This window comes from Arachis ipaensis, chromosome B10 (assembly GCF_059453495.1).
Source record: "Arachis ipaensis isolate K30076 ecotype BB chromosome B10, ASM5945349v1, whole genome shotgun sequence".
In the NCBI taxonomy this organism is placed as follows: Eukaryota; Viridiplantae; Streptophyta; class Magnoliopsida; order Fabales; family Fabaceae; genus Arachis; species Arachis ipaensis.
The window spans coordinates 145,273,462-145,345,550 of record NC_142435.1 but is presented as its reverse complement, the minus strand read 5'-3'; the positions used below and the strand labels follow the sequence as shown (position 1 = coordinate 145,345,550).

Sequence of the window (72,089 nt, the reverse complement as noted above, 5' to 3'; positions counted from 1 at the left end):
TCTCCAGCGTCATTCGTCAATCTCATCTTCCAACTTTGAAGTTAGGTGGACACAACACAAACGATGTCGTTTCGTACTTTCATAAAAAAAAAGAGTATAAAATAAAGTAAATTGGCTATAGAAACTAGAGTTGGTAAAATTATTGAGTCACCGAATTATTGGTTCAACTGGTGAGTTATTGGTTAAACCGATTAATCCGGTATAATTAAATAATTATGTAAAATTTAATTATTTTTTTTATTATAAGTACTTTTAATTTGTTATTATAAAAATAATTATTATTTTTAAATTTTAATGCTTTATTAATTAATTTATATTTATTGTATTATTATATTATTATAAGTAAAAGCTTAGATACAGTTAAAATAAAATATAATTGATTTAAAAATGAGTGACTTTAAAATTAAAATTAATTGAATATAAATAAAATAAAACTTGCTATATGTATTATAATTTGAATATATGTTAATAAGAAGCAATGCAGCTTGGTGGTATGATTGTCGTTCTTGCAACCCTGGAGTTAGAAGTTTGAATCCTATGACAGCCATTTTAGAAAGTTTTCCACAAACCACGAAGCTTTGACACTTGACACGCTGAGCATATGGAGAGCATGGTGGACTTGCAGAACCCAGATGCATCGTAGCTTCGCCCTCAGTTGGTACCAGCGGTTTCGTCCGGTTCGGTTTTCACCGGTTTTGGCCAGTTCATTCTAGGTTCAACCGGTTTGTTCCGGTTCATTCCAGCTTGGTGGTATGATTGTCGTTCTTGCAACCCTGGAGTTAGAAGTTCAAATCTCATGACAGCCATTTTGGAAAGTTTTCCACAAACCACAAAGCAGATGCATCGTAGCTTCGCCTTCAGTTGGTACCAGCGGTTCCGTCCGGTTCGATTTTCACCGGTTTTGGCCGGTTCATTCCAGGTTCAACCGGTTCGTTTCGGTTCTCTGTCTTGAACAGTCCTAACTTTGGACCGGACCGGTATAAGATCCGGTTTACCAATTTTTTAGTCGAACCGGCCGGTTCGATCCTGTTTTAATAACTATGGTTCTAGAGGTCGTGTGGTCGAGCGTTGATTTGTTAGAGAAAAATAAACTCCTCGTTATTTTTACATGGTCGAAATAGAATACTCAATGAGTGTACTTTGTCCATGTAAATTTTTTTTTTCAAAAGTTTCTCCGTATAAGTTGACTGATAGATGAATATACTATTCTTCAAGTGTTCAATTTGTAAATTAAAATAAAATTTTGTTTTACCAAGATCTTTCATTTCAAATTCTCTTTTTAAATAATCTGCAGTTTTTGAAATCTCTTCAGGTGATCCAATGATGTTTAAATCATCAACATATACTGTAATAACAACAAATTTGGATTTAGATTTTTTTATGAACACAAATGGACATATACGGTCATTTTTGTATCCATCTTTTAATAAGTACTCACTGAGACGTTTATACCACATAAGCCCAAATTGTTTTATTCCATATAAGGATTTTGAAGTTTTATGCTTTAGGCACTTTGAGTCCTTCAGGGACTTTTATATAAATTTCTTTATCAATTGAGCCGTATAAATAGGTTGATAAGTACTCATTAAGACGTTTATACCACGTAAGCCTAGATTGTTTTATTCCATATAAGGATTTTGAAGTTTTATGCTTTAGGCCCTTTGAGTCCTTCAGGGACTTTTATATAAATTTTTTTATCAATTAAGCCGTATAGATAGGTTGTAATAACATCCATTAGGCGCATGTCAAGCTTTTCATGCACAGTCAAATTAATCAGATATCTTAATATTATTGAATCCACCACAGGAGAATATGTTTCCACATAGTCAATACCAAGTGAGAACCGCAAAAAAGATTGGGATCTAGTGCGCTAACGCTGGAAGGGATGGTTTTGGGTAGGAGAGAGACCACTGGAAGACTTAGTCATTTAGATAGAGATTACAGAGCTATACATAAAAATATTGAACTCAGTATCCCCAGGTTAGTGTTTATCTGGTTCGAGAGGACCAGGCGTTCACTAAATACATTTCGCTTACAGTCACTAGTAAGGGGTTCTAGTAACGAAAGATTCCTTCTATAGCTATAGGCTCTAGGTAGGCCACATTTCTCATATTCATTTCAGTGCTTTTGGTCTACCCTTTTGGGTAGCAGGAGGGATCTCGTTCCTGCCTATCGGAAGTGATAATAGAATCATATGTGGCACCGGATCCACCGTTGGCACAAGAGAGTTTCCCCGAAGAACTCCTTTTCCGGAATCCTATTCTAAAGGTCTAGGAGCGGATGAAGTTTCAACACTCAACAAATAAAGACTTTTTACGGCTAAACTACCTATAAGGGCAGGAGTCACTCAATCTGCTTCGAGTGGAGAGGAATGAAAGAGCTCACTTTTTCGACAGGGATAGGAAGTAAGAAAGTCAATCGAAAATAGGAATCCACTCTACTAATAGAAGAAGAGAGGTTTTTTCTACTACTAGAATAATGTCTTTCGCTCATAGAGCTGAAGCATAGGAACCTTCTTTTGAGTTGCTGTAGCTGCTCTTTGCTCCTCTTCGACTTTATTGAGCCCTTACATCCATTTCTTCTACCGATACTCTTACTGCAGCGCGGAGAAAGCCTTTAATGAGTGGCCATTCTCTCCTCTCCAACTCAGTCGAGTTTCTTTTAACCTCTTATAGGAGTAGAAGTTGGGAAGCTAGGTTGAAGCATCAGATTCTCGAAGAGCATCAAGAACTGAACTATCTTCATGCTCCTCTCTTTTTGAACTCTCTGCTGATGAAAGAAAAGGAAGAAGAATAAGAGCTTTTCACTCTCCTAAATCGAACTCTTTTCAGGTACGTAGTCGCTAATGCGAAGCTTTTGGGAAGAAGTCGTAGCGAATTCGAAGCTCTTTCTTTGGCCTTCCTTCTCCTTCCTTCTCCTCTTTGTAATTGAATGTTACCCCTCCTTTCAATTTATCGTTCAACATATAGGATATTCTTTTTGAATAAATCTCTACATCCAAGTCATAACTTTGACCAAGTCCAATCAAGTATTTTAAATCCATACGCGCACATTCATTGCCACTTCTTCGTTATCTTTCTCTTTCGTTATCGTCATCATAAAAAACACCAATATTTTGCTAACATCTTTATTGGTTCTAATTTTCTTTGGTGCCATTATTAAATAATTTTGGTTTATTTGAAGTTTATTTAGATCCAAAAATAAATTTGATGTGTTTTGGTTGATGATCGAGTTTTTTTACTACTTGTTCAAATCTAAACTAATTTCGGTTCAATTGTGAATTAACTAAGGTTCTCTTGATGCTGTTACTAAGTATTGACCAACATTTTTATTCCTTAAAAAATTTCAATTCATTTCTTAGTTTAATTTAGGTTCATTTGGTTTCGTTTCACTTGAATTTCTCCTCCTCATCTTCCTTTCGTCTTCTCCTTTTTTTCTTCATCTTCTCCTTCTTATTTCATTTTCTCAAAATTCTTCTTGATTTATTCTCTTAAGAGGAATAAAACCAAGAAGAAGGAACGAGGAGAAGAAGGAGGAGAAACACAAAAAAAGGAAGAGGAATGCGAAGAAGGAGGAGGAGAAACGCGAAGAAGTAGAAGAAGAAGGAGGAGAGAAATGCGGGAATGTTTATGTAGTTGAAGCATGTATTCACGCTCCACTAACGAAACTAATTTTTGTTGAATTTGGACCAACTTAGTTGAACTTGATTGTCAAAAAAATTTAGATGTGTAGCAACTCTATATTTCTTTCTCATAAATAGTTAAATTTTCATTAATAATGAGAAAGGTCCAATTGGACTACACACAAAAAAAAAAAAAAAAAAGAAAAAAGTTCCACCAAAAGATAGAAACTATTTTGATACAGGTTACCCAAATTTAGGGATCTATCATCTTCTTAGTCTCTCACTTGCTACCCTTCAAACTTCTTCAAAGCATATCCATAGGGTCTTCCATCGCTGCTCAAATATCAACTCGTTTTTAGCCTTCCAGTTATGTCAAGTAAGATATATTGCCAGCTTTTTTTTTTTCTACCGTGTTGCTGTCTCCTGCGATGCGATGCTATTTTGAAAATCAATTCACCATTCTTAAGTATCTGCTTCCATCAAACATATAGGATATTTATCTTCTATTTTAAATGTAAATCTAATGCTCTGACTGCAATTTATAAGTATCGTATCACGTTTTTATGAATAAAAGTTGTTCTTCTTTAAAAAAAAATAATTATAGATCCTATGAATTAGAACTTATTTTTAATGAATATAATGTTAATTTTATTTTTTATAATTTATCCATTTTTAAATATTTGTGAATAAAATAATAATTAATTTTTTTATACTATTTCTTATATACATAATTTGAGATTTGACACTCAATTTTTTGGCAATATATATCACATTAATTATTATATTGATGTGAATAATTACTTTTAGCTAGGTAATTTTTTATATCAATGATACTTTTAAACATATCAATACCTTGTAATATTAATATTAGGTTATTGATTTCTATAAAAACTTGTTACTTGTATAACTTATATTTTATAGTTATAGTTATAATTGTCATTTTTCATATGAATTGCTGTTTTAATATTTTAGAAATGAATTTATGTGAAATTCCAAAATTTAACCCAAACCTTTTAATTAGAACAAAATTTTCTCACACATGCTTCAGGTTAGCTATAGCATAAATTAATCGGGAAGCATAATTCTTATATAGTTTTTCAAAGAATAAATTATCAATTTTGTCTCTGAATGATCAAAATGCTAACAAAAATGATATTCACTTTTTTTTTTTTTGGTGACTAAACAAGGAAAGAAACAAAGCAAAAACTATTCTAAATCCGAGCGAATGATTCGTTGGAGATCAACACCAGGCTCAGACCAAATAACATGATTAGAGTTACTCTTGGCACCATATTTAGCCATCCAATCCGCAGCTCTATTTGCTTCTCGGGACACCCATTCAACGTGAACAAGCCAAGGACGAGATAAAAGCTCCTGAATCTTGTGAACCAAATCTGTTACTTCAGATGGATACCCACTTGTAAGCTCATGCATGATGGGCAGAATGTCAAGGCAATCTGTTTCACATATAATATCCCTCAAACCGCAATCCCAAGCTAAAACCAGCCCCCTCCAAGCAGCAAATAATTCACATCTGATTATAGACCAAGGGGGAATGCTTCCAGAGCAGCCCGAGATCCAATCTCCCTTAGAATCTCTAATAATACACCCAAATCCTGCTAAATTTGAATCCATATACAAGCTTGCATCACAATTAACTTTAAAACTATTGCCTACCGGTGGTTCCCAACACAGGCAATTTCGGAGAGACCTAAAGGCATTGCTTCGATTCCTGTAAACCTGTAAGTCCTTGGCGGTAATTCTGGCCAAGGCAACAACCTTATGGTCTGTCCAAGGGTTGTCAGTGTTGAATATGTCATTGCACCTATGTCTCCATACCCACCAAAGCCCTGCACCAAAGGACGCCTCATTGTTAGCCAAGGCCTTCCGAAACCACTCTTCAAGAGCAGTACCAGCCGTCGAGTCCAGGATACTAGGATCCAACATATTCCAGATTGCCTTTGATCGTTCACAGTCTCTAAGGCAATGCTCCATAGTCTCCTGCGCCTTGTTACATCTCTTACACATATCTGAAGAAGCTAAATGCCGCTTGAATCGAAAGGTCTCAGTTGGTAGAGCATCATGTAAGCTAAGCCACATAGTAAATTTGAACTTCTCTGGAATGTTTGTGTTCCACAACCAGTTCCAATTACTGTTGGCATTCCAATTTAATGTTTTCTTTAATAACCATCTGTAACCCTCCCTTGCACTATACTTTTTTGTTGCTGCAGGCCACCACTCCCACTGTGGCTCCGATTCAGTCAAACTAAGATATCTCAGACCACAAATAAACTGCTTAATCTCATGCGGAATAGGCGTGGTAAGACTATCAACCTCCCAAGACACCCCTTTCCACAAGTCAGCCACCATGAAATCTGATTCAAAAATATGTACATAAGGAACAAGGTTGCAAAGCTTACCAAAAGGAGTCCACTCATCATACCAAACTGATTTGTGGACATCTCCAATATTCCAATGAAGCCCTTCCTTGAGATGCTCATAGGCACTAACAATGTTCTTCCAGGTAGCCGATGAAGAATTTCTACTGTTTCCGTTCATACCAGATTGATTCCTGAGATATTTATGCTTCAGAACCTGCACCCATAACTTCTCACTATTATTTAGACAATCCCATACCAACTTTCCCAGAAGCGCCATGTTAGCACAGGAAGTATCCCTAATACCCAATCCTCCTGCCTTTTTAGGAGTTATGGCGACCTCCCACCTGACCAGAGGCAGCCCTTTTCCAGTCGCTTGGCCTTTCCACAAGAATTGTCTCATCAAGGAATCAATTTTATTACATGCATACTTCGGGAGAAGAGAAATTTGCATTTCATAAACTGGGATAGAGGCCATAACCGATTTAACAAGACAAAGCCTCCCTGCCTTATTCAGTAGGCGTCCTTTCCAACTGGAGAGCTTTCTCGAAATTTTTTCAATAATCTCCTGAGCCGTCTTCCTGGAAGCTCTGGCATGACCGATGTTAATTCCCAAGTATTTACCCAAATCATTGCAGAACCGGATGTTAGAGACCCCTGAGAGAACCTCTTTTCTCCTCTCCGACACCTTCTTGGAACACTGGGCCTTTGACTTATGAAGATTTACCTTTAAACCTGACGCTCTAGAAAACAAGTCCAAACAATACATGACCTCTATTACTTGAGCTTTTGATGCCTTACAGAAAAGCAAAAGATCATCTGCAAACATCAAATGAGAGAGTCGTGGTCCATTCCTAGAAACCGCAACTGGGTTCCACAAACCTTGGGAAACTCTATGAGAGATAAAGCAGGCAATCATTTCCATACAGAGTACAAATAGATAAGGAGACATAGGATCTCCTTGCCTCAACCCTCTCTTCGGATTGAAATTTTGGAGCCTGTTCCCATTCCACAAAACTGCCAACGAAGAGGAAGTCACACAATTCAATATAAGATTAATGGTAGCCTTTGGAAACCCAAACCGGACCAAAGTAGCTTCCAGAAAACGCCAGTCTACCCTATCATAAGCTTTTTCCAAATCAATCTTGAATGCCATGGTCCCTTTTCGAGACTTGGTGTTCCTCATGAAGTGCATAATCTCTTGAGCAATGATAATATTCTCTGTGGTTCCTCTTCCTGGAATGAATCCTCCTTGCAAAGGACCAATGATCTCCGACAGGAAAGGTCTAAACCTGTTAACTAGAACCTTTGTGACAATTTTAGAAATTACATTACATAAGCTAATAGGCCGAAACTCCCGTAAGGAAGAGGGAACTTCCACTTTAGGAATTAGAACAATGAGAGTATCAAAAATAGCCGCATTCAGTGGCTCACCCTCAAAGGCTCGCTTGACCAGTCTACACACATCGTTGCTAAGAGAGTCCCAGAACTCTTTGTAGAAAATTGCTTGAAATCCATCTGGCCCTGGGGCTTTAAATGAACTCATGGTCATCACAGCTCTTTTAACCTCTTCAGACGTCACCGGTTCCACTAACTTTTGACAAGCCTCAGTACTAAGAGACGGGCAAGGAAAAGGCCCCATGACGTCCAGGTCAATATCCTCCCTTGTAGAAAAGAGCTTTTGAAAGAAAGAATTTGCCGCCATTTCTAGAGTCGTAGTCTCCGTGGCCCAAGACCCATCCTCCAAAAATAACCCATGAATTTTGTTCCTCTTTCTCCTGATAACTGTCTGCAGATGAAAAAATTTTGTATTTCTGTCTCCACATCTCACCCATTGTTCTCTAGATTTTTGATACCACAACAACTCTTCTTGAAGAAGGACAGCATTCAGTTCCTGATGCAAAAATTGCTCTTTGATCCTAAGCTGTTGATCCTCCCGACTTTCCAGAGTAATCTGAACGTCATTCAAAAGCCTCTCCAACTCCCTTTTCTTAACAAAAATATTGCCAAAAACCTTTTTATTGAAGCTAGTTGCATCTTTTTGAACCTCCAATAAACATTTGACTACATCCGGAGCTCCTCTATTCCAAGCTGTATCAACAACATTCCTAAAAAGAGGATGAGTCATCCACGCAGCCTGGAATCTGAACGGACGATGGCCTTTGGTAGCCCTCTTTGCCATCTTGCACCTAGTGAATAATGGGCAATGATCAGAGTGAAGGCGCGCCAGCACCTCAGTATAAGCCTCCGGAAACATTAGTCGCCAGTCCTGGTTGATGACTGCTCTATCAAGCTTCTTGGCCACCTGCACCCCACCTTTTACCTTCCTGTACCAAGTGAATCTTCTCCCAATAGCCCCCATATCAAACAGCCCACAATCCTCCAATGTTTCCGCAAATTGTTCTGCTCTGGCAAGTCTAAATTGCCCCCCTCTAACTTCACTCTGCAACAAAACATCATTAAAATCCCCTAACACAATCCAAGGTCCGTGGATCATATTAGCAATCCTTGTCAAGTCACCCCACAGTTCTTTACGCCGATGTATATGCGGATTAGCATACACCGCACTGCAGTAACTAGATGTATTGCCCATAGTGATTTCAAAACTGATACATTGATCAACTACATCCAATACTCTCACAGAAATATTTGAATTAGAACATAGAACCCAGATACCCCCACTATGACCATTAGCCTCAACAATACCAACACCCTGGTAACCTAGATTATTCCAAAAAGATTTCATCCTCTCGAAAGCAATATGGGTTTCAAACAGAATGAAAAAAGTAGGATGAAATTTATTCGCTAACTCCTTACTATGAACCCGGGCCAATTTATTAGAGGCACCTCTAATATTCCAAAATAGAAAGCTTAAATCTAAATAATCCATAAAACAATTTGTATTGTAAAAAGGACCAACCTCAGCTGAAGTCCCTAACGAGATGATGAAGATCCACCATCATATCCCCCTAAGGCTTGCTTGTCCTTGTCCGGTTGTTGCCCGGTTTGTCTGTGTCCCTCCACTGACAACCCTTCTAATTTGCCGATTTGATGCTTGCTGGTGTCGCCAAGGCAGTCCGGAGTCGACGGCGAATTCTGCAAAGAAGAAGGGCGCAACCTCTTGTGTCCGTTTTTGATAATGGCAGTGAAAGTCGGCACCGCAACGGAGACAGATTTGCCCTTCACCCCTTTTTGTTTGGAAGATGCCATGCGTGCCTTAGATCCGCTAACCGACCCGGTCTTCACCCCTGATTCGGCTCCTCTCATACGTAGCCCAAAGTCACGGTTCTGGTCCAATTTCTGAGTTGAGCGCACCGACATTTTATCTTTAGATGTTTGTTGGGCTTTGTTTGATTGACTCAATTTTCCTCTCCTTTTACCGCTGACTTTAGTCCAGCCAGCCTCATTTTCCAAATGTTGGGACCCCACTTCCTTCCCATGCAACGTATCGTCTAATTCCTCCCCAATTTCTGCAACTATCACTGACTCTTTGGGATTGCATCCAAATTCAAAAATTTTCTCTTTTGAAGCTTCCTGTGGCTGCACCACCCGGGCCGCCGTCTCGGTCACTGATGTTTCCTTTCGATCCACCCTTTCCGAATCTATTGGGGTCATTCTGCAGTCAGTTGCTGGATGCCCGAAACAATTGCACTTGTCACAAATAAGGTGTAAGCATTCATACTCCACCTTATATTCAAACTCATCGACAATCACACTCCGGACCACCGGCAAACCAAGATTAATTTGCATGCAAGCCCGAGCAAATTTTCCCCTTTCCGCCAACTTAGTAGCCAGATCCACCTTGACTGGTCTTCCCACAGCAGAAGCGATTCTCATCATGGCTTTATCCTGATAGTACCATATGCTCAAACCAGAGATTCGAATCCAAACCATAGTCTCCCCGAAAGTGTCCTCACAAGGTTTAAAATCCGGTGTCCATGGCTTGACCGCAATATAGTGACCGAAGATCATCCATGGCCCCCCTAGTAAAACCTTCTCTCGATCGTCCATGCGATCAAATTTAACGAGGAAGTACCCAAAACCCACATCCAAGATTTCATATCCACCGGTGATCCTCCATACCCCTTTTAATTTGTGAAACATGGCCGTGTAACTAAGGTTTTTTCCAAGAACCTTAATCACAATTGCTTCCTTGTATGGTTCAGAAAGGATGTTCCTAGCCTCTTCGGAGAAGCAAACTCTTGGAGGTATAGGATCTCCTTGTTTTCCAGTGACCACTGCCATGGAATCCTCATCTAGAGCTTCAGCCCGATTTATCCCTGTGGCTACCGTAGAACCAATAACCTTGTCACGGAACGAAATCTTGGAAGTCACCCTGGAACTAAGGTCGCCCTTACTTGATCCCTCCTTCACACCTGATGCAAACCCTCCCACACTCTCCCCCTTATCTCTTTCGATGGCATGGCCATCTTCTTCACCGTGTTTCACCCTCAAACGCTCTCTCCCGCTCTCTCCTTCTCTCATTCTCTCTGAGTACGGAGTACGTACTCTTTCTCAATACAAATTTGTTTAGTAGAAAGAACAACTTTTAGTATTCAATGATATTCACTTTTGTTAACAATAAAATATCACTTAAATATTGATAAATATTACAAAAATACTCAACTGTTAAAAAAAAAAGTCTATTCTGTTAATAAAATTAGCTGATGTGGCAAATAAATTTACTAACGTGGTATTCATTATATGTAATCTCATTAGGTTTTTAATTCACTCCTAACTTTAAAAATCTTATTTTTTTCTAGATTCCCAAATCACCAAGTGTTAAGATTAAGAATAAACATTATGGTGATCAAGATTTAGTATTGAAGTTGGATATGAATAAAGCATATGATAGAGTGGAATAGAATTTTGTGTGGGTTATAAAGGAAAAAATAGGATTTAGTAAGAAATGGATAGACTAGATGAAGAAATGTGAGACTAGGGGTGTTTATGGATTGGATTCGATCCGCATATTTGCGGTATTTATCTGAATTCGATCCGAAAATTGTGGATATGGATCCGATCCGCACACTAATAGAATCGGATTGCGAATTTTGTGTAGGTATCTGCATATTCGATCCGCATATCCGCGTATCCGCAAAAATAAAGAAATAAATAAGTAAATATTCTTTTATATTTTATTTCAACTAATAATTATTATATATGTTGTATTATTTTAATTTATAATTTAAGAAAAGTATGTTTAATATTATTTAAGAGTAAACATATTTAAAAGAATAGAAAAATGAATTTTATTAATATTTTTTTAATAAAAATAAGTTTTTAAAAATATTTGTGTGTTTTGCGGATATATCCGATATTTGATCCGCAAATGTGCGGATCGGATCGGATACAAGCTTAAAAAATGCGGATATTGGATCCGATCCGATGATTTTAGTGCGAATGAAATCAAAATTTTAGCCATATCCAATCTGATTCGCGTTCACCCCTATGTGTGACAACAGACTTAGGGGTATTCAAAACCAATCCGGACTGAACAAAACCGACTAACTAAACCAAAAACGGAAAACTGAATAAACCGAAAATCGAAAAAACCAAAAAAAATATATTTTGCTGTTTTTACCGCGGTTCGGTTCGATTTTCGATTCTGACAATAAAAATCCTAACCGAACCGAACTGGTATTATAAAAAACCCTAAAAAACTAAACCCCCACCCCCAAACGTGACCTAACCTAACCTCAATCTCCAGTAACCTAGCCGCTCTCTACTTAGTCTTGCTCTCTGCACTCACTCTCGAGTCTCGAACTCGAAGAAACCCAGGGCCGACAGCGAACCCACCTTCTTACAGCACCTCCCAGCGCCGGCGAAGCCCTTCCTCCCACCACCTAGCAGCGCCACTGAAACCTTCCTCCCAACGCCGCCGAACCTTTCCTCCCCGCACCTCCTCGCGGATAGCACCACCTAGCTCCAGCCAGCACCACCCTCGCAGTCGTGGACACTACACCACCCAGCACCATCCAGCAGCCAACAATACACCACCCCCGGTGCCACCCACAGCACCGTTTCTGGCCACCTGCAACACCGTTTCTAGCCACCCATAGCAGTACAGCTGCATTTCTGGCCACCCACAACACAGCACTGAGCCACCCAGCCACCGATTGATTCAATTCAGATATGGAGCCTCCGTGTCCGCGTTGTCCCTGTTTTCACCATCCAGCCCCGCCGTGTTGTCCTCATGCACTATTTGTCTGTGTCTAGAATGGAGCCCTGGGTGTTGGTTCTTGATTTTTTTCTGGACTTTTTTTCCTTCTAACATCTAATTGGTACTGATTTTTCTAATTATGATGATTGGTTTTGATCTATTTTTGTTCTGAGCCAATGTGAACAAGGACAATAATTATCATTGGGAGGGATGGAAGATTGGGTTGACACCAACGATTTGATCAAATCAAAGAACTTCACTTTGTGTGAATCAAGTATAGTGGTGTTTTGCTTCTTTATTTTCTGTTGGCTTCCTTTTATTCTTTATTTAGTACTCTTAGAAATTAGATTTGCTTTGATAAAAGAAGCTCAATTAATTGTTAGTAACCAATTAAAATGAGACCTCATGCCACTGAGTGATCCTAGTTTCAAGATATTGCATGTTGTTACACTTTAATATTTGAGTAAAAGATAAATAGGTCTCTGACTTTTTTTTCACGGACATTTTCATCTCTGACCATTGAAAAATACTTTTAAGTCCCTGACGTCCTTAAAAGTTGGACAGATCAGTCATTCCATCCAAATGCCTCCGTCAGACCCAACGGAAAAAGTCTGAGAGGGAAGTCTGCCAGGTGACGCGTACACGTGACCCATGCGTACGCGTGACAAGCATTACGGGAGCCACGTCAGACTTTTCCGTTGGGTCTGACGGAGGCATTTGGATGGAGGGACTGATCCATCCAACTTTTAAGGACGTCAGGGACTTAAAAGTATTTTTCAATGGTCATGGACGAAAATGTCCGCAGAAAAAAACGTCAGGGACTTATTTGTCTTTTACTCTTAATATTTTTTTCTACTTCAGTCATGGCTCTATCCGTTCCTACAATTTTTAGACTTTTTTTTTAAAATTAATTGAAAAACCGAAAAAACCGAACCAAACTAAACTGATATTAATAGGTTTGATTTGGTTTGAATAGTATCGATAAAAAAACCGAATCAAATCGAACCACATAATTATATAACATTGATCGAATGAGTTTTTGCCAAAAAATCGAACCAAACCGCAAACCAAACACCCTTAACAGCAGTATCATACTCTATTACTGTGGAAGGTCAACCTTATGATTTTTTCAAACCGTGTAAAGGGCTTCATCAAGGCGATCCCCTCTTCCCTTATCTATTTTTGCTTTGTACAAATGGACTCTCCCATCTGTTCCACAAAGGAGAACAGAGATGCAAAATTGTGAGTTCGAGACTCAATCGCAAGTGTTCTACTATCAGTCATTTATTTTTTGCTGATGATTCTATTTTATTTAGCAAGGCTTCGAAAAAAGACTGTGTTAATCTACTTAATGTGCTAAATAATTATAGTCAACTAAGTGGACAAGTGGTGAATTTGGATAAATCTTCAGTTTTCTTTAGCCATAACACCCCAATGGTTACTAGAGAATATCTATCTAGTATTCTGTAGTGTTGAGTTAAGAAATTAACTAAATTAATTAATGATGACAAACATTATTTTTGAGCAAAATAAATAATTAGTGTTGATTAATTAAATCTACTTATTAACTAATTGTTTATTGTTGCAGGCCAAATGTTAAAAGCCCAAATGGAATAAAAGGCATTCAGCAAAGAATATTAGGCTGAAAGCAAAATAAAGAGCCCAAGCAAAAGCAAAGGAAGAAACCAAAGAAATTAAATCGGGCCAAGCATACTAATACCCGATCCAAGCCCGATCTGGTTTCAGAAATGCAAATCCCTCTCTTTTGCTTAACCAAGGCAACGTTACTCTCCTCTCTAATCAAGTCAAATCAAGAGTTCAGAAAAGTAAGAAAGAGAAAGAGAGAAAAAACTTCCTCCATAAGCCAATAACCAAAGAAGCAAGAGAGAGAGAGTTGAAGCTTGAAACACAGAAGCTAAAACAGAAATCCCAAGCTAAATCAAGCTTAAGAAAGGTAATCCATCTCATCTTGCATGCATCAAATCTTCATCCCTTCTTCCCAACTCTCTGCACTATCCGAAAATGGTATTCAAGGGAAAGTTGTTCACTGCCCTATTCTGCTCTACATCTACGGTCACAAGTGATACTTGGGGACCAAGTTGGTTTTCAAGGGCTCAGATCAAGTTGACCCTTGAGAGATTTTCATGGTTGCTGTATTGTGGCTTTCGGTCAAGGAGAGAAAGTCAGAAGGAAAGTTTCCACTCTAAGGATTAAGGTGAAAAAGTGAATCTGTGGGTTGGTGAAGCTCAAGGCTCAAGGTGTTGACCTTGGAAGAAGAACCAAGGAACATGCAAGGAGATAAAAAGAAGCTTGCTGTTCATTCAGAAGCAAGGAGAGAAAACCAGAGTTTGAGAATTGAGTTCTGTGAAGTATTCCCTGTGAAGTTCCTCTACTTGGATAATGCTTTCTATCAAAGAAGCATTCGGCCAATACTGAAGAACTAAATCAGTGGTTTGCAAAGCTGGTTTTTCACATAGCAAAGAGGCTGTTGATGAAGTCAATCTCCTTCATGTTTTACAGATTGTAATGTACTTTTCTATGTTTATCTTTCTGTAATTTCTTGTGAGAAAAGGCATTGTGAGAAAGCTCAAGTAAAAGCCATGAATGGAAAAAGGCTGAGTGAAACACTTGAGAGAAAAGCCTAGAGTTATTTTCAGATTTCTTTAAGTATGTTTATGTCTTGTATCTTGTACCTGTGAGGTATCCCTTTCTTAGTTGGGTTAGCACTAAGAGGTATAGTTAGGTATTAGCATAGCCAATGTCAAGTTAGGTCAGAACTTGAGTGTGAAAGGATTGGGTCAATCATGTGTTATTGGTGTATGTAATACTGTTAACTATAGTGAAATTCTTCCATAGTTGTGGAGGAGACTGGATGTAGGTTGCATAGCACAAGGCAACCGAACCAGGATACTTGCTGGTGTTAGCTTTTCTCTTCTCTGCTGAGTTCTGTTTTCTGATATTCATGAGACAAAAATAAATTGTCTCATAAATTTTCGCTGCTAAGTTCAAACAGAACTGGAATTGAAAGTTTGTTTTAAAAGGGTAATAACAGTAACTTAAAAGGAAGGCATAGATTCAACCCCCCTTCTCTAAGCCTACCAGAACCTTCAATTGGTATCAGGAGCTAAGGTCTCAAGAATCAAGCTTAACCGCTTGGAGCAAAGATCCAATGGCGAACAATCTGGGCACAACCACAATTGCCTACACCCTCACTGAAGGCCAGTCAAACAACCGGCCACCTTTCTTTAATGGAAAGAACTATTCATACTGGAAAGAAAGGATAAGGATCTTCATCCAATCCATTGACTACAACTTATGGAAGATCGTTGTGAGTGGTCCCAAGATCCCAACAAAAACAAGTGCTGATGGAGTGGTGACTCCGAAAGAAGAAGCTGAATGGAATGAAGTTGACAAGAAGAAGATAGAGCTGAACGCTAAAGCAATCAACCTACTTCATTGTGCTATCAGCTTTGAAGAGTACCGGAAGGTGTCTAGATGCAAGACAGCCAAAGAAATCTGGGAAAAACTCCAGGTTACACATGAAGGCACCAAACAAGTAAAAGAAACGAGGATTGATATGCTGCGAAAAGAGTATGAGATGTTTAGCATGAAGGATGGAGAAAGCATTGATGAAGCATTTGAGAGATTCTCAATCATAATCAACAACCTTGATGCTATGGGTACAAACTATGCAGAACAAACCTTGGTGAGAAAACTCCTTAGAAGCCTCACAAATGAGTGGAAAAACACTGCCACTGTCCTAACCGAGAGTAACAACATAAGTCCCATAACCTATGATGAGCTGAGAGGAAAACTCCTTGCCTATGAAGCCACACACACAAACACAGACTCGAAGAAAAAGGGAATAGCCCTCAAGTCACAAATAGAACCAAAAGAGAGTGAGTCTAGTGATGGTATTTCAGATGACGAACTTTTGTTTTTTGCTAGGAAATTTAGAAGGATGATGAAAAGCAAGGGCAAATACAAGGGTTCAAATTCAAAGGAGCAAAAGATGGACTTGAGCAAGGTGGCATGCCATCATTGCAAGGAGGCTGGACACTTCAAGTCAAACTATCCAAAGCTCAAAAAGGAGGACAAAGGCAAGAGGGAAAGGAAGAGAGTACTCATGGCAGCTTGGGAGGATCTTGAGAATGACTCAAATGAAGAAGAAGAATCTGAAGGAGATGACAAAGACTGCTTCATGGCTGGAAACAACAATCTTGATGAGGTAAACTATTATGATTTGACCATTGAGGATTTGCATGTTATTATTGATGATCTCACTTTAAACACATCAAAACTGCTTGATAAATACAATGAATGCAGATCTGAAAGAAATGTGTTAAGAGCTGAAAATGATTTTTTAAAAGAAAAAGTGAAGGAAACTGAATGTGCTTTGGACATCATTGAAGAAAACAGATTTCTAAAATCTGAACTTGAAAAATTAAAAGGAAAACACATTATGGATCCCTCACATGAGTTAATTGCTGAAAATAAAAGATTAAATGATATGATTAAAAGGTTGAATGGTGACTTAGCAAAATTTGCTCAAAGTTCTAGTAACTTGGACAAATTACTTGCAAGTCAAAGACCATTGTTTGAAAAATCTGGTTTAGGCTACATAGCCAAGGAAGATGCATTTTCTAATATTTCCTCTATAAAGTTTGTGGCTTCTTCATCAAATACTAAAACCATACCAAACAAATCTGGTATTGAAAATGCTCCAACACTTGAAGAAAAATTTGATGAAGTATACACAAGTGAAACTGAGCCTTCACCAAAAACTGAACCGAGTTCAAACTGGCCAGGTTTGGGTTATGTTTCGAAAAATGAGGCTATTTTCAAGAAACCAACTCTTTACAACAAAACCTCTCTTTCGAAAGGCAAAAATATTCAAAAAAATTCTGGTGAAAATGCTTTTGCAAAGAGGAATAACTTTATTAAAAATCAGTTTGTCAAAAGAAGTGCATCTCCTCCAAGAACCAGAAAATTTCAAAGCTTTAATCATTTCAAGCAATATAACTCACATCAGTTTCAGCAACACACACCAGAAAATCATTGTGCTAATTGCAAGAAATTTGGTCACTCATATGCACAATGCTTCATTGAAAAGAGAGTTGTAGGAAACAAAGTCTACAATGTTGTTTGTGATTTCAATGCACTTGGGCAACCAAGATGGATTAACTTCAAAGGATCCAAATTAATTTGGATACCTAAGGCTACTTGAAACTCATCATGCAGATTTGCCTAGCATCCAAGAACAAAAAGGACATGTGGTACATGGATAGTGGATGTTCAAGGCACATGACTGGAAGGTCAACCTACTTCATCAAACTAAACAAGTATGATGGAGGTTTTGTGACCTTTGGAGATGATGGTAAAGGTAAAATCATTGCTGTTGGAAAAGTAGGTAATGAGCAATCTACTTTCATTGATGATGTACTTTTGGTTTGTGGTTTAAAGCACAATCTTTTAAGTATAAGTCAGCTGTGTGATTTGAGATATTTAGTTGTTTTCAAAAGGCTTGAATGCTGTGTTGTCAATGAAAAGACAAATGAAGTAATGTTTGTTGCCAAGCGTTTCAATAATATGTATGGACTTACTCTTGATGAACTAAAGAATCAAAATGTAGCTTGTCTTCACTCTAAAGAATCTGAAAAGTGGTTATGGCACAAGAGATTGGGCCATGCAAGTATGTTTCAAATAAACAAACTTGTAAAGAAAGAATTAGTAAGAGGTCTTCCTTTGATAAAGTTTGACAAAGACATCACTTGTGATGCTTGCCAAATGGGAAAACAAACAAAAAGTTCTTTTAAACCAAAGGAAGACATCTCTACTAAAAGACCACTTGAGTTGCTACACATTGATTTATTTGGTCCAACAAGAACTCAAAGCCTAGGTGGTAAATATTATGGTTTAGTAATTGTGGATGACTACACTAGGTTTGGTTGGGTTTTATTTCTTGCACACAAAAATGAAGCCTTTTCGGCCTTTGAACCTTTTTGCAAGAAAATTCAAAATGAAAAGGATTTGAAAATCTCCTCTATAAGGAGTGATCATGGAACTGAATTTGAAAATAATTTGTTTGAATCCTTTTGTGAGGAATTTGGAATATCTCACAACTTCTCTTGTCCAAGAACACCGCAACAAAATGGTGTTGTGGAAAGAAGAAATAGAAGCATACAAGAAATGACAAGAGCTATGCTTTGTGAGAGTAATGTTCCAAAATTCCTTTGGGCTGAAGCGGTAAACACAGCTTGCTACATTTTAAATAGAACAATCATAAGGAAATTTTTGAAGAAAATCCCTTATGAACTTTGGAAAGGCTACCCACCAAACTTAGATTACTTGCACATCTTTGGATGCAAATGTTTTGTTTTAAATAACAAAGAAAATTTGGAAAAATTTGATCCAAAGGCTTATGAGTGTTTGTTTGTAGGATATTCCACAACTAGTAAAGCATATAGGGTTTATCATCAAGATGCTAGAATTATTGAAGAGTCCATACATGTTACATTCTGTGATACTAACTTGGTGCAAAGCAATTTGGAAGATGTTGATGCAGGAAATCAAGCTCAAAAGGAGGATGAAACTGCTCAGAATCATGAAAAAGAAAATTCTGGACAAGCTGAACCAGAAACAGCAAATGATGAAAATTCAAGAGACAATTCCATTTTGTCTCATGAATCTGAAGGAAATTCTGCAGACAGCAGCACACAGAATCCCTTGGTGACTGAATCTGCCTCCAAGTCTACCAGACCTCGTGAATGGAGATTCTTAAAGAATTATCTTGAGGAATTTGTCATTGGGGACGTCTCTCAAGGAGTGCAAACAAGGTCTTCCACTAGAAAGGCAAATGAAGATTCAAACATTGCCCTTCTTTCACAAATAGAGCCTCAAAACGTCAAGGAAGCACTTAGTGACCCCTCTTGGGTTAAAGCTATGGAGGATGAGCTTCTTGAGTTTGAAAAGAACCAAGTATGGACTTTGGTTCCAAGGCCAAGTGGAAAGAAAGTGACTGGCACCAAGTGGATATTCTGGAACAAGTTGGGAGAAGATGGTAGCATTGCAAGAAACAAGGCAAGGCTGGTGGCACAAGGATATGACCAAGAAGAAGGAATCGACTTTGATGAATCCTTTGCCCCTGTTGCCCGAATGGAAGCCATAAGACTTCTCTTAGCTTATGCTGCATTTTGTGGTTTTAAATTATACCAAATGGATGTGAAATGTGCATTTTTGAATGGAGTGATAGATAGAGAAGTGTATGTGGAGCAGCCTCCTGGTTTTGAAAATAAAGAGCATTTTGATCATGTTTTCAAACTATCTAAAGCTCTCTATGGTTTAAGACAAGCTCCTAGAGCTTGGTATGAGAGACTTAGCTCTTTTCTTTTGAAAAATGGTTTTCAAAGAGGCACCACTGACACAACTCTATTCATCAAGAACTCTAATGATTCTTTCATTCTAGTCCAAATATATGTTGATGACATTATTTTTGGATCAGCAAATGAATCCCTTTGTTCTGAATTTGGAAAACTCATGACAAGTGAATTTGACATGAGTATGATGGGTGAACTTAATTTCTTCCTTGGGCTGCAAATTAAACAAACTGAAAAAGGTATTTTCATTCATCAAGAGAAGTATGCCAAGGAATTAGTTAAGAAATTTGGTATGGAAAATGCCAAACCCATGGGAACTCCCATGCATCCTAATTCTAAATTAGATAAAGGAGAAAATGAGAAAGATGTTGATGAGACTAGGTATAGAGGAATGATTGGTTCTCTTATGTACTTAACTTCCTCTAGACCCGATATTGTGCAAAGTGTTGGATTGTGTTCTAGGTTCCAATCCAAACCAAAAGAGTCACATCTTTCTGCAGTTAAAAGGATCATTAGATATGTTCTTGGCACATCCAATTTTGGTCTTTGGTATCCTAAGATTGATGATTTTTCTGCAGTTGGTTATTGTGATGCAGATTTTGCTGGTGATAGAGTTGATAGAAGGAGCACTTCTGGTTTATGTTGCTTCCTTGGGAAGTCCCTAAATGTATGGTCAAGTAAGAAGCAACCAACAGTGGCCCTTTCCACTGCAGAGGCTGAGTATATAGCTGCTTCTTCTTGTTGTTCTCAGCTTTTATGGTTAAAAACACAGCTCGCTGATTACAAATTAAAGGCTGAAAATATTCCCCTGCTGTGTGATAATATGAGTGCCATTAATATTTCTAAAAATCCAGTTTTGCACTCTAGGACTAAACATATTGAAGTGAAATTTCACTCAATAAGAGAACATGTCCAAAAAGGGGATATTAGTATTCAATTTGTTAAATCAGAGGAGCAATTAGCAGATATCTTTACAAAACCATTAGCTGAGGATAGATTCTGCATGCTTAGGACTTGTCTAGGAATTTTGAGTTATGATTCCTTGTTTGAAAAATACTGATGTATTTGCTGGAGCTTTTTGTCTCATAAACAGGTATGAGACAATTCTGGGCAGGTGATGAACGTTTCCCTCAAGTCAACGTGTTCTGGGCTTGTTTGAAATGAATCTCAATTTGGGCCAACCGCAATATTCAGATTAAGAGTGGTCCAAATGTGTTTCATTAATTTCTTATCACCTCAAGGCCCAAATATGAATGTTACAAATCTTGTGTGTTAGTTTTTGATGACTTGTGTGTTTCATGAAAGGTTTTCAATAAATGTTTTGTGGCCCAAAAGGTTTTCAAGAGGATTTAATTTTGGCCCAAAAAGGTGTTTCAGGTTAATTTTGACTGTTTTTCTCAAATTTTAAAATTAACTTCCCTTTTATTTTTTTTAAATCAAATAAAATCTTTCTTGAATGAGGTCATGTCTTTTCAAGTCTTTTCAAATGGTGATGCAGTTGCATGGTTTTGAAAATCCACTTTTTGGGTACGGTTACCAACACTCCCTCTCTTCCCTCCATAACTTCTCCACACACTCTTCGGTTTCTTCCCACTCACTTTACTGCTTCTCTTCCCTCAAAAGACTGAAACTAACCAAATGAGGAAGAAAACCATTCCTAAAAGGCCTCCTCGTGAAAAGATCTTCAAGCTATCCACAAAGCCTTCCACTCGCTCTCAAGACCGCACCTTTACCCCTTTTCCTTCTCCTCCTACCTCTCCTCCTCGCACAGCATCCATGGCGCGAACCAAGACTACACCAAGGTACCCTGCCTCTGCCAAGTCGACGCCACCACCAAAGGCCACACCTTCCAAGCCTGGCTCCTCAAAACCAAGTTCAGCAAAGCCTGGCTCCTTCAAAGGCAAACGTCAGGCGACTGAGGAACCCATACCCGAACCAACACAACCAAAATCCAGGTCGGTTCCAATGCGATCTCAACGAGGTAACACTCGAGTCCCTCTCCAGAATGTTAAAGAACCAGACATTGGACCTTTTGATCACAAAGCTCACTTTTTGACTTCTCATTCGAACTATAACCCTTATAGATTCAAATCTGCCATGAACAATGATTTTTTGAGAAAGTTATCCAGTATCGTACCCTATGTCCCTCTTTTCTCGCTGATTTGCCATCTTTGAAAAGAAAAGGATTTCCTTTTGTTGATAACTTGATTTTTCTGGACTGGAATCACTTTTTTGACATCAAAAAACCTGTTTATCCCTTGTTGGTCAAAGAGTTTTATGCAAACATGACTTATCATGAAGGCACTGCTCATTCGTATGTTAAGGGCCGAGACATTGTTTTAAACAATGAGACCATCAGTGACGCTTTGAAGTATACTGATGTAGGGCCTTGTGCCTACACGTCAGTTAAGTGGGATGAAGGAGTTGGTGTTTCTTACAATGATGCCCTGGCTAGTATTTGTGAACATATTTCCTTAATAGATGGCATTACACCCACTCACAAAGACCTAGGATATGAGCGTGCTCAACTGCACCGAATAGTCAATCATATTATTCTGCCTCAAAGCGGCTCATATCAAAGGGTTTCCTACACTGATACTCTTGTTTTATATGCCCTTCTCACCAAAACTGAAATTTCATTTGCATATTTGATGGTTAGATACATGTTTGACTCTGTTAGAAGTGAAAAGGACAAGGCTCTTCCTTATGGCATGTTTCTAACTTGCATTTTTGAGTATTTCAGTGTTGACTTGACAAATGAGAAATATGAAAATAGACATTCATATCTAAAGGGAGGTGGTTCAGTGAAACAGCAAAAAGGATTAACTCGATCTGAAAGAGTGGTTCTAGATGATGATGATGAAGAGTTCATTCCAGATGATTCTACTGCTCCTTCCACTGAGGGTACTTCCATCTCCACTGGGAAGAAATCCACTCTGCTGAATGTGGTCAGGGATGTTGCTCAAGAGTTTGTCTCCCAATCGAATCACTTGATTGAATTGAGCAAAGAGAAAAGGAAGCTGGCTAGCAAGCATGAGAACTTCTTGAAGAAATCAAGGGATAGGGTGGCTGTACTTATGACTTTCATTGACAACCTTCAAAATGATGAAGACATTGCCACTGATGCTGAAGAGGAAGCTGCCTCGGAGGGGAATGGTTCTGATGCCTAGGATTTGTCTCATAAAATCTGCTGATGACTGCTCATTTTTTGTCTCATAAACTCTGTTTTATTTTGCTAATGCTTGGTATACTTTTGTTGTCTTGGATAACTGTAATAACTTTGAACACTGATTCACTTTTGGTTATTTAGACAGTTATTTTGGCTGTACACTAACCTTTCTTGCAGGGTTTATAGTGCTGTTTTGTTGTTAATCTTGCCTGTTATCCGCCCTTGATGACAAAAGGGGGAGTAATAGCTATTAAAGGTTGATTAGGTTGATTTTGATTCTGATTGAATGATGCTGCTGATTTTTCTGATTAGTTAGTTGATTGCTGCTGATAATTTATTGATGCTGCTAATTCTTTTATGAACTTTGTTTCGGATCAGAACTGAACTTTGTTTTTTTGCAAATTTTTTTTGTTGTTTTACAATATGCTTTGGCTGTTGTAATGATAAGAAATACTGGGCTGAATATGTGTTGTTGGTTATATAAGAATCCCTTAGTCAAGTTACATCTTGAACAGCTCCTTTTAAGCTTAATGTAAACAGGAACAAAAAGAAAAGAGCTCAAATTCAGGGGGAGCTACTGTTGAAAAGGAAAGGGGGAGCAACACATTAGCAAGCAACATCATTCAAAGGGAGTCTCTAAAACCTTACTTAAACTCATTTCCTTTTGATTGTTGCTTAAATCATGTTTGTCATCAAGGGGGAGATTGTTGAGTTAAGAAATTAACTAAATTAATTAATGATGACAAACATTATTTTTGAGCAAAATAAATAATTAGTGTTGATTAATTAAATCTACTTATTAACTAATTATTTATTGTTGCAGGCCAAATGTTAAAAGCCCAAATGGAATAAAAGGCATTCAGTAAAGAATATTAGGCTGAAAGCAAAATAAAGAGCCCAAGCAAAAGCAAAGGAAGAAACCAAAGAAATTAAATCGGGCCAAGCATACTAATACCCGATCCAAGCCCGATCTGGTTTCAGAAATGCAAATCCCTCTCTTTTGCTTAACCAAGGCAACGTTACTCTCCTCTCTAATCAAGTCAAATCAAGAGTTCAGAAAAGTAAGAAAGAGAAAGAGAGAAAAAACTTCCTCCATAAGCCAATAACCAAAGAAGCAAGAGAGAGAGAGTTGAAGCTTGAAACACAGAAGCTAAAACAGAAATCCCAAGCTAAATCAAGCTTAAGAAAGGTAATCCATCTCATCTTGCATGCATCAAATCTTCATCCCTTCTTCCCAACTCTCTGCACTATCCGAAAATGGTATTCAAGGGAAAGTTGTTCACTGCCCTATTCTGCTCTACATCTACGGTCACAAGTGATACTTGGGGACCAAGTTGGTTTTCAAGGGCTCAGATCAAGTTGACCCTTGAGAGATTTTCATGGTTGCTGTATTGTGGCTTTCGGTCAAGGAGAGAAAGTCAGAAGGAAAGTTTCCACTCTAAGGATTAAGGTGAAAAAGTGAATCTGTGGGTTGGTGAAGCTCAAGGCTCAAGGTGTTGACCTTGGAAGAAGAACCAAGGAACATGCAAGGAGATAAAAAGAAGCTTGCTGTTCATTCAGAAGCAAGGAGAGAAAACCAGAGTTTGAGAATTGAGTTCTGTGAAGTATTCCCTGTGAAGTTCCTCTACTTGGATAATGCTTTCTATCAAAGAAGCATTCGGCCAATACTGAAGAACTAAATCAGTGGTTTGCAAAGCTGGTTTTTCACATAGCAAAGAGGCTGTTGATGAAGTCAATCTCCTTCATGTTTTACAGATTGTAATGTACTTTTCTATGTTTATCTTTCTGTAATTTCTTGTGAGAAAAGGCATTGTGAGAAAGCTCAAGTAAAAGCCATGAATGGAAAAAGGCTGAGTGAAACACTTGAGAGAAAAGCCTAGAGTTATTTTCAGATTTCTTTAAGTATGTTTATGTCTTGTATCTTGTACCTGTGAGGTATCCCTTTCTTAGTTGGGTTAGCACTAAGAGGTATAGTTAGGTATTAGCATAGCCAATGTCAAGTTAGGTCAGAACTTGAGTGTGAAAGGATTGGGTCAATCATGTGTTATTGGTGTATGTAATACTGTTAACTATAGTGAAATTCTTCCATAGTTGTGGAGGAGACTGGATGTAGGTTGCATAGCACAAGGCAACCGAACCAGGATACTTGCTGGTGTTAGCTTTTCTCTTCTCTGCTGAGTTCTGTTTTCTGATATTCATGAGACAAAAATAAATTGTCTCATAAATTTCCGCTGCTAAGTTCAAACAGAACTGGAATTGAAAGTTTGTTTTAAAAGGGTAATAACAGTAACTTAAAAGGAAGGCATAGATTCAACCCCCCTTCTCTAAGCCTACCAGAACCTTCATGTAGGTTCCCCATGTTAGAAACCAAAACAAGTACCTGGGTCTTTCAGTAGTTATTCACAAATCAAATAAGTCAACTTTTAATTTCATCAAAGATAAGGTGGAAAAGAAGTTACAGCATTAAAAAATATTTCTACTTTTCGGCTAGTGGAAGAAAAGTGCTTATTAAGGCTGTAGCTACGAAAATTTCTATCTACACTCTAAGTTGTTTCAAGCTACTAAAGACCCTTGTAGAAGAAATCTAGAGAATGATTATGCAATTCTGGTGATGAAAAAAGGATGCAGAGAGAAGAACGTACTGGTTGAGTTGGAGCATTATTTGCATACCAAAAAATCAAGAAAGCCTAAACTTCAAAGACTTGAAAGTTTTTAATTTAGCCATGTTGGAGAAACAAGGATGGCGACTGCTAACTAGACCTAATTCTCTAATTTTCAAAGTTTACAATACCAAGTACTTTAGGTACTCGAATTTCTTAAACGCAGAGACAGACAAAAATCCCCTTCTAGAGTTGGAGAAGTTTGTTGGAAGGGTGAAAAATACTAGAGAAATGGATGTTTTGGAAGATTGGCAGAGGACACCAAATTAGAATAATAGAAGATCATTGGATTAAAGAACACTACCCACCAATTACCTTAAGCAACCCCAATCCTAGCCCGAAATTAATTTGGGTCTCTCAATTGTTTATAGCTAATGGACAATGGAATCAACAACTACTTTCAGATAATTTCAACCCAGAACAATATCAAATAATCATGCAGACACAGATAGCTAAGGATGAAGACACACCTATTTGGAGAAAGGAGAAACATGATCAGTACTCAGTATCTTCTGGATATGCTCTAGCTTTCTATTTCCTTCACTCCCCAATAGAGCTACTCCTGGAACGATGTCGCCAAAAGAAATTATGGTCTTTTATTTGGGAATTAAAGTACAGAGAGTGAATCAAATAATCTCTTCGATCTCAACCATATGTAGTATATGCTCTCAAAATGATGAAAATACCTTACATTGCTTGATCAATTGTCCTCAGTCCTCAGTGATTTAGCAGCACTCTAGACACACAATTCCCAACTTGAACCAAGACATAGACCCATAGAAATGGTGGTTGACCCTAATTAAAAATTTCAAACTTCAAAGACATGAAAAAAAGATTTTGCAAGCAGCCTACCTTTTATGGCACATATGAAAAGCTGAAAATGTTCATATTTTTTAAGGTAAGGTGGAGCTCTTTGTGCAGATCATTGAGGAAGCATGGAAGGTAGAAGAAGAATTTTGAAGAAGGGGAAGGTAAGAGAAAAGTTGTTTCTATTTTTGTCTTGGTTGTATGTGCATTTGAGGTTATGTTAAGACATGAGAAGTTTGGTGGATATCCCATAGATACTGATGATGTATGAGGTCCATATTTGGACCCAATCTTTTCATCTCAATAAAATTTTCTATCTTAGATAAGAAAAAGTGTTAAGATTAATCATCAATGAACAAGAAAATTATCAAACTCCATTATATCAAAGCAACTAAGCAGCTCAACTAGACATGGTTCACTGTCATTTTTTTATTTTATCCTCATTTATTTACAACACTTCATGAGAGAAAGTAAGAGAGAGAGAACAAAAGAACACAATAGAGAACAAAACAGGAGACTGAACAGAGGAAAAACAGGAGGAGAGGATAGCATCACCATCAGTATCATCATTGGAGAGAGACGAACAGAGAGCAACAAGCAAAATAAGAAGGAGAAAGAGAGGCGATGAGAGATAAGAATCGAAGAAGGAGAAGGAGAGGTGACGAGAGAGAAGAAGCGAAGAATGGGAAGTGGCTGAGAAAGATTATGCTGGCAACGAGCAAGGCCACTGTTGTTGCCATTATCGTTGCTGAATTAAGAAAAAAGGGAATAATGAAAGATGAAGAGAGAGAGGGGGGAGAGCAAGATAGAGAGAACTATGGAAGAAGTGACATCGTACTTGAGGAGAGAAACGGCGAGGAAGATATTGTTGTTGTTGCAGCGACTTAAACGAGGAAGAAAAAGATGTTGTCGTTGTTGCAATTTCGGGTGAGTGACTAAGATCTATTGTTTTTGTTGTTGAAATAAATACTGATGTTGATAAATTAAAATGAAATGCAGATGAATTCTGTTAGAATTGTATAGATAGACAAGTTGGTTAGCATTAGTAGTGTAGTAGAATTCTATTAGAGAAATTCAATTATTTAATTTTTTATTTTCTTCTTTTTGTAACTATAAGTAGTGTACAACATTCCTTATATTGTATGAATGTTCATTCAATTCAATCATAGAATATTCATCATTCTCTCTCTCTCTTTCCCTTTTCAATTCTCAATTTTCTTTTCTTAATTTGCTGTTACTCAGAGCAGAGCTGCAATTCAATTTTTTCTTTAGCATCATATTCTGGTACCGTTTTACATGGTATCAGAGCTTGTTGAATCCATGAGAAACAGTGACGACAAAATCTTGAATGCAAATGACGAATCTGAAGCCGTTGCGGATTTTGAAAGGTTACGATGTTCATGAAGCAATTCTCTCAGTTTTAAGCGCAATTCAACAAGTCATCTTCAACGATGCTCATATCAGATTCTTTAAGTCCTTATTTCTTGAATCCAGCAGAAAGTCCAGGAACAGCACTCGTTCCTCTCCAACTCACACCTCAGAATTATTATCAGTGGTCTCATGATATGTGGAGAGTTCTCAGTTCTAAGAACAAAGTAAATTTCCTTGATGGATCAATAATCAAACCAGCAGAGCATGAACGGAAGTATGAAGCGTGGGATCGATGCAACAATGTTCTCGTTTCCTAGATCAATATGTCTCTTAGTCTAGAAGTTGCAAAGAGTGTCATGTGGATCACTTCAGCTGCAGATCTATGGAAGGACATGAAGAATTGATACTCTCATGGTGATGTTTTTAGAGTTGCTGCTTTGAAAGAAGAGTTCTACGCTGCTAAACAAGATGATCTCTCTATTACTTCCTATTTTGCACAATTAAAGTCAATTTGGGAAGAATTTGAAAGTCTTAGAGCCATTCCTAGCTCTATATCTTGCTCAGATAATTGTACTTGTGATTGAAAGTTGTTAGAGAATATGCTTCAAAGAAATTTGTTGTGAAATTTCTGAGAGGATTAAACGAGCAGTATGTTGGTGTGAGGTCTCAGATCATATTGTTGAGACCTCTTCTAAATACAGATACTGTTTTGGCTATGCTAACACAGCAGGAACGACAACTATCTAGTGATATGTTGGACAACAAAATTGTAGCAAATGCTTTTGATGTGCAGCAATTCTCAAGAGAAACTCAGTCTACTTTCTCCAAAAGAAAAGGAAGAGGAAAGTCCAATTCCACCACATGCGAAGGCAGTCACTCACAGAAAACCTTTGGAAAAGGTTATACATCTAAGCAATGTACCAATTGTAACTGAATTGAACATTTAATTGATAATTGCTACAAGAAAAATGGGTTTCCAGCACACTGGAAACAGAAAACAGCTAATCATATTAACACTGAAGGTGAAATTGAAGATTCAGGTGTTGATATGGCTAATTCTGGTCATGAGGAAAAGGAATAATGAAGTTCAGCTTACTCTAACTCAAGACCAAAGGGATACCTTAATGGCTTTATTGCAGCAATCATCCATCATAGCTTCAAGTAATGTCAACCACATCACTTCTTCTGCCACCTTAACTTAACCAAAAGGTAGACACATTCTTAGTGCATCATGTTTTTCTACAAACTCTTGGATTCTTGACAGTAGTGCCACTGATCATGCTTGCTTCATCCAAGATATTTTGTAAAACTTTCATGCATATTAAACCAGTTTTAGTAAATCTACCTGATGGGTCGAAAACAACTACAAATATTTGTGGAACTGTGCAATTGACAGCAAATTTGATCCTTACCAATGTTCTTTTCATACCTCACTTCAAATATAATTTAATTTCTGTTTCAAAACTTAGAAAATCATTGCATTGTGAAGCTAGATTCACTAATTCTTCTTGTGAGATACAGGAGCTTCCTTTTTTGAGGATGATTGGGCAAGCTAAAGTCATTGGTGATCTCTATGTGATTGAAGCAACACCTCAACAATTGTTCTGTCCCTCTGTTAAAGCTTTCTCTACCTCACTCAGTATACAGCAAAATCAGGATTTAGGGTTTCTTTGGCATGCCAGGTTAGGCCATTTGTCTCATACTAGGATGATTATATTAAAACAATCATTTCCATTCATAGAATGTATTAATTCTTCTCACGTTTGTGATTCTTGCCATTATACAAGACAGAAGCTTCCATTTGCTATTAGTAATACAGAGTCAGAAAACATATTTGATTTGCTGCATATGGATATATGGGACCACTTTCAATCATTTCCACATCTGGACACAAATATTTTCTTACCATTATAGAAGATAAAACTAGATTCACATGGACATACTGCATGAAAATAAAATCAGAAACCAAAAAATTGATTCAGGATATTATTCAATTAGTTCAAACTCAATTCGGTAAAAATGTTAAGCGAATTCGAAGTGACAATGGCCTTGAATTTAAAATGGATTCTTATTACCTTCCAAAAGGAATCGTTCATGAAACCTCTTGTGTTGAGACTCCATAATAAAATGGTGTTGTGGAAAGGAAACATCAACACATATTGAATATAGCACGAGCACTTCTTTTTCACTCAAATGTGCCCAAATATTTCTGACAATATGCAGTGCAATATTCAGTACACATCATGAATAAATTATCTAGTGCTGCTCTCAAAAATCAAACTCTTTATGAAGCATTGTTTAGTTCAAAACCAGATTTAATACATTTAAATGTGTTTGGTTGTTTAATCTTTGCATGAACACTTACTAATAGAAGACAGAAATTAGGTTCAAGGTCTAGAAAGTGTGTTTTCCTAGGTTATAAGCCTGGAACCAAAGGGAGGATTTAAAAACTAGGGAAATGTTTCTCTCCCGAAACACTGGGTTTTATGAATTGGTTCTACCTTTTAAACAATATTTTTCCACTGAAAACTATCATTGATAATCCAACACTTTCACCAATTGAACAAAACACTAATTCTGGTTTTCATTCACATATGGATCCTTTTCTTATTTTTTCATGATTTGGACCATTCTGAATCAGTTTTTCCTACTGCATCAACTGCAGCTTCTAATGATCAACTTCAAACTTTCACACCTACATCCTCATCTAAAACCAATTCACCTTTGCATGATTTAAACATCTCAGAGACAGTTGCATCACCATCTCATTTGCACAATGATCATGATTCTGACCCTGTGATTTTACCTAATGCATCTCATCCTAATTCTACCATTGAAGTTCCAAATCCTGCCAATGTTACTGAGCTGAGAAGATCAACACAGACAAAAAACCAACCCTCGTATTTGCGAGACTATCACTCCTTTGTAGTAAATTTGCATAGAGATTCCAAGCACGCTGCTGCTCCATCCTCAACATGTAAGTATCCTATATCCCACCATTTGTCATACTTTTTTTCCTAAACACCTGGCCTATACTCTTGCACTCATGAATCACCCTGACCCGAGACATTATTCTGAGGTTGTCATGCATAATTGTTGGAGGAAGGCTATTAATGCAGAACTGGAAGCTCTTGAATTAAACAAGACCTGGACTATTACAGTCTTGCCTCCTGGCAAGAATGCAGTTGGCTACAAATGGATTTTTCATACTAAATTCAATCCTGATAGAACTATTGAGAGACACAAAGGCAGGCTAATTGCACAAGGATTCACACAAATTTTAGGTGTGGATTACATTGATACCTTTAGCCTGGTAGTGAAGATGAGCACTGTGAGAGTGCTTCTCACAGTGGCTGTTGCCAAAGGTTGATATCTACATCAACTTAATGTAAATACAACATCTTTTCATGGGAATCTACATGAAAAGGTTTATATGAAGTTGCCTAAGGGATTAAAGTATTTAGACCCAAGTTTGGTATGCAAGTTTAATAAGTCATTGTATGGCTTGAAGCAAGCAAGCTGCCAATGAAATATTCAACTATCTGCTGCTCTCGCATAATTGGGATTTCATCAATCAGAGAATAATCATTCTTTATTCACCAAGTCTGTTCTAATGAAATTCACAACTATCCTTGTCTATGTTGATGATCTTGTTTTGGCTGGGAATGACTTGGATGAAATCAATTCTGTTAAAAGCTTCTTGGACAGCATGTTTAAAATCAAGGATCTTGGGATTTTGAAATTCGTTATTGGGATGGAGGTAGCAAGGAGCAAAGATGGAATTGCTCTCTATCAAAGGAAGTATGCGCTGGATCTGATCAATGACTGTGGTGTGTTGGGTGCGAAACCGACAACAACACCTATGGAATACACTACCTCATTGTCTAGGGACCAAGGGATACTTCTATGTGATGCTTCAGTATAGCATAGACTGGTTGGAAGGCTGCTTTATTTGACAAATACCAGACTTGATCTGAGTTATTCAGTTGGGTGCCTATCTCAGTTCTTGAATTGTCCAACTGATGTGCACTTGAAGGCTGCTTATCATGGGATTCAGTATCTCAAACAATCTCCAGCTGCTGGACTTTTTTTCTCTTCTCAGAATTCTTTCACCCTCTCAGGATTTATTGAGTCAGATTAGGGAGCTTGTAAAGACATAAGAAAATCTATAAATGGTTATTGTTTCTTCCTTGATTCCACACTAATATCTTGAAAGAGCAAGAAATAAGTTACAGTCTCTCGATCATCCTCTGAAGCAGAATATCGTGTCTTAGCCAATGGCACTTGTGAGCTTCTTTAGCTACTGAAATTGCTGTATGAATTCCATATTCATCCTCCTATGTCCGTGGACATTTACTGTGACAATAAGTCTGCCTTGTACATTGCATCGAACCTAATTTTCTATGAGAGAACTAAGCATGTGAAAGTGGACTGTCATGTTGCTCGAAACAAGTTTAAAGAGGGTGTTACAAATTTGAAACACATTGCTTCTTCTGATCAACTTGCTAACATTTTACTAAACCCCTAGCCCTAGGACCTTTTGCTTACCTTTTGTCCAAGCTGTAATTACTTGATCTACATAAATCAAGTACTTCCAGCTTGCGAGGAGATTAAATAAATACTGATATTGATAAATTAAAATGAAATATAGATGAATTCTGTTAGAATTATACAGCTAGACAAGTTGGTTAGCATTAGTAGTGTAGTGAAATTTTGTTAGAGAAATTCAATTATTTAATTTTTTATTTCTTTTTTTTTGTAACTATAAGTAGTGTATAGCATTCCTTATATTATATAATTGTTCATTCAATTTAATCATAGAATATTCATCATTTTCTCTCTTTTTCTTCTCAATTCTCAATTTCTTTCTCTTAATTTGTAATTATTCAAAATAGAGCTACAATTTAATTTTTCTTTAGTATTATATTCTGGTACCGTTTTACAAGTATTGCAGGCTTGCAGGGGCTTCTGGAAAGTTGGGGAGGGAGGGAGTGACGAAAATGTTGTTGTTCTTATGGCTGCTCCAAGAAAGTTTGGAGGAGATAGGAGTGAGTGATATATTATTGTTGCAGTTCCTTTGAGTGAGGAAGAACGAAAAAAAAGGAAGAAAAAAGATATAACTAAAGGGTATTTACAAATTCGATTAATTAATATTATTAATATTATTGATATTATTATTAATATTATTATTAATATTAATAAACGGTTACTAACTGTTTAGTACCATTTGGTTGAAGGGACACAACCTTTTAATGATTGTGTATGTTCAAAGCATTGTATCTATTGGTTAAAGGGACACAACTCTTTAAGAATTGTGTATGTTCAAAATATTGTATCTATTGGCAATAGAAAAGACACAACCATTTGTATACGTAACTAATCATAATTGCTACGTGCAATATGTATAAATAAGTCCTTGTCCACTATTTCAGAAATAGAAGTACTAAGTGTACATTTTAGTCAACTATTAAGAGATTTTATTTGTTCAAGAGAGTTGAGAATTTCTTACTATTGCTAATTAAGAAATTCTTAGGTTTCATTGTATCCTGGGAGAGTATTGTCATCAACCCTATAGCAACTAAGTGTGGGGACAAATATTTCTCTAAAGAAAGCGATCTAATCGTGCCTTGAAACCACTACACAAATATAAGATTTTGTCATCTTCTCATACTAATATACCCAATAATTTTAGAGAGATATTACTTGAAGATGACACAAGATCAAAACACCACGCTCAAGGTCATGAATCAAGAGTTTGTCAAGTTAGATCGCTTAGATGGAACGAACTTCAATCGTTGGAAGGACAAAATGATGTTTTTTCTTTCAGTTCTCAATCTTGCATATGTGATTAACCCAAAGACTACACCAATTGCCAATGCTGCTGAAAAAAATTCCACACTGGAAGAGGAAGAAGAGATTGTTCAATTGAAGAAGAAATGTGATGAAGATACTTTTGCATGTTGAGGTCATATGTTAATTCAATCACCATTGGAGATTTGGAAATCTTTGGAAGAAAAGAACAATACTAAACGACAAGGAACAAATAAGTTTATTATGATAAAATATTTTGAATTTATTATGAATGATATTATGGATCAAATTCATGAATTACAAATCCTTGTAAGTAGACTTCGTGATCTACAAGTGGTGATCCTTGAATCATTACAAGGTGAAGAATATTTTTTTTAATGAATTTGATAACTTTTGTGAAATACATGGTATTGTGCATGAATCTTCCGCTTCATATACTCCGCAACAAAATGGTTTGGCAAAAAGAAAAATCGTACCTTAGTGGATATGGTTAATTCAATGTTATTAAATGCAAAATTGTCTAACAATTTGTGAGTTGAAGTATTATTGATATCATGTCATATCCATAATAAGATACCATCAAGATATGGAAATATTTTTCTTTATGAAATTTGGAAAGGAAGAAAACCTAATTTAAATTATCTTAAAGTGTGGGGGTGTTTAGCTTTTTATCGAGTTCCTGATCAAAAGAGAACTAAATTGGGGCCAAAAGTCATAAAAGGCACTTTTATAGGATATGCTCAAAATTCTAAAGCATATAAATATTAGACTTAGTGTCTAATGTAGTTGTTGAATCAAGAGAGGTAGAATTTATTGAAAATAAATTTATCAATTATTCAACTTCTAATTTAGAATATCTCCAAAATGATACTAACGTTTCACAAGAAATATATATGGAGCAACCGGAAAGCTATGTGCTACCCGAAAATGAAAAGAAAGTTTTCAAATTAATTAAGTCTTTGTATGGGCTAAAACAAGCATCTGAACAATGGCATAAGAAGTTTGATTCAGTGGTGTTATCAAATGGCTTCTCACATAATAGTGCGGATAAATGTATTTACTCAAAATTTACTAAAGATTATGGAGTAATCATTTGTTTATATGTTGATGATATGTTAATCATCGGAACAAATTTAGAAGGAATTTGTATAACGAAGGAGTATCTAACTTCTAAATTTAAGATGAAGGATTTGAATGAAATTGATACAATATTAGGCATAAAGGTGCATAAGAATGAAGTTGGCTTTACTTTAAGTCAATCTCATTATATCAAAAAAGTATTGAAAAAGTTTGATCATCTCACAATTAAAGAATCCAATATGCCGTATGATCCTAATCTTAAATTAGAAGAAAACATGGGAAGACCTATAGTACAATTAGAATATGCTAGTACTATAGGAAGTTTTAATGTATGCAATGCATTGTACTAGACCTGATATAGTATTTGCTGTGTGCAAATTATCAAGGTTTACAAGAAAGCCTAGCAATCAACATTGAAAAGTTATAACAAGAGTTCTTGGTTATCTCAAGAAAACCATAAACTTGGGATTACATTATAGTGATTATCCCGCAGTTTTAGAAGGTTATTCCGACGCAAGTTGGATTACAAATCTTAGTGATAACAAATCCACTTCAGGATGAATTTTCACCAGATGGTGGAGCAATAAGTTGGGCCTCAAAGAAACAAACATGTATTACACATTCTACTATGGAGGCTGAGTTTGTAGCTTTATCAGCCGCAGGTAAAGAAGCGGAATAGTTAAGAAATTTGTTATATGATATAAAGCTGTGGCCACAGCAGACGACAACCATTTCAATCTTCTGTGATAGTGAATCAACTATGTCTCGAGCATATAATAAGGTTTATAATAGAAAGTCTAGACATATAAGTTTGAGACATGAGTTTGTGAGGCAACTAATAGATGATGGTGTAATTACCATCACTTATGTAAGATCTCAAGGAAATTTAGGAGACCCTTTGACTAAAAGTTTGTCAAGGGATAAAATCAAAGAAACTACTGTTAAAATAGGATTAAAACCTATTATTGCTAAATGATGGGAACCCAACCTTATTCTAGTAGACACCTAGTTTCAAGGTTTAATGGGTAATAACAAGTTATTTAGCAATTGGAGCACTAAGGTATAAGATTTAATGCTATTTACAATAAATTAGGAGGGTGAGTTTAAACTCTTAATGGAATGATAATATTATCTATCAAAAGATTCCACCTATATGAATATAAGAGTGGTGCCGCTCTAATTGAGAATTTTAGAGGTTTTATTCTCGTAAATATTCATGAAATCAGGATGAGCAGAAGGCCATATAAGTGCTTAAAAGTGTAAACTCTTGAACTTGGAGGGTCTAAGTAATGTGTGTGATTTTTGGTACTAGCATATGGAGTATAGGTTTAATTGATTAGACACCTATTACTTCGTTAGAACTTTAAAATTTACACTAAAAGAATGTTTAATCTTAGTGACACATTCTTTATGCATATACTTGTATGACATTTAAATTTTGTAAATAGTGGGGGATTGAAGGGTATTTACAAATTCGATTAATTAATATTATTAATATTATTGATATTATTATTAATATTATTATTAATATTAATAAACGGTTACTAACCGTTTAGTACCGTTTGGTTGAAGGGACACAACCTTTAATGATTGTGTATGTTCAAAACATTGTATCTATTGGTTAAAGGGACATAACTCTTTAAGAAATTTGTATGTTCAAAATATTGTATCTATTGGCAATAGAAAAGACACAACCATTTGTATACGTAACTAATCATAATTGCTATGTGCAATATGTATAAATAAGTCCTTGTCCACTATTTCAGAAATAGAAGTACTAAGTGTACATTTTAGTCAACTATTAAGAAATTTTATTTGTTCAAGAGAGTTGAGAATTTCTTACTATTGCTAATTAAGAAATTCTTAGGTTTCATTGTATCCTAGGAGAGTATTGTCATCAACCCTATAGCAACTAAGTGTGGGGACAAATATCTCTCTAAAAAAAGCGATCTAATCGTGCCTTGAAACCACTACACAAATATAAGATTTTGTCATCTTCTCATACTAATATACCCAACAATAACAAAATTCGTTTGACATCTTATCTAATTTTATCAATAGAATGAACTTTTTTTTATCGTGAGGTATTTTTGTAATATTTCCCAATATTTAAAGAATATTTTTGTCGGAAAAAAAAATAGAGGAGTAAAGTTGGTAATTTACTCGTTAATTTTTCAAAATTTGCCATGAAACATACATGTGATGCTTGTGACTTGGACAAATTTGGAGAGTCTACGCACACTTTTCTACTTCAAACTCTGGTGGGGAAAATGCCAAGTATATATATATACAACATAAACAATTGAAATAAAATTAAGATAGCTAGGCATGCAGAAAAACAAATAAGGTAAGTGCACGCATAGATTAATTAACTTTCTTTGCCAAATTTAATCAGACAAGCATGCAAGAATATAAGTTTTAATACCCAATCCAAATTGCTCGCTATTAACCAGTTATGTCCCGGTACAAAAATATACCTTGGAATTCGAGATACACAATATGTGCAATACATGTAATATATTGGATGTTGAAAAAATATTAGAATAATATATGGTGTCCTACTCTTTCACCCTAAAACGTCGCTTAAAGCTCAAATGACATAATCTTTCCATATTTAATTAAGAGGTTGCAGATTCGAATCTCCTATTTTTAGTAAAAAAAAAAAAAAAACGTCGCTTAAGATTAAAACCTTAAGAAATCTTTACCTTAGCTCTTTCCCCACTCCTCACATTTTTACTCTAAAAAATGGATAAATTAAAACCCAACCAGCTTGGAAGTTTAGGGTAGACTTGGTTGCATTGACTAATAAAGTACTAAGAAACAGCTTCTTTAATTTGTATTTTAATTTTTAATATTTTCTGTGTTTTAAAACCTTGCTAAGGAGATAATGAAAATAGTACAAACTAAGTGAAAATTTTAAAAAAATTATTAGTTTGGTTATTATTTTTTACTTTACAAAATAAGAATAAAAAATATATTTTAACAATTAACAGTAATAATTGTATATCTTATATGCTTAATCAGTAGAATTATTGCATTGGTTATATTACATATTCACATCGATAACTAAACTTTATAACTTCGCTTATTATTTTTTATGTGTGAGAGAGAAGTGTATAACAAGAAGCTGTGAGCAGAGGTGTGTTTCACATTGGTATGGGATGTACAAATCGGAGGCACCAATTGTTTGTTTTATTTTTTTTTTAAACAAACAATCACAAATCGGACGGTCCGATTTGTGATTTTGAAAATAAAAAAAACGGACCGTCTGATTTTTATTTTAAAAAATAAAAAAAAAATAAAAAATACAAAACGGATCTCCGATTTATAGTTTATTTTTTTTCAAACAAATCGGACCCTCCGATTTGTAGTTTTTTTTTCTCTTCAAACAAATCGGACCGTCCGATTTGAATAAAACACCATATAAAAAAACACCTAATCTTCCAATAATAATGTATTACACATATATTTAATCAATATAAAAAAAATTAGCCTTATAACTTAGTTATTCAAAAATGTTATTTGTACATTAAAATTAATCACTAAAATTAGTTATTATATATTTGTGTATAAATATATATATTATTTAATTTAATTTTAATATATATTTTTATATTTTATATTAATAACTGATTTTAGTGTATACGTAACATAATTGATGTATAACTAACTGGCTTTCTTCTTCATTCCTAACGTCATTTTGTCGTTTTGAGCTTCTCTTTGGTTTCGTTATTCGTTCCTGGATCTTGCTTAGTAATTTCCTTCCTATTTTGACTTGATTATTCTCGCATAAGAAAATTAAAAGAAGATACATATAATAATTATTACATACGATTAGTTGACAAAATCCTCGGTTTGCCAACGGTACAAGAAATCCTGAATTATTTTATTATTATTATTGGGTCTCTCTACATAGAACACTCTTCTATATTCATTGATGGCTGCATTTCTCCATCTACACATATTGCAAGCAATCGGCGTATAACTCTACTTGCCTTCGGTATGATCATAATTTTTTTTATATATATCACTAATTATTGTTCATGTCTTATAATAATAGTAGTCATTCTTGTGTATTGTGTGGTCTTTAATTTCCAGTTTATAGTCTTAAAAGCGTTGAGATTATTGAACGTATCAGAGAAGCGTTTTGGTTGCCAGCTGCAGTTTCTTAATAATAACTATTTTGGTAAGAAACATTCATTTGATAATTCCATGTTTATCTTTTTTTAATTTTAGAGAAAATGACAAATAGGCCCCTGACCTTTTATTCCGCAGACATTTTTGTCTCTGACTATTTGAAAATATTTTTAAGTCATCCACCTCCTTAGAAGTTGGACAGATTAGTCCCTACTTAAAAGTTGGATCTGACAGAGGCGTTTGTATGGAGGGACTAATCTGTCCAACTTTTAAAGAGGTGATGGACTTAAAAGTATTTTCAAATGGTTAAGTATAAAAATATCTGTAGGATAAAAAGTTAGGGATCTATTTGTCTTTTTCTCTTAATTTTATGTTACTTTATTATTGTAGAATATTAATACCCTACTCTCCCCTATAATAGCTTCAAAAGTTTGGAGCATGCTATATATTTATTTATTTATTTTTATTTAAATGAAGTACTATGATCTATGATGTAGCCGAACAATGATTATATATAAATAATATTGCTTGGACAATTATACGAACTAGTGCTCATGAAAATTACGACTATATTCACATAGGGGTGGCAACGGGGCGGGTAGGGGCGGGTTTTTGCTCTACCCGACTCCGCCCCGCCCTACAAAAAATCCGCATAAAACCCGCCCCGCCCTACCCGCGGGTAGTAAAATATAAAACCCTAACCCGCCCCTGCGGGTACCCGCCCCGCCCCTACCCGCCCCTATAATTATTAAATCCAACAAATAAAATAAAATTTTAAAAATTATATAACCACCATTTACATACATAACATAAATTAAAGTAAAAATTTATATATGATATAATATTATTAATCATTTTACTAATTATTTTATATATGTAATATATATTATATATTAAAAATATATATTTATACATATATATTATATATACCGGGGCGGGTAGGGGCGGGTTTAACCTAAACCCGACCCCGCCCCGCCCCGTCCAAGAACCCGCCCCGTTAAAACCCGCCCCGGTGCGGGGGCGGGTAATTACCCGCCCCGAGCGGGTAGGAGCGGGTGGGTACCCGCGGGTTCGGGTAGTGTTGCCACCCCTATATTCACACTGTAAGCTAGCATTAACCTTAAATCATTATTGATTGTTACTGCATTCATAAACTTTATTTTGCACTGAAACTATCTTAAGTAGGGTGTTAAATTCAAATCGATCTAAATTAAATCGCTCATTTAATCTAATTCAAATCGAAAATTGATTAAAACTGTATTAATTTGGATTCAATTGGATTTTGTTTTTGTAAATCGTATGGTTCGAATTGGATTTCGATCTACTTTTCAAAACTGATCCAATCCAATCCAAACTGCACAATATGTTATAGTATTATTATTTTATTATTATATTTATAATTTTACTTATAATATGATTAATTTGTTATAAATTTGTATATTATTCATGTATTATTATTATTTAATAAATATTTTATATTTAAAATGAGATTTATTTATTTATTTATTTTAACTAATTTATAATTTTATTTCTATTATTATGTTATTATTAATTTTTTAAGATATTATGAAGACTTATTATATCAGTGTTAGTTATTTAAAATTTAATATTAAAACTTATTAAATATATTTAATTTTTTAATTTATAGAACCACAAATCCAATCCAATCCAAACCACATCCAAACACTCCTAATTTCAAAACCACCTAGCATAACTTTTCGGAACATAACAATGTAACATTACTACATTATAGTGATAATGTTATCTTTTTTTTTTCTAAAGATAGTAGGTTATATTTCATTAACTATTGAAAAATGAAATACAAAGATGTCCAAAAGCAGGACAGCATAATGAAATGTGTGGATTTTCCAAAAATACTACATTAAAGGTATTCATCCAACAGTGCGTGGTCGAAAAACGAAAAAAAATCTTAAAGAAGAAAGAATGATAAATCAAATTGAATGCAACTAAGAGCTTGCCTCATGGAGATGACGACCTAAATTGGGAGTTCTTTGGATTTCACGGAGCAATTTGACAGAGCTTGCTAGAATGGCAGACGGCATTGAAGTAGAACCTTCAAAAATCAACTGGTTGCGAGCTTTCCAGCAGTTCCAGCAAATGATGGCAAGCAATTGAGGATTACGGTCAGCATTCTTCAACGTGTTAAGCATCTCTGTTGATGCAATCCACCATGTCCAAAAGTCGTTAGGGCTCTGAGGGGGAAGACAATCACGAAGATAACTCTGAGACCATACATCTTTAATTCTAGAGCAATCGATCAAACAATGAGTGACTGTTTCGGTTGCTTCATAATAGCAGGGGCATATTGGTGATATAGATGGGATGCGGTGATGAATCTGAGCAAGCACTGGAAGCCGGCCATGGAGAACTTTTCAGATAAATAGCTTAATTTTGTGAGGCAAGTTCAACTTCCATAGATCAATCCACGACTTTTTCTGCTGCATATAATTAGGGCAAAGCTCCAAAGGCGGATGGTAAAATATATAGCTAATTCTGTAACTTGAAGCTGTATCATATTGCTTGGATTTATTCAAATTCCATTGCAATTTGTCCCTACTCTGCTGAATTTTAACTGACAAAATTCTGTTTGCAACGTCTTGGGAAAATAATTCTCGAATGAGATTTTGATTCCAATTCCTATCTTCAGTAATTAGATCTTTAACTATTGGAACCAGCTCAGAAATAGCCTGTTTATTTGGCATGTCAGAAACCATTAAAGGATACGGAGGAGGCAGTCAAGGATTCTCAAAGGTTCGGATATTCTCTCCAGTATCCACAGCCCAATTAAGACCTTTTTCAACAATTTTTCGGCCTTCCAGTATGCTCCTCCATCTCCAAGAAGGTAAGACTCCAATTTCTGCCGTTATAGCATTACCACTGCTAAAGTATTTACCTCTTAGGATTTTGGATAATAAGGAAGTAGGCTGTGTTACGAGTCGCCAAAATTGTTTGCCTAAAAGCGCCAGATTTTGGATTCTGAGATCTTTAAATCTAAGGCCTCCTTCTTTTCGTGGGCGAGTCATAGTGTCCCAGCTAATCCAAGCCATCCGCCTTTCAGAACCTTTTTGTCCCCACCAGAACTGAGAAAGTAGAGAGTAAATTTTCGAAATTAAATCATCAGGCAACTTAAAGCAAGACAATGTATAAATGGGAATAGCTTCTCCCACTGCCTTAAGCAATACGTGTCTACCACCTGACGATAGAAGATTGCGCTTTCACCCTTGGATTCTTTTCTGAACCTTTTCTTTGATCATACTAAAAGAAGCCTTTTTCGATTTAGAGACTGTAGAAGGCAAACCAAGGTATTTGTCCTAAGCCCCAATATGATTAATATTCATAGAGTTAGCCAGTAGTGTACGAGTAGTGGAGAGAGTGTTGTGGCTAAAGAATACAGCAGATTTATTATGATTTACCCTCTGGCTACTGATGCTTTCATAAGAATTCAATAAATGCAGGATATTTGAACATGCTTCAGGATTAGCCTTACAGAATAAGATGAAATCATCAGCAAAGCGGAGGTGGTTGACCTTGGGACATCGCCTATGTATCTAAAGATCCTGAATTAGTCTGTTTTGTTCTGTCTTGTGTAGCAAGAAGGAGAGACATTTTGCACAGAAAAGAAAAAGATAGGGAGATAGAAGATCTCCTTGTCGAATACCTCTATTTGGTTTGAAGAAACCATAAGGTTGTCCTTTCACAATAACAGAATAAAAAATAGTTGTCACTAATTCTCGAATCCACATGATCCACCGGGAGTCAAAATCAAACTTCTCCAATATAAACCAAAGAAAGTGCCATTCCACCTTATCATATGCCTTACTCATATCTAATTTTAGCGCCATTTCATTTTCGAGTCCCCTTTTTTTGTTCTTCAAGTAATGCATACACTCGTGAGCAACTAGGATATTATCAGAGATTAATCTGCCTTTAATAAAAGCACTCTGCATAGGGCTAATTATTCTATTCATCATACCCTGAAGTCTATGTACAAATACTTTGGAGATATTCTTGTAAAAGACTAAAGATAGGCTTATTGGTCTTACATGAGTCATATCTTTAGCATCAGAAATCTTGGGAATAAGACAGATCTGAGTGTGGTTAAAACCCTTCAAAATTCTGCCCCCTGAAAAAAGCTCTTAACTGCTCAAAACACATCACCACTAAGTATGTTCCAGAAGCTTTGAAAAAATTTTGCTGTCATACCATCATCTCCTAGAGCACTTTGAGGATGAATGCTAAATGTTGCACGTTTCACTTCCTCTATAGTCACTGGTCTTTGAAGCCTACGGTTCATGTGAGCTGTAACCTTAGGTTCAAAATCAGTAAACAGAAGTTCAGGGTTCTCATGACAAGTGGAGGAAAAGATGTCCTTGAAATAAGATTCAGCCACAGAAGCAATACCAGCATTTGAAGTAGCCATTTCACCATCACTGCCAGTTAGTTGCCAAATTCTATTCCTTCGGGTTCGATTTCTAAATTTCTGATGGAAGAAAGCTGTATTCTGATCACCGGATTAAGATTTCTCATTTTGCAATGCTTTTTTAAGTTTGTCCTCTATTTCTGAAATGATGTCGCCTCCATGAATTCCTGCTAAATGAAGTTCCTCTAATTCAGACTGTAGTAAATCAATCTCCACCTTCGAATCAGATCTGTGTTCTTGCTGCCATCTGATAATCTTATGCTGACAATGCTTTATTTTTTGAGCTAGGATATACATGGCTGAACCATCAATCTGTTCGTGCCAAACCTCTCTAACAATCTGCCTTATTTCATCATTGGAACACTATCTTTCTTGGAAATTTGAATCGGCGTTTAGATCTCTCAGTTATCGGATTAGAGTCTAAGAGAAGAGGGGAGTGATCCGAGCCTGATTCTGACAGTCTAAGAACCATTGCATTGGGATAGAGTTGCTGCAATCAACTCCTATCAGGAATCGGTCCAGTCTTTCCTGTATCAACTCATCACCCCTCCGTCTATTCGACCAAGTGAATGGTCTTCCGACCATACTAATATCAATCAGAGAATTATCATCAATAAAACTGTTAAAGGTTTCGATAGAAGAAGGAGATTTAGCACCCCCACCTGCTTTCTCTAATTGATTAGAAATATCATTAAAATCACCCATTAATACAACCTTACCATCAAACTGTTGGGTGACTGAGGTTAATTCAGCAAACTGGGCCATTATATGTTGATCATTTGAACTGAGATAAACACCTAGAACACCATAGGGATCATTAGAACCAGCTGTCAGAACTGATGCCGCAATGAAGAATCTACCATGCTGTAAAATCTGAACAGTGCAACCATCCCTCCATGTCATTGCCAAACCCCCTGATAATCCATCCGGATCCACAATAAACCATTCCTTGAAACCACAAGATCTTAGTTTTCCTTCAACTTGTCGAGATTGATTTTTTGTTTCACAGATAAAACCAACCTCGGGGAGCAGGATTTGCAAATCCCTTTAAGATTGTGGATTGTTAGGGGTCTCCCCAAACCCCAACAATACCACGAGAGCAGTTTCATATTTCTTTGGGTGCCACTTGAAGGCTGGCACCCTCCACCGTCATAGCATCAGAGACAATATCATTGAGACAAATTTTCTTTGAAATATCTTTAGTACCATTACCTCCACTCCTCCATTTGAAACCTATCACAGACTTTCTGGCAAGTTGTTTCAGGTTTGGCTTTTTGTTCTCCTTTTTAAGCTTGGATATGACGTTGTTATTGTGTTGGACATTATTCATGGGATAGGATATCTCCAATAAAGCATTAGAAGAAGAATTAGTATTAGTAGCCGTACCTATGTTTTCTGATTCACCCTCATTTTCTGCTCTAGAACCCGAATTGGCAACAATTTTTTCATTATTCTGTTTTTTCTGATCATCTTGCACACTCATTTTTGAGAAACTATCAAAAAGCCAAGCAGGTAGAGATTTTTTCTTTGGTTGAGCTGGAATAGAACCATCCCGAGGTTGGTTAAGATTGAAGGAAGCTCTCTTTTCAGTTAAACACCTACCGACTTGATCTGCCTTAAGCCATTCACCAACTCTATCTTCCTTGATATTGTTTTGGGCAGAATTATCAATAAAACAATGGCAGTTCTTAGATTCATGCCCCAATTTTGCACAATAAGTACAGAACACACCTATACGTTCATAGCGTACTCCAATTTCCAGCATTTTCTGATTAGGATCAAGCAATTTCAGTGTATCCCTCACTCTTTTATCACCGTTCAGTTCCACTTTAGCCTTCACTATGCGTGTATCTTTGCCTCTAACTTCAAATAGAGCAACATCTTCAATTTGACCAAGTCTCCCACCCAATTTTCGGCCAACCTCAAGTGTTTTGTATTGTTCAGGCAATCCCCAAAATTGTGTCCATACAGGAAAAGAAGAGATGTGATTATCCTCCATGTTTATTGACTACTTCCATTTGCGAACATGAATAACAAAACTCTTGAATAACCAAGGTGAACCCCTCTCAATTCGAGTCACATCACAGTCATTCTCAAAGAAAAATTGAAACTGGTTACTGGATTTTTCGACTACTCTGAATCCTTCTGGTTTATTCCTTATTGCATAGAGAGCTCCTTCCATGGTACCTATGGAAAAGATCCAATCTGAGAAAATTCTTTCAGACAGGCTCCGTATACAGGCTTGAATTCCTTCAGAAACATCTTCATAAGCTAAAACGATCAAGTCATCATCCTCCTGATCACTATCAATTATACGAAGGTTATGAGTCTCTGATTTGTTGCTCATGGTGTATAGAGAAAAAGAGAAAAACAGAATTGGTATTTAATGATTTCAGAGAGAAATAAGATATATGAAATGAGTGAATTAGAAAATGGAATGAATTGGGAGAGAAAACGAAAATTAGGGAACTAAGTGGAAAAGAAAGTAAGAGAAGAAAATAGAAAAAAATGAAAAAGACTTTGACAAAGAAAAGACAAAGAAAAGTGTAACCATGGAGGCGGCGCAGTAAATGGCACTTTTTTTTTTATATAATAAATCAAATTTTATTGAAGCCCCGGATAATATATACTAACTAGGCAATTGTGACCATGCTTTTTGGGTTGGTATTTACTTACAGTGTACGTATCAGATTAGTTTCCAAATTTTCAATAATAAACATGATTTATTTCACTTATTTAGCCATATTAGTTTGGTAAAAAATTATATGATGAGCATGAGACGCAAAAAATAAATCTCCAGACAAACTGATAAAAAAGTTTTAAAATAAAAAAATATTGGTCCACATAATTTTTTTAATTATTTTTAGTTCAAAGCCTTCAACTAACAAGTAGGGTCCAAACTCCAAAGCCTTCAACTTGTACCATAAAATAATTTGACTTGATTTCCATTCTTAACTAATATTATAATTATTGAAAACTAATTTATTAATTTATAAATTTAATTTTAAAATGATTTTTTTATTTTTTTATATATACACCAATTAATTTATTCCAATTGATTTCCATTCTCTTATAACTTTATACAACATTTCTTTTGGAGAATGATTAAAATATTTCACCTGGAAATTTAGGCAACATTTTTATTTTATATTTTATTATAGATATAAGGATTATTTTTTACTCAATACTTAAGGTTAATACTAAAATCTAAATACATAATCAAAATACTAAGGACAAATATTTTATTCTTAATTGACAAAAATATGTAAGAAGTAAAGAAAGGGACCTATTAATCTTCAAGGCTGTTGGGTTGGGGTATTTTTATTTTCATTTTCAATAAAATGATATAAAAAACTCCAAAATTTTCTTTGGTGAAAATATTTCTGGCAAAAACTGCACGAAACTAGAATCATATTTTCTTGTTTCCAACCAATTGTTTTAAGTGTTGAAAATATTTCCAGCTAAAAAATCACTGCTTTTTGTTGTGAAAAAAATTGAATAGGAAAAGAATTAATCAAACAGGGGAGAATTTAGAGAGAATTAAGAGAGAGATAATTCTATTGATGGAATTCTAGAAAAGGAAAAGATACAAATTACTTAATTTCTTCTCCCTATTATATTTTTACTATCTCTATTTATAGTAAATCAATTACTAATGAAACTATCCAAATTGGACCTTGGCCTATATTTTACTCGCAACACTTTTATTTTTCTTTCTTGTGATAATCTTAAAAATTGACCAACTAAACATATTTTCATTGTTTTTTGTAATTGGAAACAAAATTTTCTTTGACAAACCTATCATGTTTTTAAAAATGCAAAAATGTGAAAATGAAAATTATTTATATTTCCACAAAACAATCCACTCCTAAAGAGCTTAGGTCTGTGTTTAATTTTAGCCTAATAAAATTAATTAACCAAGTTAGGTAACCAACAAAAAAACAATTAATTAACCAAGTTGAAATGATACATGATGAATTCCCCAACTAAGATAACTCATACAAATGGTATCATTTCATATAATTTTTTTTTAAATTGATGATAATAATAGAATTTAATTTTGATGCATTGTTAGTGTAAAGTAATTTTACATATGCATCCAATTATGTAATGACGCATAAGTAAAAATAACTATTTTTTACATTGACTGCGTGAATGGTCATTCAAAAGAACGAATGTAGTTGTACGCCTGCGTAAAATTAAACTCTATAATAACAATGGTATTCATAATTCATCATATCACATGCCATATATTTCTAGTTTTATTTTCAATCTAACACTAATATATTACTACCATTTTGGTTTTCTTCTGAAAAAAGAGACAATGGAATTTCTTGTGGCATTAGCAACTGGAGTTGTGACAAAACTTGGGGAGTCATTAGTAGCACCAATCACAAACCAATTTGCATACATAATCCGCTACAAAAGAAATGTGAAGAATTTGGAGAGCCAGATGAAGGAATTGGAAGGCAAGAAACTTGGAGTGCAAGCAACTGTGGATGCAGATAAAAGGAATTCACATCAAATTGCATCTAATGTTGAAGATTGGCTTTGCAAGATAGACACAATTGAGAATGAATTACAAGGATTCTATGAAGATGATGAACAAGTGAAAAACAAGTATCTGAATTTGGTGTCATGTTATTCATTGAGCAAGAGAGCCAAAAAATTAACCAATGATATTATGAGGCTCAAGGAAGAGAAATTTGAAATCATATCTTACCCTAAACCCCCACCAAGACTTGGATCAAGATTCTTGAATGGTACTACTATTAAGAGCTTCCAAACAAGAGAATCAATCATGTGTGAGGTCATAGATAAATTGAAAGATGAAGATGTGAATAGAATTAGCATATGTGGAATGGGTGGTGTTGGAAAAACCACCTTTGTGAAAGAAGTGATCAAGATTTTAGAGGCAGATAAGTCTTTTGATGAGGTTGTCATGGCAGTGGTGTCTCAAACTCCAGATTGCAGGAAGATCCAAGGTCAGATTGCTGATGCCATTGGATTGAAGCTTGACAAGGAAACTGATCAAGGAAGAGCTCTTCAACTGCATGATCGATTGAAGAATATAGATAGTGTTCTGATAGTGCTAGATGATGTTTGGACAGACCTTGATTTTGAATCCATTGGCATTCCTTCCACAAGTTGCAAGATCTTATTCACTTCAAGAATCCAAGATGTGTGCATCAAGATGAAGAGTCAAAGGAATTTCACAGTTTCTGTCTTGTCCCGAGACGAAAGCTGGGATCTTTTCAATGAGACTATTGGAGCTAATCTTGCAGAGAAACCTGACATCCATGACATAGCAAAAGAAATTGCAAACCAATGCAGGGGATTGCCTATCGCGATTGTAACAATAGCGAAAGCATTGGCGAATAAAGAGAAGCATGCTTGGGAGGATGCATTGGAGCAACTGAGGAATTCATCAGTAGAATCTTTTCCTGAAATGCAGACTAGTGTCTTTTCTTGCATTGAGCTAAGTTACAACTTTCTTGGTGGTGAAGAAAAGTTCTTCCTTTTCCTCTGTTCCTTATTACCAGAAGACTTTGACATTCCCATTGAAGTCCTATTCAGACATGGTGTGGGATTAGGAATGTTCAAAGGCATTGATGCTTTGTGGAAAGTTAGAAACCGGGTGCACACAATCGTCGATAGACTGAAAGAATGCTTCATGCTGTTGGATAGCAATGTGGAAGAGTGTGTTAAAATGCATGATGTTGTTCGCGATACTATCGCCTCTGTAGCAGCAAAATATCATCATCATTTGGAGTGTTATAGCAGTGCAATCTCACTAATCTTTGAGAAGAAAACAGAACTTCCTCATGTTTCAAATTGTCAAAAGCTGAAGCTTTTACAAGTATCATCAAAGGGAAAGGAATCTGTTCCAGAAAATTTCTTCCAAGGCATGAACAAACTCATGGTACTAAGTCTGCAAAATGTGTTGATTCAATCTATGCCTTCTACACTTTCAGCTTTGGACAACATCCACACTCTAAGATTAGAAGCTTGCAATGTTGGAGACATATCCATAATTGGCCAGAAACTCATGAAATTGGAGATTCTAAGCTTTGCTAAATCAAGTATCAAGGTATTGCCATTAGAAATTGGGCAACTAACTTTGCTAAGATTGTTGGATTTAACTGAATGCAATCATCTTATTCAAATTTCTGCTACTGTTTTGGCAAGCTTATCTAGGCTAGAGGAACTCTATCTTAGAGTAAGAAATTTTCCTTCAAAGGAATCTAATCATATCCTCTTTGAGTTGCAATGCTTATCTCATCAGCTAAAAGTTCTTGAGTTTGCATTTATTATGGTAGATGAATTTCTTCCCAAAGACTTAATCTTCAAAAACATTGTAAGGTTTTGGGTCTATGTGGGAGATTCATCTACCATTTCCCATGGTCTTGTTCCTAGGGGATACCTACACCCAAATGTGCTGACATTAAATAACACATATTACAGTTACATCAAGAAGAGTGTGATCATTCAACATTTTCTTCAAAGAGTTGAAATTCTCAGCTTAGATGATATCAAGAACTTAAAATGTGTCATATCAGATTTAGATGAAGAGGGATTTCCACTTCTGAAAAATCTGATCATTGAGTCCTGCAACAATTTAGAGTATGCTGCAGATTCATGTGATGATCATTGTGTTTTTCCACAAGTTCAATCAATTTCTTTGAGGAATTTGGAGAATTTAAAAGCAATAATATGTCATGTGGCCCATCATTTGAGTCAAAAGGTTGACTTTAGTGCATGCCAATGCTTTGGAAGCCTACAAGTTCTTAAAATAGAATATTGTAAAAGTTTGAAGACCATCTTCACATTATTGTTTCCAAGGAGAACTACTAGTTTGGCCAAACTTCAATGCTTGCATGTGGTTGAAAGCCATGGAATAGAATGCATTGTTTCAATCAATACAATCAAGGTTGATGACTCAATTATTGTGTTTACTAATTTGGTGGAATTGAAGCTGCAAGAACTTCCAAATTTGACTGCATTCATCAAAACTAGTATTATGCATGAGCACCATTCACCTTATAAGGTTAGTGTATGTTTTATTTTTGTCCTTTTTAGTTAACATATTGCATACTATTCTAACCAAATGATATTTTAGCAGGTTCAAGAATCCAATACATTACTTGAAAACTTTATTGAACATGATCAAGAGTTTTCCGGGTCAGCTTCGGAATCAGATTCGAGTGAACATATGAACATTGGTTGTGCACTTTTTGAATCTAATTCATTGCAATTGTTTCCAAAGTTAGAGAAAATTTTGCTACGGGCATGTTCATCATTAAACATAGTTTTTGATATGAAACCATCACAATCAGAAGATCAACATGTGGATAATGCTGCATTTTTTGCTCAACTAAAAGAGCTAGAGTTATCATGGCTTAATAATCTAAACCACATTTGGGGTTCTGTTCCAAGAAACATTCAAGGCTTTCATAAACTGAAATCAATCAAAGTTGCAAACTGTGATTCTTTGAAATATATATTTACTCCAAGCATTGTAAGAGCTCTTACTCAACTTGAGAAATTGGTGATACAAAGTTGCATGTCCCTAGAGAAATTTGTTGGGAATGAACAAGGCCAAAATGTGGAAACCCTTGTGTTTGTTCAATTGGAATCTTTAACACTTAAGGATCTTCCACAGCTTGTGAATTTTGGTCCAAATTCTTACATGATATTGTGGCCAGCTATGAAGTCTTTATGCATTGATGGTTGCCCCCTGCTCAAGGCATCTAATGTATGTGTACAAGAGAATTTCAATGTCATGTCCAATTCAACAACAACCCATGATGTTGGAACTACTACTTCTATGGAAGATTCTCCTAGTCTGAGGTTTCTTCAATGTTGTTTTGGAGGCACAAAGGAATTGTTAGTTTCCAATTCAAAGGCAAAGGTACTATAAGTAATTTTCTCTTGAGTGAATACCTCACCCGACCTCTGACAATTATCTCGAAAGGACAACGAGGTCCCCAAGAAAAAAAAACACCCAATCCGACCCCTGATCTTTTTTTTTAGGACTGATTAGCCTCTGTGAAAAAAAAAATAATAATAACATTAACTTTTTTTGGCAAAGGGGCTAATCAATCCCATAAAAGTAAATCTCAAGGAGTCGGATTGAGTATTTTTTTTGTCAAGAGCCTCATTGTCTTTTGAGGTAATTGTCATGGATTATTTTGGGTTTTTCTCTTTTCTTTTATGCTCACTGTAATCATCATCAATTCCTTACTTTAGTTATATATTGCCAATATTTTTTCTGACTTGAAAAATAAAATAGTAGAAAAATTAGTGATGACAACTTATATTATAAAAACTCTATTATTTATCCATCTTGATAATTTTGTCCACCTATCCTCCCATTATCCTTTATTTTATATATTCTAGCCTCCTAACCGATTTGAGTTGGTAGTTAGTTCACTCGTCTGCTTAAGCAAATGTTAGAGGATTCAACTCGCACCTTTTATATGTAGTATAGACGTTTAGATGGAGATCTGATTTAAGATGGATTAGTCCTAGTCCTGCCGATCTGAAAAATAACATTCCAAGCTCCTAATAAGATGTATTATTAGTTACATAATAATATCCCTAATTCACAGCTTTCTTTGCAGGATTTGAAAATGGAGGAAGGTGTTGTTGATGCTAAGGAAATCAATTTCTTCAATGAAATGGGAGGATCTCCAATGCCAATTTTGGAACATGTTATAATAAAAGGATGGGATTCCCTAGATGTCTTGTTTCACCTTAAACAAAGTGAAGATTCTAATAATACCATTGTTGTCAATTGTTTGGTGAAACTTATGACAATGCAATTACCATCAAGCCCTTTAGGTGTCATTGCATTCAATAACATCACTCTCTTAAGTTTAGAAGCTTGTCATAGATTGAGATATATATGCTCATATTCCATAGCAAAGCTTCTTGTCAAGTTACAAGAAATAAAAGTATCAAACTGTAAGGTTGTTGAGCAACTATTCCAAAGTGAAGAGCATGAGATTTGTGTTGATTATTTAGAATGGCCATCATTGAAGAGAATTAGCATCATCAATTGTAGCATGCTTGAAGTTGTGATTAGTAAAGTGGAAGAAGGGAAGATAAATAGTTTCATCATCACCTCATTTGCTCAATTACAGTCTCTTACACTGACCCATTTACCAAATGTTATAAGCTTTTGCAATAATACATTTTTGGAGAATGGCCATGGGAATGAGTATTTCAAACAAGATCATGAGGTAACTATTTACCAACTTTATGTAACAAGTAATTAATTAATCCACTTAATTAAATTGATAACAATGGATATTATATAGCCTTTTTTTTTATTCTTGTTCTGATAAAATCATTACTCATATTTGTGGTTAATAGCTTCAAACTAATTTTTTTAATTTAATTTTTTATCATAAAAAATAACTTTGAGATTATGCATGTAGTTGATTACCTTACTCTACTATTTAAGTGAAAAGCCAAGAAACTCTTAGTAATATAATAAGGGTTTAATTACTCTGTTGGTTCTATAGTTTCGTGAAATTTTTAATTAAGTTCCTATACTTTTTTTTTAATTGGGTCCCTGTACCAATTTTTTTTTTTCAATTAAGTCCCTCTTAATTGTAATTGGCTTAATTTTATAGGGATTCAACTAAAAAAAAAAGAATTGGTACAGGGACCTAAATAAAAGGAAAAAAAAGTGTAGGAACCCAATTAAAAAAATTTTTTGATGCAAGGATTCAATTAAAAGAAAAAAAAAGTATAGGGACCTAATTGAAAATTTTGCGAAACTATAGGGACCAGCAGAGTAATTAAACCTATAATAAGAGTAGTCACCAAAAAAAACCTATAATAAGAGTAATGTTATATGATTAATAAAATTTATTATTGACTACAAATATTATTAATATTGATAAAAATATTGGCTTTTTAGTATTTTTCATATAATAATAACAAAAACAACTAATTGAAAATAATATATTTTTTACATTCAATTATTTTAAAATATTTGAATTATATTACCATTTATTTGCTTGATTTTAAAAAGATAAAATATATATTTTGTTTTGTAGAGAGCAAGTAGTAGTGAGGAAGAAAGAAACACAAGGCTTGATGCTCCACTCATAAATGGTTCCAATTTCCAAACCTAAGACACATAGCAATAATGGGATGCAACAAAATGAGTTGCTTATTCTCTCCTTCAACTTCAAAAAGCCTTATTCATTTGCAAGTTCTAGAGATATGTGGCTGTGGAGACATAGAAGAAATAGTATCTTTTGAAGACACTAAAGTGATGAGTGTAATAAGTAATAAGATTGTGTTTCACAACTTGCAGCATCTAAAACTTGAAAATCTACCAAAGCTCAAGGCCTTTTGCAAGGGTTCATATGACTTTGATTTTCCATTATTACATGAAGTATTCTTAAAAAATTGCCACATGATGGAGATATTTTCATTTGGGTCTTCATACACTCCAAAGTTGGATAAAGTAACCATGGAAATTGGAAATGTTGCCAAGAACATATGGATGGGAGATCTAAATGCTACTATGCCACTATGTAAAGGAATGGTAAGTATAATTATTCTTATAATTCACATATGATCTTGTGTGCAACATAAATTCTTTTTAAAATTAAAAACACTAAAGCTATATATTCTAAGAGTCCCTTAGATTTCTATTTTTATTTTTATTTTTAATGTTTTCTATTTTCACAGTTTTAGAAATGAAAAAAAATAAAGCAGAACAGTAAGGTAGCGTTTGTTTTGAGGTACTGAGATATAGATTGAGAGACTGAGACTCATATTATGTTTGTTGGTTCAGAGACTGGTACTAAATTTTCTGTCTCTGTCTCTAAAATTTCAGTATTTCAATACCTCCAAAAAGTAAGGACATAAGGGACTAAAATTTTTAGAGATGGAGACTGAAACTTTAATAACATTTTATACCTAAAATACCCTCATTTCAATTAATTAATTCCAATTTTACCCTTTGTGCAAATTAAATTAGAGTTTTATTCTTGTTTCAATTCTGTCTCCCATTTTGCACCAAATAGAATACTGAGATTTATTTCAATATCTGTCTCTTAGTCTCTGTCTCTCAGTCTCATTCTTTCTATCTCTGTCTCTCCACCAAACGCTACCTAAAAGACGAAAATATAGTTTTTTAATTTTTACTTTGATTTTCACAAAATTTAAAAAATAAAAAATATTAAAATGAAAAGCTTTTTCCAAATGAATTTATTCAAATAATATGAGAAGTATTCCAACAAAAAAAAGGAAGACAAATTCTTGTTTAAATATATCATTTGCATGCATATAGAATCTAGATCATTTTAATTTTCTTTTTATGTACATATAACACATATACATGATTATTCACATAATAATCTCTTGGTTAGAATAAACATTCAAGTTATGTTTATTAATTGGTTATATGATGATATATTCTAATTTTTTTTTATCATGATATATATAATTTAATTTACCCAAGTGTATTATTCATGGTTTCAGTTGACATTTCAAACTTCAGAAACACTTAGATGGATCAAGCAACATTCATGGGCACTAAGATATTTGACCAAAGAAAAGGAGTTGACTATTGAAGGTTTTCAAAGGCTTCTAAATCTTGTTCCCTCCAATGTGATGCACCTCTTTCAAAACCTAAATCAACTCACAATTAAAGATTGTGATTCACTAGTAGAGGTGTTTGAATCACAAGGAATAATAATGATGAACAAAAAAGAAGTCACAAACTATGAGTTACAATCAATGAGTTTGCAACATCTTCCAAAGTTGACCCACATATGGAAAATTCATGGTGGTGTTTTGGGATTCAAAAAGCTAAGAGTACTCAAAGTTGAACATTGTGGCAGTTTGTGTAGCTTGTTTTCTCCATCCATGGCCAAAAGCCTAGTGCAACTTTGGCACCTAAGAGTACATAATTGCCACATGATGGAGGAGATAATTGAAGAATCATCATCATCAAATGAGGATCAAATTATTGTATTTCCATTGTTGAATAAGTTGGAGCTTCGTCATCTTACTAACTTCAAGTGTTTTTCCTCCGAAAGAACCTTAGATATTGAGCTTCCTTCTTGTGAAGAAATGGTGATTGAAAAATGTCCAAATATGACAAGCTTTTGCTATGGAGATGTTAAAACACCAAAGCTTCTTCAGATATATAAAGGTTCATATGAGTATGTAGACTTGATGGTTGACCTTAATGCCACCATCCATTATGCTAATAAGAACTCCAAGGTAGGTACTTGCATTTTCATTGTGGGAGTTTATTATTTAGGTAAAAAGGTATTTTTTTTTATTAAGACAAAGCAAAGAATTTTTTTTTATTTTAAGCTAGCAACATGTTTTCTATAATAAAAAGTAAAAACATAGTTTTTTTTTATTATTTTTTTATTTGAATCCAAAAATGCATATGTTAGAATATTTTTATTTTAAAAAATTATGAAAAATCAACTTTTAATTAGTCAACTTTAGTGTTTAAGTTGATAATTTAGGTTTAGAATTAAAAGTTTATAATTTAGAGTTTAAAATTTAAGATAAATAAAATACTTTAAAAAATATAACTGAAAAAAAATAGTTATTTAGTATTTTTAAATTTTTTAAATTAATCATAATCGAAAATAAGAAGTGATGTTATAATTAAAAATAGGTGAAAACTTAGGTGCAATCAACTTCATGTGAAGTTGATAAATGAGAATAGTTAGATAACAATTTAGTCAAATTATTTAAATGGTTCTTAGCTATCAACTTCACATGAAACTGACTGCACCTGAGTTTTCACCTTAAAAGTAATAATAATAATATTGATTGAGTTTATACTAATAAGATGGATATATTTGATAGGTTCCACAACAAACCTTAGAGAGAAGCAGATTCATAGAGCAAGATCATCATCTCCTTGATTACTTAAGAAGTCAAACAGAGCTGTTTGTTGAAGATAGTGAAACATTGTTGCATTGTGTTCCATTCAACATGTTTCATAGGTTCCAACACATAAAACAACTTAAGGTACGAGAATGTGGTTCAATTGTTGAGATCTTTGAATCAAAATCAAAATCAAATGGTGATGATGATGATGATGATGAAGGTTATTGTTACCCCAAAACATTTTACAATTACAACATGCAAGAGCTACATCTTTATGCTCTTCCCAAGTTGATGAACATATGGAGAGAAAACCATGGAAGAATCTTAACCTTTGGAAATCTTAGAAAGCTAAAGATTGGATTTTGTGGCGGTTTGAAAAGCCTGCTTTCTCCTTCCATAGCTAGAGGCCTTTCTCAACTCCAAGAGTTTTCAGTACATGAATGTGAGGAGTTGGAGAAAATAATGAGTGATGAAGAATCAATCCACAATGTGAAGATTATTGAATTCCCATCATTGCAATGGTTAACTCTTTATCAACTTCCAAGCCTTGGGTGCTTTTGTTCAAGTTCTTATCATTTTGAGTTGCCATCCTGCCATGACATAATTATCAAAGAATGCCCCAAAATTGAAGCTTGTTGCAAAGGAATAACCAAAACTTTCCAAAATTGAAGCTTGTGTAAGTGCTAGTATTGTTAATCTTTAAATGTTATAAATTAATTTCTTTTTTAATTTATTTGTTTATCTGTAAGTTCTTCAAGCGGATTCATACGAAACAGGGGTAGAGCTAGATTAACTTTTAGGGAGGGACAAAAAAAAATTTACAATTAACAAAGACCAAAATAAAAAATTTAAAGAGAGCTAAATTAAATTTTATATATAATTTGAGGAAAGAAGATTGTAACAAGTGAGTTGATGCATGCTCTTAATTAAGAGACTTTTATAAGTTTAATTAATTTTTTTTATTTTATTCAAGTTTGATATTTATTTTTTGATTTTGTATGTTTAATTAAAAAGAGAAAGGTGGTGTCAATGTTGGTCAGAACTTTAATGCTAGAGAAATTGTCTAGGCACAACAATAGAGAACACTTTTAAGCAGTGTTGCTTTCTTTGACATTTCTAAAGATGTATTTGTTGTTGAATCAATGTAAAATATTTTGCTGCCCGTAACTTCCCATATTTTCCATCTTTGGGTAAACTATTTTAGATCAGTTTTAATTTAGTTTTAAAATTTTAAACGTCTTATTTTAATTTTAAAAAATTTAAATAAATTTAATATTATTTTATTATTAAATTTGACATAAATAATTAGTATATTGAAAAGTTAATAACATTATATTTAATATGTAAATAAAATTAATTTATCAATCACTAATATAAATTTTTTTTGGAACGTTGATAATTAATTATTAGAAATTAAAATTTTATAAAAAAAAAAGAGGAAATACTACAAGAAATTTATCTAATATATGAAAGAAACAAAATATAATTTAATTAATAACATCGTTAACATTTATGTCATTCAGTTAATTATTTATGTCAAATTTAATTGTGAGACAACATTAATTCTATTTAAAATTTTTTAGAATAGAAATAGAACATAAGAGCATTTAAAATTAAAAACAACTCTAATACAATATATTAAGAAGGATATAGTTTTTTTTTTTTGTTTACTCAAACGGTATCTTTCAACCCGATAGGCGGATTTGAGCTCCATTTAAGGGTTTGTCGCTGGCCAATGTGTAACAACCTCCCTTCACCCCTTCTAGAAACAAAATTAAATTTGAAATTTGAAAATCAGTTAGGAGATGAGCTTAAAATTTTGAATTTATGGATAGGAATCTAGTAATCACCCTCCGTTTCAAATTAAAATTATCCCAACCACCCTATCCCCAAATGTATATAAATAGGGGTGTACCTATAGGTAGAAAATCACTCCTTTCAAACACTAATCCTCTCCCTTCTCTCTCTACAAAAAATATATTCGGTGTGCAAACACAAGAGACAAGCTCAAAGAAGCGTTAGGAAAAGAGTAGGAAATTATGTTTTTCTTACTTTTATGTTGGCATGTAGTATGCTCTAATTTATTTCCTTCCATCCATGCATGGCTGCCATCTTTTATGTGTCTTATGGCATTAATTATCCTTTACTCATCTTTCATCCACATTGATCATGATTATCTATTATATCATTCATGCCCTCTTCATCCATTAATATATATCCCATATTTTTCTATGTGTATTTACATGACTTTTTATACCATCATATTATTATTCCTTTAATGTTGAGAGTACATGCCTTTTTTTTTTATGTCTTGTTCAATGTACCCTATTCTATTGCATGCAACTAAATGACCTCTTACATCATTATGTTATTATTACTCCTTTAATTTAATGTCAAGGATTACTCCTTTAATTTAATGTCAAGGGTACATGCTTTCTTATAATATTTTATTCGAGTATTTAATATACCCCATTCTTACTATGTGCACTTAGATTATATTTTATACATTATATTATTAATATATTCTTAGGGTCAAGAGTACATGTTTCCTTATAATTGTTTTATTCAACTAATTAATATCCCCTACTTTATTACGTGAAATTATATGAACTTTTATACTATCGAATTAATAATATTTCTTTGAGTTAAGAGTACATGCCCTCTTATAACTATTTTATTCAACTATTTAAAATATCCTATTTTTTATAATGTACATTTATATGATATTTTATACATTATATTATTAATATTCCTCTAGGGTCGAGAGTACCTACTTTCTTATAATATCTTATTCAACATGCTCATTTTATCATGGTATATGTCCCTCCTCTTGCATGATCTATTCTTGCATGAATCTCTTCTTGTGTATGCCTAAACAACCCTAATTGTAAATTAAATGAGGGAATGATCCTTCGATAAGGGAAGGTGACCCCAAAGACAAGATATCGAGATGATTCCTCGGTAAGGGAGGGTGATCGATCGAGATGATCCTTCGGTAAGGGAAGGTGATCACCAAGACATTCGAGATAAGAACCTTCGGTAAGAGAATGTGACTCTAATTTTATACCGGTTTGAGCTCAATACCTTCCATGAAAGTTATAAGTTAAGAAAGGATAAAGTATAAATGAAAGTTTGATTTTTATTATGTTTTTTTTAAGATTTATTTATGATTATGTTGATGTTACATAAGATGTTATCCTTCTATTTTTTTTCTATGATCTTTCCTTTTTACCTATATGTTTTATGCTTTACAAGAGGTTCATATTATATGCCATATCGTACGACCTTTTTTAAAATCTCGCACGTGGGCTGGAGATAGATATGGAGGTGTTGCATAGCACTCCTACTGATACTTTAAGTTCTCATCCTTTTTCTTTTCTCATACTGTCTCCAGAGAAACATGGCACAGCGAATAGAGACGACGTAGTGCCCTCGAGGGTAACTTCTGAATATAACCCCTCGAAGCACGCGTGGGTAGTTACGACCACTACTACCGTGCTCCAAACTATCTACTTAGGTTGAGAGTTCGTGGAAAGAAAACCACAGCTGACCGTCGTAACCTTCCTAGATAAGAACGCTTCAGCATTCAAGAAACAGTCATCTGAAGTGATGCATCTCGAATTAAATTCCGAGACAGAGGAAGAGAAATCCAACAACCCTGACCAGGAGGAAGACACCATAGAGGAGGATTCAGAGGAGGAGTTGAACCCTTGCGGAAGTCCAAAGGTGGAATACATATTCTATTCCCCCACTTCAGCACCCCGTCGAGTCTTAGTTCATCCCACACAACGGAATCGGATCTTCACTGCACGAAAAGGTGTCAGAGAAAAACCACTGGTACCTCGATTCATAAATAACTAAACGGTCCTGATCAAGGATAGGATAGGACACAAGTATGGGAGCCTCTTCGACGAAATTAGTTAGGACGTATTAGTTTTTTTTTCTTTTGTTATAATTACCTCTAAGCATTTTATTTTGAACCGTACTCATGAGAAAGTTCTTATTTCATATTTATTATAATCAATTCCATCGTTTTAGTGCTACTCATTTTCCTCTTCACGCGCACTTCCTCCTTCCTTGCATAACGATTAAGTTCATTCTCTTTTTCTATCGAATGTGGCACCTTATTTAAAGACCTTCAAAGATAGGAAAAGGAGGATTTAAAGACCTTCAAAGATAGGAAAAGGAGGAAGTGCCACACTCGATAGAAAAAGAGAATGAACTTAATCGTTATGCAAGGAATGAGGAAGTGCGCATGAAGAGAAAAACGAGTAGCACTAAAACGATGGAATTGAATATAATAAATATGAAATAAGAACTTTCCCATGAGTACGGTTCAAAATAAAATACTTAGAGGTAATTATAACAAAAGAAAAAGAAACTAATACGTCCTAACTAATTTCGTCGAAGAGGCTCCCATACTTGTGTTCTATCCTATCCTTGATCGGGACCCTTCAGTTATTCATGAATCGAGGTACCAGTGGTTTTCCTCCAACACCTTTTTCGCGCAGTAAAGATTCGATTCCGTTGTGTGGGATGAACTAAGACTCGACGGGGTGCCGAAGTGGGGGAATAGGGTACGTATTCCACCTTTGGACTTCCGCAAGGGTTCAACTCCTCCTCTGGATCCTCTTCCATGGTGTCTTCCTCCTGGCCAGGGCTGTTGGATTCCTCTTCCTTCGTATCGGAATCTGATTCGAGATGCATCACTTTAGATAACCGTTTCTTGAATGCTAAAGCGTTCTTATCTAGGAAGGTTACGACGGGCAGCTGCGGTTTTCTTTCCACGAACTCTCGACCTAAGTAGATAGTTTGGAGCACGATAGTAGTGGTCGTAACTACCCACGCGTGCTTCGAGGGGTTATATTCAGAAGTTACCCTCAGGGGCACTACGTCGTCTCTATTCGCTGTGCCATGTTCCTCTGGAGACAGTATGAGAAAAGAAAAGGGATGAGAACTTAAAGTCTCAGTAGGAGTGCTATGCAACACCTCCATATCTATCTCCAGCCCACGTGCCGGATTTTAAAAAATGTCGTACGATATGGCATATAATATGAACATCTTGTAAAACATATAGGTAAAAAGGAAAGATCATAGAAAAAAATAGAAGGATAATATCTTATGTAACATCAACATAATCATAAATAAATCTTAAAAAAACATAATAAAAATCAAACTTTCATTTATACTTTCTCCTTTTTTAACTTATAACTTTCATGAAAGGTATTGAGCTCAAACCGGTATAAAATGAAAGTCTTCTTCCCTTACCGAAGGTTCTTATCTCGAATGTCTTGGCGATCACCTTCCCTTACCGAATGATCATCTCGATCGATCACCCTCCCTTACCGAGGAATCATCTCGATATCTTGTCTTTGAGGGTCACCTTCCTTTACCGAAAGAACATTCCCTCAATTTAATTTACAATTAGGGTTGTTTAGGCATATACAAGAAGAGATTCATGCAAGAATAGATCATGCAAGAGGAGGGACATATACCATGATAAAATGAGCATGTTGAATAAGATATTATAAGAAAGTAGGTACTCTCGGCCTAGAGGGATATTAATAATATAATGTATAAAATATCATATAAATGTACATTATAAAAAATAGGATATTTTAAATAGTTGAATAAAATAGTTATAAGAGGGCATTTACTCTTAACTCAAAGAAATATTATTAATCCAATGATATAAAAGTTCATATAATTCAACGTAATAAAATAGTGGATATTAATTAGTTGAATAAAACAATTATAAGGAAACATGTACTCTTGACCTAAGAATATATTAATAATATAATGTATAAAATATAATCTAAGTGCATATAGTAAGAATGTGATATATTAAATACTCGAATAAAATATTATAAGAAAGCATGTACTCTTGACCTTAAATTAAAGGAGTAATAATAACATAATGATGTAAGAGGTCATTTAGTTGCATGCAATAGAATAGGGTACATTGAACAAGACATAAAAAAAAGGCATGTACTCTCAACATTAAAGGAATAATAATATGATGGTATAAAAGCCATGTAAATGCATATAGAAAAATATGGGATATATATTAATGGATGAAGAGGGCATGAATGATATAATAGATAATCATGATCAATGTGGATGAAAGATGAGTAAAGGATAATTAATGTCATAAGACACATGAAAGATGGTAGCCATGCATGGATGGAAGGAAATAAAATAGAGCATACTACATGCCAACATAAAAGTAAGAAAAGTATAATTTCCTACTTGAGTAAAATATCATTTTTGTCCCCAACGTTTGGGGTAAATCTTATTTGTATCCTTAACGTTTAAATCGTCCTATTTGTATCCTTAACGTTTATAAAAGTGATTCAATGTTATCATACTATTAATTATACTAACAAATCAGATTATATTTTTCAATTATTCTCACTTGGATGTATTCATTCTCAATTAGGTCTCACTTGGATGTGTTCGATTTTAATATTATACCCACTATTTGTGTTTAGATTCAATTATGTCCTTAGAAAAGTGAATTATGTAAATGTTGTAGGAATTAGTTTCAACATTTGATGAGCTATTTTTCGGAGTAGATCATCGATTCTATCCCAGACATTTGTATTCTAACTTCAAGAAGAGATTTTTAAAACTCAAACTAAAGCGCTCATGATGTGTAATTGACGGTAGGATAACATTGAATCACTTTTACAAACGTTAGGGATACAAATAGGACGATTTAAACGTTATGGACACAAATAGAATTTACCCCAAACGTTGGAGACAAAAACGATACTTTACTCTTCCCTACTCTTTTCCTAACGCTTCTTTGAGCTTGCCTCTTGTGTTAGCACACTGAATATATTTTTTGTAGAGAGAAGGGAGGGAATTAGTGTTTGAGAGGAGTGATTTTCTACCTATATGTGCACCCCTATTTATATACATTTGGGGATAGAGTGGTTGGGATAATTTTAATTTCTAACGGAGGGTGGTTACTAGATTCCTATCCATAAGTTCAAAATTCTAAGCCCATCTCCTAACTGATTTTCAAATTTCGAATTTAATTTTGTTTCTAGAAGGGGTGAAGGGAGGTTGTTACACAATAAGTTGCTGCATGTACAAGGCGAGATTTGAACTCTTGACACTTACTTAAGCGGACGAGTGAACTGACCACTCGACCAATCCAAGTTGATTAGAAGCATATAGTTTACCTCTCAACTGCTTGATCCAAATTTAAAAAATTAAAATAGTACTTCCTTTTTTTTGGGTAAAGTAAAGGGTCCAAGCCCAAAAGAGAATCAAAATACAAAAATAAGAATGTAGTTCTAAATTATGAGACAATTAAAATTTGGCGCAGATAAAACATTTGTAGGTCTATTATTAAACTACATTAGAGTTCAAATCCCAAAAGAGGAACAATAAAACTTTTTCTAAAGTGTGTAGTGTAAGACCTAAAAAGAAAAAGAAAAAGAAAAACTCTAAATTACCAGTTTATTCTATTAAAATGGAAAACATCCATCATGAATTAAGTTACCAATTTATTCTACAACATAAGAGTAATCAATAGTGGCGGAGCTTAGTTCAGACAAGGGGGCTATGGTCCCCCCAAACTTTTTATAAAAAACTTAGTAGTATTTTTTTAAAAGATAAAAAAAGTTCAATTGACTTAAATACTTTACTATGACTTAAAATATCTAATAAGTTCAATAAACAACACTCTTTCTATCTTTAAGTTCAAATATAAAAAATTAGATATTTTTTATTTATTTAATTTAATATTATTTTATATTTTACTATTTATTTAATTTAATTTTTTATATGATAAAAAATAATAGAATATTTAATAAGTATTAATATTATTGTATTTGTATAAATTGATAAAAAAAATTCAATAATTATAAATTTTAATATTTATCCTTCTAACTTCTTTACATATTTTACAGGATATATATTTAAATTTTTATATAAAGTAATAATGAAAATCAAAGAATTGATACATTTTTTAAGAGGAAGGCTAATATTTAAGAAGAAGAACATATAACTTTTACAATATCAACACCTGTAGATAGTTCTTCTACTTTAATGAATAACGAAAAAAGTGAGATATAACGAAAAAAGTGAGATATAACCTTCAAAAGTTCAAAAAGTTACATCTGATGACTTTAACCTTAACTTTTTAGAACGAGATCTTGAAAAACGGCTTTAAATTTGGCAATATCACCCAAATCAGAGAGATGAGATTAGACGAGCTTATCTTAAATGGAGTCTATGTCAAAAACATGTTGACAATTATTTTTTATCTGACCCCCCAAAATTTTGTTTCAAGTTCCGCCACTGGTAATGAAGATATATATATATATATATATAGTAAAAGACACACTAATACAAGCTATTATTTTGTTTTCCCTCTGTTTTAGTTCTTCTCTGCTTATTCCTCTACAAATCTTATATAAAATATAAAATTTACAAAAAAAAAATTATGTGAATCCCAAGAGTAAAATTTGATCTAGCATATACTTTAAGGAACGGGTTGAAGACTTGAGGGAAGCATTTCATTATGTAGGTGGATTTGGGTATCTACGACTTTAAGAATGGATAACATATAGCTTACTTTAACTTGTTTTAAATTTAATCATAAAATATTTACTAAAAAAAAAAAAATACAAATGACACTTCAATTATAATAACTTGCTGAAAAAAAAATCAACTTTTTAAACAGTCAACTTCAAATTTAATAAAGGCTTTTGACATATATTAATTTTTCCAGTACCATAAACATCTCTATTTCATTGATATGCAAAAGAAAAGCTATTAAAAAAAAAAATTAGATTTTTTTATTTAATCATTTATTCAATATTCTCACCTTTTTAAATGCATATTTGATTTTAGATTTTTAAAAGAAGGAAAAATGAGCTGCTTGCACGACGTGTAAGTAACTGCATATAATAAATCAAAACAAATAAATTTTCCAACTGGAAGATGATTAGATGAAAGAAAGTTAAGAAACTACTTACCAGCTTAGTATTTGGGTAAACTAAAATTAGTTTTTTTTTATTTAAATAAAATAAATTCATTATTTACTTAAATAAATCAATTTATAATTTTTTAAATTATTTAGTTATAATTTTGTTGACACAAAAAAAATTATATTTATACTGTCACTGGCTCACTGCTAGTAAAAACAAAAAAAAAATTGCAGATCAATTTATTTGAATAAATAATTAATTTATTTTATTTAAATAAAAAATATTAATACACTCAGTCCAATAAATAGAGCAACTTTTTTAATTAAAAAAAGTTCATATCATTTAAACATTTAGTGATTTTTAATTAGTAATATTGTTAGTTGTCAGTATTATGTTATCACTAACTTCTACTCTCCCAGAATTTTTTTTGCGCGTTTAGAAGCCTGCAATGCATATTATAAAATAAATAATAAAAGTAAGAATAATATTTTAGGAAGAGTTTCAAGTGTATCCAGAACCAGTATCCCAGTTATTTTAATCGTTGATCTGAATTATAAAAAATATATATAATATATATTAATTAAAATTAATGGTTAAAACAACTGGAATGCCGGTATTCCTAATACACTTAAAATTTTTTCAATATTTTAAATTAGTATCTAACGATATAATAGTTTTTACTAAAATGATTTAATTAATTAGTATTTGATTTTTTGTAATATTAGTAAAATTAAAACATACTTTATAAATATTAAAAACCAATACAAGAATGTTAACAAAAAATTCTTACAATTTTTATATCAAAAATCGTTTATTATTTACGTAAAATATTTAGTAAAAATTTGCATACAATTATATTTATATAAAATTTATATTTAAAATTATTAAATAATTTAATAAATTTATTAAATTATTATTTAATAAATTTTAATTATAAATTTAACGTGAAAATAAATGCTCGAACATTTAGGAATAAAAAGAGTGAATATCCATTCATTTTTTGACAATTATTTTAAAAGGATAACGAGATCTTCAAAAAAAAAATACCCAATTTAATCTTTGATTTTTTTTAAATTGATTAGTTCCTGTGTTAAAAAAATAATATTATTTTTTTTATACAGGTCTAATTGAATTGAATTAAATATCTTTTTATTAAGTATTTTATTATCTTTTGAGATAATTGTGAAGGATTATTTTAGATTTTTTCGTAATAAAAATGCAAATGAATATTGAAAAGAATGAAAGCTGTACTAACAGTGTTTTATTTATTTATTTATAAAGGGACACTGAGAAATGATGATAGAGTCAGTTGATCGAAACCAACGCACACAACCATTTCCTATTTCTGAAAGTTGTTGCTTTTCATCTTCTTTTTTTTTTATTTCTCTCTTTCACATTTCCCTTTTCTCTGCAAAACTTCAATCTTTCCAGTAATTCGAAGCATTATAACGGTTTGTTCTTCTTCTTCTTTTCGAATCTTTTATTTGTATTGATTCTGTGTATTATTTATTCACAATGCTTTAGGATTTGGGTGCCTCATTTGTCTTCTCGTTTTCGTGCCCTAGCTTTGATGGTTTTTCTCATTGGAGTGAATTACCGCAGAATTTTTGTTCTTTTCTGCCTGATTTAAAGCAATTAGCTTTCTGACTTGGTGTAGAATAAATGTAATTGTGTGGTGAATGAAATCGTTTGAGCTAAAAGTCTGAACAAATGTAATTGTTAGTTTCCCTAATTTTAGTGCTTTTAGTGCTTCTGTTTGAAGTTGAATTGGAAAACTGAAGTTTATACCATGAGAGGAAATTAAAAGTCTCCGGGAACACATCATGTTACTCAATTTGGAAATTGGGAGATTAATTCCTATGCTTATAATTGAATGAAGAATGAATGATAAAATAAATAAAGGAAAAAGAAAAGAAAAGAAAAGAAATTTTCAGTTCAATCATATTGTTTTTGTTGTTTTTTAGCTACATTTTCTTTCTTGTTAGGTATTAGTTTTTAGACGTACAGCTCCAATGGTTGCTATCTTTCTAATGTGGGAACTTAGCAAACTGTAATGTTTTCTTGACATGAAAAAAAAAGGTAAATTATAATATTGTATGCTACTAAGTACTATTAGAGATACTATTGGAATAGCTAGCTAATTAGGGTGTATCTAACTTGTTTTGGTACCTTCTCATTATCATTGGCAAATTCCAAGTCTGCTTTTCGCTCATTTACTCGCAATTTTTTTTCCTTTAATCTGTTACCATGAATTTCAAAGCTTAGGTTTATTCTGATTATTCCATATGTGAAGTTTAAGTTATGTACTTTAAAAGAAAATACAGGAAAATGGATTTGCGGGCAAGTTGATTATTTTGTCTGTCAATATATTTGGTGAAAAAAAATGGCATAATGTTTTTCGCCTTTATTTTCAGGTTTTCTTTGTCACAATGTTTAGTTAAGCGAGTGATATCGTTTTACTTTTCATTTGAGAGAGCACATTTCTCGTTTTTTAATGGAAAAGAAAAGATTAGATGACCATGAGGCAGCAACAATTTCTTCGCCCAGGTCATTGGATAGATTCGGGTTTCTTGTAAGGCCAGATGCGAGTACTTCTGATGGTTTAGTGAAGAGTAGATCAGCTCAATTTGAAAGGTAGCTTGTTTTTCTCCCATAAGCCTTTTTACTTATGTTCTTTCTTTTTGGTTTTAATGTAAGCATGAATCAGCATCAACATGGCTAAGGATTTTGCCTTTACTGTCATTTATCTTTCATCAGAATTAGGGAGGACAGAAGAGTTAGAAAATGGAGGAAGATGATTGGGGTTGGTGGAAGCGACTGGAAACATTATCTTAGGAAAAAGCCTCATGTTGTTAAAAGGCGTATAAGAAAAGGAATTCCTGATTGCTTAAGGGGCCTTGTTTGGCAGTTGATATCTGGAAGTAGAGACCTGTTACTGATGAATCCTGGAGTTTATGAGGTAATCGAGTTAATTTATTCAATGAAAAGTTGTTGTACTGTATTGTGCAGTACCATCTCTGCTTGTCAAAATGTTGTCTTGTTAGATTTCTCTATTAATCCAATTAATATGAATTGAAGTCATGTTAACATGACAGTATGCTTGTTGCAGCAACTAGTCATATATGAGACATCCGCCTCAGAACTGGATATAATTCGAGACATTTCTCGGACCTTCCCCTCACATGTATTCTTCCAACAAAGGCATGGACCTGGGCAACGTTCACTTTACAATGTTCTAAAAGCTTATTCTGTCTTTGACAGAGATGTAGGATATGTTCAGGTATTAAATATTAACCCATTGCTCATTTTCTGCTTGTTCCAAAATTAAATTCATAATATTGATCATCTTAAAAAATCCAGGGGATGGGGTTTTTAGCAGGTCTTTTACTTCTCTATATGAGCGAGGAGGATGCGTTTTGGTTGTTGGTGGCATTGCTGAAAGGAGCTGTTCATGCCCCAATGGAGGGGTTGTATCTGGTACATATTTTGTTCTGAATGTGTGTCTTGCTCACAGTCTTTATGAAGTTTTCTATAAGCCATAAGGAAAGTACTAGATGTATATTTACGTGGTTGTTACCATGAACTCTTTGACAAGATGTCTCTAATCAACATGGCTGCTGTTATTTTAAATGCAGACAGGATTGCCTCTGGTACAACAATACCTTTTCCAGTTTGAACACTTGGTCCAAGAGCATCTACCGAAGTTGGGTGAACATTTTGCCCAAGAAATGATAAATCCTAGCATGTATGCTAGCCAGTGGTTCATAACCGTATTTTCATATTCTTTTCCATTTCATTTGGCTCTTCGAATTTGGGATGTTTTTCTCTTTGAGGTATGCAGCGCTTGCCTTTACAAAAACTATTTATTGATGGGAAAAATGATCTACACTGACGGAAATCTCATCCATCCAGGGTGTTAAAATTGTTTTCAAAGTTGGGTTGGCCCTATTAAAGTACTGCCATGACGACTTGGTGAGTGTCACACGACCTTGTGATTTGTGTTTTTATGAATCAAAGCAAATTTTAGCTCATAGTTCAGTTAATCCGTTTGTCAGGTTAAATTGCCTTTTGAGAAACTGATACATGCCTTGAAGAACTTCCCTCAGGATGCAATGAATCCAGATATATTATTGCCTCTGGCTTATTCAATAAAGGTTCTCATTCCTTCTTTGCATTTTGGTTTGTTCACTTTTCCTGCTGTTCTGACTCAAATATGCATGTTTTCTTTCATTATCTTGGACTTATAGCAGGAGATAATCAATTCCTTCACTTGTCAACTTCTACATGCATTTGTCAAAGTTACTTTAAAATTGCACATTACACTGTTTATTTCTGTTAAATTTCTTATATACTGGTTTTACTTCTCACATCAAAATCATAATACTGATACAAGCTCAAAAGTCGGTCTTGTTCCAAAATAACAAACTAGGTTCAATGTATACGTCAAAATTATTGTCTCCACATAGTTCTTGAAACATTCCAAGCACAGAAGATTTTACCATATGAAACCTAGTTTTTCTTGACTATCATTTTCGTGATGTTCCTTAGTTCAGAATTGGGAAAATGTTTGTCAATGTCTAAAATGCAGCGTAAAGATACTAAGATAGAGTTTGCTTTGAATACATTCTTAATTTGGCAGTTTCCATGTCGACCTAGTAATATATCGAGAAATTTCAGTATCTTGATTGACACCATGATGCATAATGTTTTGACTTCAAGCTTCTTTCCTTTTTTTCAATCAGATATCGAGGCGTTTAGAGGAACTGAGACAAGAGTATGAGAAGAAGAATGGAAAGATTACTCAATCCCGAGAACTTACAGAAGAGCAAACGGTTCAACGCCTATAGAGCAACTGATGCGAGAATATAAGTGGAAGGGATAGAATTGAACTGAAAATTATTTGGAAGGTAATACTGCCCATGAGGTTTCCCTTGCATTCTGGGAACTAAGAGAATGATAAGAATCATTCTATATTGTAACCGTATGTTACATACTATGTACATATATATATGTATCAGATGTTTATCATTTTTCAGTGTTCAGTGTTAGTGTTATGGAGCTTCGAATATGGAAGCCTATTGTCTATCTTTTCACTGATATGAATCGCTTTCCTAGTTTTGTTTCAGATCTGCAAAGTTGAAATTGTAATAGTAGTTGTGTCTCGTTGTAAAAGGAGATGGATTCTGATGTTGATAGTGTGAAGTTGGAATTTAATATTTATGAAATTCTTTTCTTTTTTTTTCATGATGTCTGTCAAAATGGTAACATACAAATTTGTCATGCAATGTTTGATGTGCTATAAAAATGCTTTCTGGAGCACATTAATGTATGCTCAATATATAATTATGATCAAACATTAACATTAAAAAAGTTAGGGTACCGTTGCAGTTTCAAAAATTATGTAATTTAGATCTTAGTTATGGGAGGAAGGTAAGAGAAGGAAGAACAAGAACAATAACAATAATAAGGGCAAAACACTAAGATAAGCCAAGGAGAAGCAAAATTTACGTAGATCAGCCAAATAGAAAACTGATTCAGGAATCTACCATTGCACAAAATCATGTAGTTCGAATCAGGTGATTTCGAACTAGGTTTGAATGTAATTCGAAACAAGGTGGTTCAAATTACTTGAGCACGTAAACATTGCATAATTCGAATTGCATGGATTCGAATTACAATTACACAAATCGAACCAAGCTTATTCGAATTAGCTTGTGAGACGAAAAAGTGAATAATTCGAACCTAGCTGATTCGAATTATTCTTGTTTGGCCACTAGTAGTAATTCGAATTGACCTGTTTCGAATTACACTAGATTTGGCTATAAAAGGAGTTCGAATTCACCCCATTCGAACCACTTTTTCACTCTCAGACCCCACCAAATTCCAGAGAAAACGACCCAGATTCGCTCCGACAAAGGCTCAAGCAGGATATTTAGCTGATGGGGGACGATCCAGGTAGACTATATCGGTTGAATGGAGTGGCTCATATTGTCGGAGTCGTCAACGACGAGGTTAGTAGTTAATTTTTTTTGCTAGTGGTTCATTTTTGTGGTTCTGCATGTGGTTTTTGTTGGCAGTATTGCATGTGGTTTATTGAAGTGGTTTTATTGGCGGTTTTGTTGGTAGTTTATATTAGTGGTTTACGTTAGTGGTTTTGTGTATGGTATTGTTAGTGATTTTTGTTTAGTGGATTTGCATGTGAGATTGTTAGTGGCTTTGGATGTGGTTTATGTCAGTGGTTTACGTTAGCGATTTTTGTTAGTGGTTTTTGTTAGTGGTATTGCGTGCGGTTGATTTTAGTGGTTTTGTATGCAGTGTTGTTGATGGTATATGTTAGCGGTCTATGTTGGTGGTCTTGGAAGTGGTTTATTTAGTGGTTTTGTATGCGGTTTATGTTAGTGGTTTCGCATGCGATTTTTGTAAGTGGATTTGCACATTGTTTATGTATGCGGTTTATGTTAGCGGTTTATGCATGCGATTTTGCTAGTGGTTTATTATATTGCCTTTGTATGTGGTTTTTGATAGTGGTTTTCATAAGTGGTTTATGTTGTTAGTTGTTTTTGTTAGTGGTTTTGTAAGTGGTTCTAATTATGCGGTACAAAGTCACCGTGAAGCACCTCGCCGTCTTCAAGTTGGCCTCGATACACTTCACTAGGTGTTGACTGAATTGTTGTCCAGTACCCAGCTGGGCCTCAGCCTCTCTCCCCTTGCGGACAAATAGTTCGGCCAACCTTCCGTATGTTGCCTTCACCAGCGAGCACACAGGGAAGTTTCTGACCCCCTTGAGGATTGAGTTAACACACTCAGAGATATTTGTCGTCATGTGCCCGAATCTCCGACCCTCATCACAATGCTGCGTCCACAATGAATACTCAATCCAGTTCGCCACTCACACATGGCAAGGTCTTCAGACCGCAGAATATCAAACCAGTAATCGAACTCTACCTCGATCTTAGCATACGCTGCATTCACAAGAAGCCTCCTTGCGTCTTTGCCCTTGAAGGTTAGGGCGAAATTTGCTTCTACATGTCGAATGCAGAATGCACGATATGCAGCTGGAGGTAGCCATCCTCCGTTGGGAGCCTCAAGTGCGGCCTTGATGCCGTTATGCCTGTTCGATATAACCAGCAGACCCGGTTGCGGTGTCACGTGCTGACGCAGGTGGGAGAGAAAGAAGGACCAGGACTCGGCATTCTCACCCTCGACTAGTGCGAATGCAACAGGCAGAATGTTGGAGTCCCGTC

General features: G+C 34.6%; 6 protein-coding genes across 6 annotated transcripts in view; 3 read left to right on the top strand and 3 right to left on the bottom strand.

Annotated features, from left to right (window-relative positions):
• LOC107623040 (Nitrilase/cyanide hydratase and apolipoprotein N-acyltransferase family protein) overlaps nt 1–62 on the bottom strand; it is a 4,109-nt gene extending 4,047 nt beyond the window's left edge. The window contains exon 1 of the mRNA XM_016325169.3: nt 1–62. This exon is cut by the window's left edge and continues 278 nt beyond it. The gene's annotated coding sequence lies outside the window, so the exon portion shown is untranslated.
• A 6,904-nt stretch (nt 63–6,966) lies between these two features.
• On the bottom strand, nt 6,967–8,746 carry LOC148582018 (uncharacterized). The gene is made up of 3 exons (XM_088495034.1): nt 7,857–8,746; nt 7,118–7,613; nt 6,967–7,017 (listed from the first exon to the last, which is right to left on the bottom strand). The coding sequence occupies exons 1-3, from the start codon at nt 8,744–8,746 to the stop codon at nt 6,967–6,969; spliced, it is 1,437 nt and encodes a 478-aa protein (XP_088351160.1).
• Nucleotides 8,747–8,934: 188 nt separating this feature from the next.
• On the bottom strand, nt 8,935–10,485 carry LOC148582017 (uncharacterized). The gene has a single exon (XM_088497965.1). The coding sequence runs from the start codon at nt 10,483–10,485 to the stop codon at nt 8,935–8,937; it is 1,551 nt and encodes a 516-aa protein (XP_088354091.1).
• Nucleotides 10,486–38,285: 27,800 nt separating this feature from the next.
• LOC110262428 (putative disease resistance protein At4g27220) lies at nt 38,286–53,307 on the top strand. The gene is made up of 6 exons (XM_088485319.1): nt 38,286–38,437; nt 38,536–38,623; nt 47,335–50,063; nt 50,139–50,927; nt 51,640–52,260; nt 53,086–53,307. Exons 3-6 carry the CDS (start codon nt 47,340–47,342, stop codon nt 53,161–53,163), a joined length of 4,212 nt encoding a protein of 1,403 aa, XP_088341445.1. The 5' UTR covers nt 38,286–38,437; nt 38,536–38,623; nt 47,335–47,339; the 3' UTR covers nt 53,164–53,307.
• Nucleotides 53,178–56,569, top strand: LOC107621307 (uncharacterized). The gene is made up of 4 exons (XM_088495030.1): nt 53,178–53,582; nt 54,524–55,270; nt 55,877–56,041; nt 56,189–56,569. Exons 1-4 carry the CDS (start codon nt 53,178–53,180, stop codon nt 56,567–56,569), a joined length of 1,698 nt encoding a protein of 565 aa, XP_088351156.1.
• Nucleotides 56,570–66,097: 9,528 nt separating this feature from the next.
• Nucleotides 66,098–70,089, top strand: LOC107623957 (Ypt/Rab-GAP domain of gyp1p superfamily protein). Its single transcript, XM_016326369.3, has 9 exons — nt 66,098–66,296; nt 67,260–67,479; nt 67,603–67,804; nt 67,955–68,125; nt 68,206–68,322; nt 68,481–68,678; nt 68,758–68,817; nt 68,901–68,999; nt 69,588–70,089. The coding sequence occupies exons 2-9, from the start codon at nt 67,340–67,342 to the stop codon at nt 69,690–69,692; spliced, it is 1,092 nt and encodes a 363-aa protein (XP_016181855.1). The 5' UTR covers nt 66,098–66,296; nt 67,260–67,339; the 3' UTR covers nt 69,693–70,089.
• The last annotated feature ends 2,000 nt before the right edge of the window (nt 70,090–72,089 follow it).

Bases quoted from the DNA above. Each gene is read 5' to 3' on its own strand.
- LOC107623957 (XM_016326369.3), top strand. From the start codon at position 67,340: ATGGAAAAGAAAAGATTAGATGACCATGAGGCAGCAACAATTTCTTCG. The intron at 68,126-68,205 runs GTATTAAATATT...TAAAAAATCCAG, and splicing joins GAGATGTAGGATATGTTCAG to GGGATGGGGTTTTTAGCAGG. The intron at 68,818-68,900 runs GTGAGTGTCACA...TCCGTTTGTCAG, and splicing joins AGTACTGCCATGACGACTTG to GTTAAATTGCCTTTTGAGAA.
- LOC110262428 (XM_088485319.1), top strand. From the start codon at position 47,340: ATGGAATTTCTTGTGGCATTAGCAACTGGAGTTGTGACAAAACTTGGG. The intron at 50,064-50,138 runs GTTAGTGTATGT...ATATTTTAGCAG, and splicing joins AGCACCATTCACCTTATAAG to GTTCAAGAATCCAATACATT. The intron at 50,928-51,639 runs GTACTATAAGTA...CTTTCTTTGCAG, and splicing joins TTTCCAATTCAAAGGCAAAG to GATTTGAAAATGGAGGAAGG.
- LOC148582017 (XM_088497965.1), bottom strand. From the start codon at position 10,485: ATGAGAGAAGGAGAGAGCGGGAGAGAGCGTTTGAGGGTGAAACACGGT.
- LOC148582018 (XM_088495034.1), bottom strand. From the start codon at position 8,746: ATGAAATCTTTTTGGAATAATCTAGGTTACCAGGGTGTTGGTATTGTT. The intron at 7,614-7,856 runs GTATCAAAAATC...CCCGTCTCTTAG, and splicing joins CTTCAAGAAGAGTTGTTGTG to TACTGAGGCTTGTCAAAAGT. The intron at 7,018-7,117 runs GTAGACTGGCGT...CTTCGTTGGCAG, and splicing joins TGGAAAAAGCTTATGATAGG to TTTTGTGGAATGGGAACAGG.
- LOC107621307 (XM_088495030.1), top strand. From the start codon at position 53,178: ATGGGATGCAACAAAATGAGTTGCTTATTCTCTCCTTCAACTTCAAAA. The intron at 53,583-54,523 runs GTAAGTATAATT...TCATGGTTTCAG, and splicing joins TGCCACTATGTAAAGGAATG to TTGACATTTCAAACTTCAGA. The intron at 56,042-56,188 runs GTACGAGAATGT...GCTCTTCCCAAG, and splicing joins AACACATAAAACAACTTAAG to TTGATGAACATATGGAGAGA.